Source organism: Lactuca serriola, chromosome 5, assembly GCF_051521515.1.
Source record: "Lactuca serriola cultivar US96UC23 chromosome 5, Lser_US96UC23_V15, whole genome shotgun sequence".
NCBI lineage: Eukaryota > Viridiplantae > Streptophyta > Magnoliopsida > Asterales > Asteraceae > Lactuca > Lactuca serriola.
The window spans coordinates 321,864,202-321,936,290 of NC_136412.1; the positions used below are offsets into that span (position 1 = coordinate 321,864,202).

The following is a 72,089-nucleotide window of genomic DNA, read 5'->3' on the forward strand; positions in this document are numbered from 1 at the left end:
AAAGTTGAATAGTGGCACTTCTCTTGATTATATAAGAGATGCTAATAACATTTTCTCGGATGTGGGGTATGAGGATTTCACACCTCCTTTTTTATAAACTATAAAAACACCACTTTTTCATGTTTCACTTGTAGAGGCTACGCGGGATTTAGAACTGCAAATGTTACATCACCTCTTATATAACAAACATATTTTCATTTTGTTTTGTATCTTTGCATTGCATCTATCTTAATTTATCTTGGAGTTGTTTTTTACTTTTTATAAGTATAAAGACCAAATATTTGAATGATATAAATTATTTCTAAAATTGGCAAAACAATATGTCAAAACCAAGTTGATCCAATATATATATATATATATATATATATATATATATATATATATATATATATATATATATATATATATATATATATATATATAATTGTGGAGAGCCTTATCTACAGTCATTTTTTTGTTTTTACTATTTTTGCTACCTTATTTTGTTTACATTTGCTTTCTTCACCTCTTCTTTAACCGGTTTAGACATTGGCCACAAGGTTTTGCAAATTTAGTCTGCATATATAATCAATGTCGCCCTTCTCTTCCAATAAGACTTGGTTCCGCCCTTTTCTTCTAATAAGAACCTCCACCGCCATGGACTGTGTCTGTTGATACATTCTTTATTATCCTCAGCTTTTTCTTTTATTCAGTTCCACCACCACCATCACTCTACTCGATTTCTTCTATACCTCAAACACACCCCCGTCTTCTGAATAAATCGAACCCCCATGGGTTCTTGATTTCTTTATGTTGCTGTGTGGTGGCACGAACAAAAAAAGGAATGCAACGCCTCTACCTTTCAATTTCATTTGTCGGCTGCTTCGAATTGACTCTTGCTTTCTCTCTCATAGGGGTTTCTTTGTGCCTTCCCTTCACCTCCGTTGACGTCATAATCAACATCATCGGTAAGTCGAAGTTATGAAGGAATATATGTCGGATACAAAAGGCATTCAAGAGAAAGGAAAGACGATGGAGGAGGCGGAAAAGAAGATGGAGACAGAAGGGGTTGGCCGCATCATTCTGATGAGCAGTTACAGGTTATTATCTAAACCGCTTTTTTTTTTAGGGTTTTTTTCTCTATTTATTTTGTAAATTCTGTTTACTTATTTTGTAAATGATGTTTCAGTCTCATCAAATTCCAATATGATTTTTATAGACTTTTATCGTCCTTTTAAGGAAGATGAGACATGACATATAACTATTGTGGATATCATGTATCCCATAGAAGTAGAACCAAATCTTGTAATTTGATTTTTCTTTTAGCATTAGGCCTATAGCCTTTTATGAGTTTCACAACCTTTACTAACTTGTTGAATGCATACATCATCTTAATATGATATATCATGATCCATTCATACATTATTGACTTGGGTTGTTGCTAATTTGCTTTATTTATTTAAATTTAACTTTTGTTGAAGTCAATTGATTTTGCTTTCGAAAAATACATCATTTACAATTATTCTAGGAGGCATTAGTTTTTGGGTGCTTTGTCCTACTCCTCATTAATTTTAATAATTTAAAATTTTTCTTATTTTTCTTATAAATTCGAACTTCTTAAATTGTTAAAATTTCATATTTTATCTTTTTTTTAAATAAACTCATGTAATACATGGGTTTCACACCTAATTGTATATGAAAAACTACTTAACCTATGAAATCTTTTGCCCCCATCCAATATATATAGTTAGAATAAATGAACGTACCTCTCTCTCTCTCTCTCTCTCTCTATATATATATATATATATATATATATATATATATATATATATATATATATATATATATATATGGAAAAGTTCAATAAAGAACCATTATTAATCAAAGAACCAAGGAACCAATCCAAAACGTCAGAATTTAAAGCGATCAACGGCAAAAGGAAGGGTTGTAAACTTTTATAATTGACGCACATGTACCGGATTATAACAAAACTCACTTCTTTTTTTTCATTTAAATTTTTTAGGCCAAGTTTTTTATCGAAAAAAAAACCGAATATAGCATTGTTCACGATTTTTCGTCCTCTTTCCATAGATATCCATGATGATATATAAAAAACGAACTTTTTTTTTTCTGGAAAAAACCCACTTAATTTTCTTAGTTTTTTCAATATTTAAGCTTATTTTTATAAAAAAAAAACTAATTATACCAAAAATATTAATTTTTTGTACTCTATTAATAAACATCAACACCGACTAAAAAAAAACTACAACAGTGTAGATTCACACTGTGAATCTAAACTGTAAATATTTTAATTTTTAACATTCACAATATGAAAATTTTCGAACAGTTCAGATTCACATTGTGAATCTGAATTACTATTATGTACACTCTGAATCTGAGAAAGTTCACAAAAAAAACCTCGATCAGTGTAGATTGACACTGTGAATCTAAACTGTAAATATTTCAAATTTTAACATTCACAATGTGAAAAAGCTCCGATCAGTTCAGATTCACATTGTGAATTTGACTTATTATTATGCACACTGTGAATCTTAGGAGGTTCACAATGTGAATTTGAACTGAAATATCGTTTTTTTAACATGAATATAAATCTATGTTTAAAAAGTACAAAAAAAATATGAATTTGATATATTTATTAATTTTTTTTCTATAAAAAAATAGACCTTAACATTTTTCATCAAAGAAAATGAAGTGAGTTTTTTTCGAAAAAAAAAATTGTTTTTTATATATCATCATGGATCTTTATGGAAAGAGGAAGAAAAATCGTGAACAACGGTATATTCGGTTTTTTTTCGATAAAAAACACGACCTAAAAAAATTTAAACGAAAAAAAGTGGTGAATTTATTTTGTAAATGGTGGATTTTTTGGTATAATCTGGTGTGTGTGCGTCCAATGTAAAAGTGTACATCTATTTCCTTAAGCCGTTGATCGTTATGATTTCCGACGCTCACGATTGGTTCCTTGGTTAATTATGGTTCTCTTTGAACCTCACCATATATATATATATATATATATATATATATATATATATATATATATATATATATATATATATATATATATATATATATATATATATATATATATATATATATATATATATATATATAGGCAACGGTTCACTTGAGAATAAGAGATCTTGAGATTAAACCTCAGCCACATATTTGCATTTGCCGCTCTAATGCTCCAGCGTACCAGCAGCAACGATGTATGCCTAATCATAAATGATTATATGGCAGAGAGGTATAATCATACATGATTATACATGTTTATACGTATATGCATAATCATAAATGATTATACATATATGTCTGTTCACAGATTGAGTAATCATAAATGATTATTACAGTTAGTCGCAGAAGAGGTGGTGGTGACAGAGGTGACAGTGATATAAGTAATGGAGGTGACAATGGTGGGGTCGACTGGTGTCAGAGGTGGTGGTAGTGGTGGTGGCGGTGGCGGTTACGGTGGTGGGGATGGTGCCAAAGGTGAAAGGAGCGGGTGACACTATGTAATAATTTATGATTACACCAGACCTGCCGTGCCGGTACGCCGAAGGGTTAGAGCGACATATGTGAAATACGTGGCTGGGGTTGAATCTCGAGATCTCTATTTAATTTTTAATCTCAACGTAACCTCTCTCTCTCTCTCTCTCTCTCTCTCTCTCTCTATATATATATATATATATATATATATATATATATATATATATATATATATATATATAATTCGGTAGCATTTAAAGTACTTAAAAAAAAAATGCTAGGCGTAGCCGCATAATATCTTTTTGACTTTGAAAAAGGTAATTGTTATAAAAGATATATGATGATTTTTGCCACGATTTGAGTTCGGCCCATCACTACGCGGTCCTGCTCCTGCCTCTTTTCTTCTTTTTCTTAATTTTTTTTTGTAGAATTTTCACGTTCATACACAATTTTATGAAAAATATATTTGAACAATTTTACGATTCTAAATTTTTGCGTATACTTTTAGTTTATTTATTTGTAATAATAATCTTTATAAACAATCGATATAAATGGTTTTTATTTTAAACTAAAAATTGATTCCTTCTTGTTTTACTAGAGACCTCCGCCGACAGTATATTTATGTCCATTTTTGCGGGTTGCATAATCTGTAATTATTCTATTGTAATTATTCTATTAGAGAATGACTATTTTTCTAATTTTTATAAAAATATGGACCAAAAAGTAAACAATTTAAACACATGTACTATTTATATAAAAAGAAATGCATATAAATTTATTCTGTAAATTATAGGGAAAACTTTTGTAATTTATTTTCTATACAGGGACGAAACCTGTCAAGATAAGAAAGTATTGCGACCAAAGTCTAGGATTCAAATTTAAAAGAATTGTAAATCAATTTTCTATAAATTACACGGATACCATTTGTAATTTATTTTCTACACAGACCAAAAATGCCAATATACAAACTATTATGTACAAAGTCTAAAATCTAAAGTATACTATTCATAAACAATTTGCTTTTTGTAATAATAATAATAATAATAATAATAATAATAATAATAATAATAATAATACCATAAGTTTATATTGTTAAATAATATTGGAGACATTTGATCAAAACATTTACATTGTTGATGTACTTCTATACATTTGAAAATCTATTAAATTTTTTTAGGTAAATTAAAAAAAAAAAAAACATATATTTTATTTTATTTTCTAAAAAATCATTATATTAAGTTATATGTTAAAATCCATATATTTTCTGAAATTGTCTAATTTAAGGTTTTACGACCGCTAAACCTAAAACAATAATAAATACTAGGTAACTGGGTCTTAAAAGTTTGTTGGTTACAATCTCATAGATTACTAAAAAACAATATAAGGTTTTCTAATAGTTTGATGAAAATATATTGGATTTTTCTGAGGTAAAAAAACCTTAAATTAGACATTAATAAAAATATAAAGATTTTAAGGTACAAAAGAAAACTAATATAGTTGTTTTTTTTATAGGATTATATAAAAATGAGTTTTTAAAGGTGATTAAACACATGTTAGGATGTATTTGGTATATCATGGTCTCTTTAAGATAAAAATCTTAAATGTTTTAATGATATGCCACTTCAAATATGAAGTTTATGGGATTTGAACTTGCAGATTATTTTATTTTGAAGTTTTTAATTCTCAAATAATCATTAAAACCCTACCTTGATGATGAATGACAATAATCTTAATTAATGATGTTTGATTGGAAAGTTAAAAGTGGATAATAAATTTGAGATGGAAGGAGTATATGTTAATCTCTCTGTGTGTGTGTGTATATATATATATATATATATATATATATATATATATATATATATATATATATATATATATATATATATATATATGTTTAGATTATAGTGTGGATGCTAACTATTGTGTGGTGGTAGGAGTGATTGTGGACTATTCATTCTTAATTAATTTAATGAATATGTAAATAAAGAAATGAGAAAAAGAAAATGAACTAAAATGAGGAAAATGGTTATCAACGGTTATATAAGGGCATTTGTGTACATTCCATCATCCATTTAATTAGGAAACAAGAACACTCCTTTTATAATTGATCCGATGATCCCATGAATCTCACATAAACTGTCTCACTACCATTTCTATCATAAGATAAAAATCAATAGAGGTATTGTCGAATCAAACTCAAAATCGGATGAAACTGTTGATCGACTATATATAATCATACATTATTATTAAAGTCATCATTGGGGAGTGTTTGTTCGTTGATTTCCGAGACCATCGACATCAGAGAAATGAGGAATAAAAGAGCAAGTTCTTTCAAGTCAAAATTTAAGAACGCTGCTTCAATAATGTTGAATCTTGATGAAGACGACGACGATTTTGCATCTCCACCACAAGGTGTGTTGTCGGAATGTTATTTTATTATTTTGTTATTTTTTTAGGTTTTGATTGCCGAATATGGTAACAAATTTCGATAGAATGTTTTGGGATAACAAAATTTTTGATTTTGATGTGAAATGTTTTGTTAAAAATGAATATGAATATGATTTTAGGTTACAATTTTAGGGTTTTTGTTAGGGTTTATGAAGATGAATGAAAAATTGATTCTCATGGAATGCATGTGTGATTTTTTCCGAGAACAACGCAATGAACCTCTTGGTTTTTTTAGGGTTTTTAATAGTGTTTTTGTATGATTTTTTCTGAGAACGAGATGAAACTGTTTTTTTCCAACAAACTGAGTTAGTCATATTCATAAAATGCTTTATTTATAAATATGTGATAACGGTTTGTTAGTAGAAGTATTTGTTCAGAACAATCATCAATTCTATCAGAAATTATAATCATCAATTCTGTTAGAATTATATTAAACTTTCATTCCATAAGCACTATGAATTATTCTTACATAATCATAATGTATTATTTAAGTTGCATATATGTATATGGATATGTTATGTTAGAATTAGGTCGTTATGGTGTAGAAACATACTAAATGATTGATAGTTGTATATATTGGTAAAGTGGGTTAAACACAATATTCTAACTGAATGAATTAGAACGAATCTTATGTGTATAAGTTAATTTGATTTGTTGTGTTAAATTTATGTTTAAAAATTATAAAGAATGTTAAAAAAGCATTAAAGTTGTTAACGAACTATTTTATTAGTTGTTGTACTAATCTGTTCTAAACCAAATATTCAATCAGAATGTGTGTTAATGAATGTACATACTAGATGTTTTGATTGACTATACCGGAAGAATGTTGTTAATTGACTATGTTATAATGTGGTTTGTGTTGCAAAAGCACCACCAAATGTTGTTTTAGCGGATGTAGAAGATGAAGTTCAACCGGATCCGATTAGTATTGCTAGCACAGGTGTTAAAAAGAAAAAAAAGGATGTCCTAAACGATCAACACATGAAAAGGATAAGAATGACTCTAAAAGAAGAAGAAGAAGAAAACGTCTGGTGTAAATAACGCTTAAGATGTTATATATAGATAATTATTATTAATAAATTCATAAATAATTATCTAAATTAAAGGGATTTGTTTTAGATAATAATCAAATTAAATAATAAAAAATATTAATTAATATGTAATTTTATTTATTATCCTTTTGAAATTATTGGTTCACAATCACGTAATAAATAGTCAGAACAAATGAACCTACCTTATATATATATATATATATATATATATATATATATATATATATATATAGGTTCAAATGAGAACAATAAATAAAGTAAGAATATAATTTTTATATTATTGTTGTGCTTTGAATTTAATATGTGTATATTGTAGTAATTATAATATGAATATTAACATATAAATAATTATATATATTCATTTTTATGTTATTATTCTATTATAAAAAATATATGTATAGTAATTTAATAAATTTTAATATGAATATTAATATGTGGTTCTTTGTATATTCTTCATGAATAATGGACATAAAGTTGTATTTATAAAATTCATAATTATAACATAGACATAATGTTTTTAAGTTTTCATTTTATTTATTGTTTTCATTTATAATTATATATAATATTGTTTCATTTAATTTTATAACATATATAACAAAAAGATGTTTGAACATTTATTACATATATAAATTATTATTTGTATGGAGTAAAGATAGAGTGGATGGCTTAAAAACAAAGAAAACGTATAAATTTAAAAAAAAAAAAGTAATGCGCAGATTATTAAAAAAAAACAGTATTCGTAAATGCACAATCTTGAATCTACCATGGCAACGATTTATATACTTGACACTTGTTTTTTTGTAACGTATTTCAGTTACCAAACTGTTTGAAAGAGAAAAATCAGGAAAAGGGGAAAATTAATAAAGAATACACACAGTAACACCTACATTGTACATACTCTCATTTGACTCGTGAGTGTCGTGACTGCTCACTTCTTCTCTGTCTGCGAAAAAACAAAGTGGCCTGTCATCTCTCTCCTTGAATATATATTTCTTTCTTTTTCTATCTGCAGAAGCTACTTACTATGTTCTTCTTCTAACTTCTGTTCCCAAATTTCCGGTTTTTTATTCTCTTCTTCACTCAAATTATGCCCATAATCTTGAAAAGTATTTAGTACGTTGGTGGTTGGTATATCTTTCTCCAAACAAAACCCCACTTGTATTTCTTTTCTTTTGATCCTTGATTTATATACATTTGGGGTTTTGGGTTTCGATCATAAACCCTTGATTAGTTCATACACTTCCCCCCTCAAATCAAGGGTTTTTTTTCTTGATTTTGAAGCATTATTTGTCGCAGAAGTTAAAAAATTCCTTTACTGGGTGCTGGATATTTAGTATCTTTTTCAGTATAATCTTTCCTCTCCACTCACAACGAAGCATATTCCATGGAAATTTGACCGAAAAAGTAGTGGGGTTTCATCATAATTCAAGAAAAGGGAGAAATTTTGGATTTTTCCCCTTTCTTTTTTCGTGGGAACCCAAAAAATGGCGAATTTGTGCTTGTTCTTGATGTTGATAATTGGGGTTCTTTCATGTTGCCAAAAGCCTGCAAGTTCTCAAGTCATCAATGGCGATGATGATCTTTTCACTTTGTTAGCCATTAACAAGGAGCTTAGATTGCTCGATTGGGACGAAAACGGGCTCAAGAACAGCTCAAATTACTGCATGTGGCCTCACATTACTTGTACCTCCGATCATTCATCTGTCGAAAAGCTTGTTCTTTCTCATCTAAGCCTACAAGGTAATCTCACTTTACTCTCTCAACTCAAGTCATTAAAATGGCTCGATTTGTCCTTTAACACCTTCCATGGATCGATCCCACAATCTTTGGGTAACCTTTCGGAACTCGAGTTTCTTGATTTATCTTACAACAAGTTCGATGGTTCAATCCCTGCTGAGTTGGGCAAACTCAAAAATCTCAAATCTTTAAACCTTTCAAACAATTTACTCATAGGACCAATACCCGATGAGCTTGAAGGGCTTGTAAAATTACAAGATTTCCAAATATACACCAATCATTTGAACGGAAGTATACCCATTTGGGTGGGAAATTTGACGAATCTTAAGGTGTTCACAGCTTACGAAAACGAGCTAAATGGCAAAATCCCCGAAACTTTAGGTTCTTTATCCGAACTTCAATTGTTAAACCTTCATTCCAACTATCTCGAAGGATCGATTCCCAAGAGTGTTTTCACTAACGGAAAATTAGAGTTTTTGGTTTTGACTCAGAATAAACTTAGTGGTACTTTGCCTGAAGCCATCGGAAACTGTAAACATCTTTCCAGTATCAGAATCGGTGACAATGATCTCATCGGGAACATCCCAAGAGAAATCGGGAATCTTAGCAGCCTCACTTATTTCGAAGCAGATAACAACAATCTTTCCGGTGAGATTGTGTCGGAGTTTGCTCAATGTACTAATCTCACCCTCTTAAATTTAGCTTCAAACGGGTTCACCGGAATCATACCTTCTGATCTCGGTGACATGATCAATCTCCAAGAACTGATTCTCTCCGGGAACAGTCTTTTTGGAGAGATTCCCGTTTCTGTTCTTTCCAACAAGAATCTTAATAAGATTGATTTAAGCAACAACAGATTCAACGGAAGCATACCTCAAAGTGTTTGTAACTCATCGAGATTACAATACTTGTTGTTGGGACAGAATTCATTGAGAGGGGAAATACCGAATGAAATCGGGAATTGTGTAAAGCTTCTAGAATTACAGCTGGGTGGTAATTATCTAACCGGAACAATCCCCCCTGAAATCGGTCGAATCAAGAATTTGCAGATCGCTTTAAATTTAAGCTTCAATCATCTTTCCGGATCTTTACCTCCCGATTTAGGAAAACTCGACAAATTGGTATCTTTAGATCTTTCAAACAATCAACTCACAGGCAACATCCCATTGGCGTTAAAAGGTATGTTAAGTTTAATCGATGTAAACTTTGCAAATAATCGCCTCTCGGGCCCCATACCAACTTTCACCCCGTTTCAAAAGAGCCCAAATTCAAGCTTTTGGAAGAACGAAGGTCTTTGTGGGTACCCATTGAATTCCTTTTGCGGGAATTCAAACGGGTCGGATCCATCGTTTCATCACAAGGTTTCTTACCGGATCGTGTTGGCGGTTATCGGGTCGGGTTTGCTGGTGTTTCTATCCGTTACTGTGGTTGTTCTTTTGTTCATGATGAGAGAGAAGCAAGAAAAGGCTGCGAAAACGGTTGGAAATGAAGATGAAGAAATCGATGATAATACAAACAAACCCTTGGTAATATGTGGAAATGTGTTTGTTGAGAATTTGAAACAAGCAATTGATTTTGATGCGGTTGTGAAAGCAACACTAAAAGATTCTAACAAGATTAGTAGCGGGACGTTTAGTACAATCTACAAAGCGGAAATGCCTTCGGGTTTGACTTTATCAGTCAAACGGCTTAAATCGGTCGACAAAACTATCATTCATCAACAAAACAAGATGATTCGTGAGCTCGAGAGGCTTAGTAATCTTTGCCATGAGAATTTGATTAGACCAATTGGGTTCGCGATATATGAAGATGTGGCTCTTTTGTTGCACGAGTTTTTAGCCAATGGGACATTGGTTCGGTTTTTACATGAGTCTAGTAAGGAACCCGGGTACAAGCCTGATTGGCCTATGAGGCTTTCGATTGCGGTTGGGGTTGCGGAAGGGTTAGCTTTTTTGCATCATCTTGCTATCATTCATCTTGATATTTCTTCGGGAAACATTTTTCTAGATTCCGATTTTAAGCCGTTGGTTGGTGAAGTTGAAATCTCGAAGCTTTTGGATCCGTCTCGTGGCACGGCTAGTATTAGCGCGGTTGCAGGCTCGTTTGGTTACATTCCTCCAGGTACAAATCACTAATTAGGTCCGCTTTGATACTTATACTGTGTTGACATGCATTAGACTGAGACTGATATCAAACGTACAAAATTTGCAATTTTTTGTCCCATCCAAAAAGGTTGAGCCAGGTCGGTGATCTCTCATATGTGCAAAAGACGTAAATGTCATACAAGCCTATTACGTCGTGTGTGTAGTTGATTATAAAGTGGTCCCTAAGTTTTTTTTTTTTTTTTTTTTTTTTTTTTTTTTTTTTTTTTTTTTCTTGAAACAGAATATGCATACACAATGCAAGTAACGGCTCCAGGAAACGTGTATAGTTTTGGGGTGGTTTTACTGGAGATACTGACAACGCGGGTCCCGGTGGACGAAGAGTTTGGGGAAGGTCTGGATCTGGTGAAGTGGGTTCAGGGTGCACCGGGGAGAGGTGAAACCCCGGAGCAGATACTGGACGCGAAGCTGAGCACGGTTTCATTTGGTTGGAGAAAAGAAATGCTTGCAGCATTGAAGGTGGCTCTACTTTGCACAGATACCACACCAGCGAAGAGACCGAAAATGAAGAAGGTGGTGGAAATGCTTCAAGAAATCACAGAAAATAAGTGAAAGAAAATGAGATCTATTAGGTGGTTTTTGTATGATAGAAGTGGGAGATTGGGTTATTGTGTATGTTTATGTTGTATGAACCTGAAGAATTGGACATATACGTAGCCTTAAAGTGTATTATGGTCATGGATGTAAGTTTTGGCTTCCCCACTTTTATGTATGAGGAGATTAATGTCGTTCCTTGTGTATTTTATTTTTGGTAATCAACTTTTAGAATGTGTTATTTGAAAGCACGAATAAAAAGATACACAAACTATGGACATGACAATTAAATTAATTAATATATATGAGAACTTGATGAGAAAAGAAAAACTAAATGCAAAATATGAATAAAATCGACTATGCATTTGTTTCTAGTTATGATCTATTTCATTCGATTCAATTGAATTTAGATATAGTCTGGTCCCTGGCCTAAGTGCTTAGCCTAAGTCAGGATACTGCAGGTGGGCCTATTGTAAGTGTGTACTGTGTAACGTCGTCTTTGAAGCATAACTGCACATAGTCTGGTCCCAAAACTCTAGATCCAGTGATACCGTGTCTTAACCAGCCTTGTTCCGGACCTGGGTCCGGGTCTAACTTGATTGGCCTTTTTAGACAATTTTTTAGAATAAAACTCTTAGGGCCCGTTTGGAATTAGGGTGAATTAGAATTCAATATCATCATTTTCATATATTTGTTTCAAGTTTTCAAAGATAAATGAAATTCTAAATGAGTTTAACTTTTCATCAAGGAAGGAGTAAATTCCATTAACAAGAGGTTGAAATTAAAATATGTAGCAAGCGGGATTGTTGAAGATTACCATAATGCCCTCTATTACCACTCACCACTACCATCACCACCATCTCCTTTTCTTCAACTCTCTCGTGAATGTAGTGAAAACGAGATTTGACGTGTTTGCTCTATCCATGAAAAACTGGATTTTTTTTACTAATGCGATTGCAAATGTATTATCAATTTTAAGTACCACTTCTTGTACACAAACTCCAGTTATTTCTTCAAGTAGATCACAAAGCTAGACTTCTTGATAACTTGTTGTACTTGCAACCATGTAGACTGCCTCGCAAGATGATAATGTAATTGTCTCTTGTTTTTTAGAGCACCATTGGTGATTGATTTAAGTGAAACACATGACTAGTTGTACTTCTTCCATCATCTTGATCTATATTGTCACTACTATCACTGTATCCAATTAAATTGACTGATCCACCTTTGATAGTATCGAATTCCAAAGCCTATGGTTCCTTTTAAATACCTTAGGATTTGTTTTATAACTGCCATATGTGATTTTTTTGGAGTTTGCATGTACCAACGTGTAATGCCGCCAACAGCATACAAAAAATTTGGTATAGTCCGGAGCAAATACCCCAGTCTTCCAACTAAGTTGCAATGATCAGTAACTTTGGTATCTTCCTCGCATTCTCCTTTCGAAAACTCCACATTTGAATCCATAGGAATTAACATGAGATTACAGTCAAACTTGTATGCATCCTTGAGTACCTTCTTCGCGTAACCTTCTTGTGTAATCAAAATTTTGTTCTCCTTTTGACACACCTCGATCTCTAGGTAATAAGTGAGCATGTCTAAATCAGTTATATCAAACTTTATAGCTATTTGCTTATTTGAATTTTGATATGATTTCTATGCTTGATCTGGTGATGACGAGATCGTTGACATATACTCAGTGGCGGACGCAGACTGTTTTAGTAGGGGTGTCCCTCGTACTTCAAGCGGGTGCACCTAATAGAAAAAAAAAATTACACTGCGTGCCGGAAATTGAGCAGTGGCCCGGGACCCCAAATGCCCTACATAGGTCCGCCACTGCATATACTCCAACGATGATCAAGTCATTACCAACACTTCTATGATCATCCTAAGACTTTTACGATACACGTATTGCTCTTCGATGCGTATTTGAAACTTAATATTTTTTTAGAATTCCATCAAACTTCATATTCTATGTATGAGGTGCCTCTATTAAGCCATATAAAGCTTTTACAAGCTTGTACACCAAATCAACACTCCTTCTTTCAAATCCTTTTGGTTGGTGGAGTACACTTCTTCGTGTAGCTCACCATGTAAGAATACGAATTTTACATCAAGGTGATGTAATTCTCATCATTTTGCATCTAGATGAGCTATGAGTATTCGAACCGTTTCGATACGTGCAACTAGTGTGAATAACTCTTCAAAGCCAATAACTGGTTGTTGGAGATAACCTTTTGCAACAATCCTTGCCTTGTACTTATTGAACCATTTGCATCTCTCTTGACTTTGAACACCCATTTTTATCCATTAGTGGTTGTATGAATCAGTTTTGGAACCAACTTCCACGTCCCATTTTTTTCAATCGAGTTGATTTCTTCTTCCATTGCTTTCATCCACATTGGATTATCTTTGGTTTCTTGGTAATTTGACGACTCATCTTCGTTAAGTGCTAGTAATAGTTCGAGATTTTCAGCATAAAAGTTCATCTCAACGTCATCATATCTTCGTGGTGTTTGAGCAACTCGATTTGATCTTTGTAGTGTTTGAGACTCGTGATGCTCAATAGCTTCGTTGGTTGTGGGATCTTGTTGAGTGGTTACCTCACTTCCATTGCTTCCACCATCGTTGTTGCCACCTGGTTCCATCTTGACGTCATCATGATCTGGTGCGTAAGTTACTAGTCCATCTCATGTGTTGACGAGACTAGACTAGTGAACCGAAAACATTATGGGCTTCATTGTAGATTCAATTTTTTCTTCCTAGTTCCAACTTGATTTTTCTTCAAAAATTACGTCTCGTGATACTATATTTTTTTATTCTCCGGATCATAGAGTCGATAAGATTTGGTTCCCGGTTCCGTCCCAAAGTGCATTAATTGTTTGAGTAGGCTACACAACCAAACACTTGAAGATATCTTATATTTGGTTTTCGATTGTAGTATGACTCGTATGGAGTTGTATCTTTTATTTCCCTTGTCGCAATTCGGTTTATTATGTCTGTTGTGTGATGCACGACCTCACCATAAAAATAATTAGGAACTTGCTTTGTGTTTAACATGCTTCAAGTCATTTCAAGAAGCATGCATTTTCGTCTTTCACAACAATATTTTGGTGTGACGTGTATGGTGCCATAAGGTGTCTCATCATTCCATGATATTAAAAAAGATTACGAAATTCATGAGAAGTAAATTCACCGCCTCTATCCGTTTGGGGTACCCGCATAGTATTTTTGGTTTCGTTCTATACCTTAATCTTGAATTTCTTGAAGTAGTTTATTGTGTTGCTCTTTTCCTTCATTTAATAGCACCACATAAGACATGAGTAGTCGTCAATTAACACAAAAACATACCTATTCCCAACAATTGTGGATGTCGAAATCGGTCCACTAGATCTTCATGGAGGAGTTCTAATGTCTTGTTGGCACGATATTTAGAACATTTGGGGAAATGTTTTCGGGTTTGCTTTCCAACTAGGCATGAACCGCATAGTTGATTGCAACCTGTGATATGTGGCAAACCCGTGACAAAATCCTTTTTTCCCATCGTACTGAATGTGTCGAAGTTGGTGTCACCTAATCTACCATGCCATAACCACCCTTCATTGTTAAACCGACTAAGTAGACATATCGGTTTCCAAATTGCAATTTTTATCTTGTAGAGCCTATTTGTAACGCTTATGCCCTGGTATGTACCTTATGACCCCTCTATTTTGAAATTATGCATTTTGGTCCCTGAAGTAGTATGCGGGGCGTACCACTTGGTACGCTTAGCGTACTGGTTGAAAAAGCTACTATGCGGGGCATACCACTTGGTACGCTTAGCGCACTCAGTTATTGGCAAGTCGGGACCCAGGTCATGTAAGTTGGGAGTACGTATACGTATGTTGGGTGTATGTGAACTTTAATGAAACCCTAATTGAGGGTCTTTCACCCTATATAAGCCACCTTATTCTCTAGGGTTGGCCTCATTTCCAACATCCAAAGCCTCCAAAACCCTAAATCGAGGTGTAGCCTCCATTGTTAAGCATTTGAGCCTTTGAAGAGTGTTTGGTGTTTATTTTGTGCATTGTGAAGGAGTTAGAAGATCTTGAATTGCTAAGCTTGGAGAGGAAGCCTTGGATACAGAACCACTACCCATTTTGCAAGGAGTTTGAGGTATCAAGTTCTTATCTTGATGACTAGTTTCTTAGATCTCTTTTTGGGTTAAATTGTTATGTTTTTAGCCATGGTTTGGGTGAATGATGGAATTAGGACGTCCCAAAGACTTATTCTTTTAGATCTAAGGCTATCATGGACTCCTTAGGCATAAAGGTGCCAACTTTATGGAGTTTAGGTCCTCATGCATTCCTTAAGTCTCTTACCGTGTCCTTGTTGAGCTTTAGAGCTTCATATAGCCATGCATGAACATAAAGTTGGCAACTTTACGTGATAACCCAACTCAAGGAGATCATATATGCATTTTGGGGTGAAGTCTTAATAGGTTGAAAGCTAAATCAAGAAGATGGATGATCTGTATGAGTACGCTGGGCGTACAAGCCTATACGTGCAGCTTACAAGCCTTCGAGATAGTACGCTTAGCGTACAAGCTGAGTACTCCATGCGTACTCAGTCAGGTGGAATTTCAAAGTTGGGCCTTAGGTTTAGGCCATGTTTTGGGCTTAGAAGGTTAGGGTTTACTTGGGCATCTGATTTTGGGAGTTTTGGGCCAGAAATAACATTGGGCCTTGGGTTAAGGCCTATAAGAAGGAATTGGGCTCAATTTAAATTGGGCCATAAGTGGGCCTTAAAGGATTATTCGATATTAGGACTTATAGATTTTGGATTTGGGCCTTAGTCTTGGAGCAAGCTAGGCCAGGGGTAAAATTTTCATTTCACCCCAAGTATGGATCAGTAGTTATAGTTTGGAACCTAAGTGTTAATTGGGTGTTATTTTGTACTGATATCCCGGAGAGTCTTCAGGATAGCTGCTAGGGATCTTCCATGAGATTCAGCGTTCGAGGTGAGTTTCCTAACAATGTATAGTGGGTCGAAGGTACCAATGCCGACCCACATTATGATTTGTTAGGATACTCATTGTCTATGTGACACTAGTATGTGTATGTGCTTGTATGTTTTATGGGCGGGGCCCGATGATTATCTTGTATGTTAGTAGTTGCTATATGAGTTGTATGTGGGCGGGGCCTGTTATACTCATTAGGTGTGGACCGTTATGCGAGTTAGGGCGGGGACCGTTATACTCATTGGGCGGGGCCCGTTATGCGAGTTAGGACGGGGCCCGTTACACTCATTGGGTGGGGCCCGTTATATGTTATGTATGTTGGTCTGTGGTACTTTGGGTAACTCACTAAGCTTTGTGCTTACGGTTTTTAGTTTATGTTTCAGTAACTTCCTGTTCCAAGGGGAAGAGCTCAAGTTGACTGCATCGCACACACCATATGGATTCTGTTTTTGGGACACACTCTGATTTTTATGATGTTTGATGTACTTATTTTATTTGGGTTGTATGAACAATGATTTGGAATACTATTTTTACTTGAATGAAAAATGATTTTTTTGGGTCATATTTTTGGGATGTTACAAGTTGGTATCAGATCCTTGGTTTGAGGGATTTGGACACACTCTCGGGTGTGTCTGAACTCAAACCAAGGATTTGGTAAATTTTTTTTTAAAAGAAACATATTTTAAGAAAAGATTTTCTAAAATAAGAGAGGGTGTGGTGCATGCAATCAGTCGAGCTCAAGTAAGTTTCCCAAATTACCCATACATGTTATATGATATGTTTTCATTTGTGAATTTGTGAATCGCATGTTAGTGAGAGCTAAGGATCTGCTTAGTTTTGCATGATAGAATGCTAGGAAAGATGCCTTTGTATGACTATTGTCTGAGCTTATAGAATTGCATGCTAGTGCTGATCAGTCAGTGATAGGATGACCTGATTAGGTGATGATTGGTGCTGATTACTTGATGCTCGAATGATGCTTGCTTTGTGCTTTTAGGAGTTCTAACTAGCTTCATCTAACTAGTAAATGAATATGCTAAGTTACATATTATGGGAACTAAATAATTTTAGAGGGCTAGGTTTTAACTCTATTACGCAACTCTTGTTTGAGTCCAACCGTTGTAGTGTGAGACCTTTCATTCGAAGAATTATCTAGTTTTTGTAATATGTAATTGTACTCATGGGTTAGTTAAAGGATGTTAGCGGGAGTTCCTTCTGTAGCTGATGACGGGGAGTGGTGTGGAGTTTGCCCTAGGAAAACCTAGGATGAGATCTAGTGTTAGGAGCCTTATCTATGAGGGGAATTTTTTGGGATATGAAGTAACTTGGTTAAGTTAAGGAACTTCTTGAGGAATGTACGGATAGATGTGGAAGGTAGTATGGGCCCGTACTACTGGAAGCAGAGGATCCATACTTGATTCAAGGAGGGCTACGATGAAGCCAAGGATCTTTTAGAGTTGTGATTCCCCAATGTTTATAATTCGATGTGGATTCTGATGGTTTGTTTTGATCTATTTTCAGTATGGTGGTATTGCGAGTGTTGGCCTTATTATGTTGCGTCTTAGGACTTTTTGTATATATCCAGATTGGGCTTGTCCATCCGTGATTATCTCTTAGGGTTAGACTATATATATATGCATGCATGTATGCATTATGTTTTACACGTCTTATTATTTTACGCTTGAGTTTTGTAACCCTAAACACCTCTACAGTCGAAGTTCTTAATCGAGCTCTTATGAGGTGTTGAAGCATACAACGTATTCAATCCATATTCTTGTTCACTTTACGTTCTTTCTTGTTTGCGTACTTAGAATTAATCGATCCTGATAGAACTTTGTTCTAACAATTGATATTAGAGCAGGAGTCTATGTGATCAATACACATTCCTTCTGTATTCTGAATTCCTTAGGGTTTCCGCTTTTATGGAATATATAACATGTAACACCATAAAAATTTGAACAATTTTTCACTTTTGAAAACCATGAAATATAATTGCATTCATAAATAAAAACATTGTATCAGTACAAAACCCCAAGATCAAAATGTTTAAACTCCAATGTGCGTGTGTACGAATCATGCCGGCGCCTTCCCGTGATCATCACTGGTACCTGAAACACATAACACATAACACTGTAAGCATAAATGCTTAGTGAGTTCCCCAAAATACCACATACTGCACATACACCTTTCCAGGCCATAGGATCTTCCGATCCAAGTGTCTCAGGGGATTTCCATCCCAAACTCTGTTGACCTTCCGGTCCATATCATCTTGACCTTCCGGCCCACATCATACTCATATCACATAACATATCACATATACATCATGCACATGAGACCCTTCGGTCGCACATAATTACCCCATCGGGTAAGGCATAGTGAGAAGACTCACCTCAGGCGTCTCGGTAAATCTCTGACTCGGTAGAAATATTGCCTAGCCTCCGCCTATTCACATAAAGTAAATACTCTCAAAAATATAACTCTCGAGACTAGACTCAACCCTCTATTGGCACTCTCAGAAGTGTAAAAGACTATTTTACCCTCCCTCTTGACACAAGGACTCCATTGTTGACCAAACCCTAAAAGTCAACAAAAGTCAACAGTCAAACTTTGACCTAACTCGCCGAGTTCATTCCGGTGACTCGGCGAGTACACACACGACCACTAACTCTTTGTCCCGCTTGGTACGTCGAGTCCCTACCTATGCTCGACGAGTCACACCAGGCATGAATCGTGGGGCCACCCCGACTCAACTCGCCGAGTCTCAAGAACAACTCGGCGAGTACCGCCTTCAACTCCAGTCCTCTAATCCCCTTCTGACTCACTGAGTTATCCCCCAACTCGACAATTCTACTCACTGAGTGATTTACGTGAAACCCTAACTCTACTCGCCAAGTCTCAAGAACAACTCAGCGAGTTCATACCATGCACAAACTCTATTGACCTCCTGAGGTCGGATCTGTGCCCCTAAGCCATAGATCTGGCCTTCCCAAGCATGAATGTCACGTAAAGTCCGAATCTTGATGCTTATATATCAACAACAAGGCATCAAATGGTGATTTAGTCCCAAAAATGGCAACCTAAGTCCAATAACCCCAAACTAATTCATAAAGCTCCAAGGGTTAAGGTCTCTGGACCTCTTTGAGTCCAGATCCAAGGCAAAAACTCGAGGAGGGACCAATTGCTCCACATAACCACCCTCAAAAGGGGTTAGAAAACCCTATCTCTAAGGATCAACACCAAAACTGGAGAAGGTTCGAATTATTACCTCAAAATGAAGTCTCTGAACTCTAGAACTGCTAGAATCGCACCTCCTCTTGCTCTTGGTCACCTTCTTCTTGCTAAACCAAAGGTACAAGGATCAAATGTGACTTCTCCTTCCTCACAAACGATTTGGCTCACTTAGGGTTCTCTCAAGGGACTGTTAGCCACAATGGGAGGCTATAAGTGCCCTTAAATAGGCCCCAAACCCGGGGGATTAGGGTTTCATTAAACAGCGTGGACTCGCCGAGTCCGGACGTGAACCCGAATGAACATCCGCGACCATACTCGGTGAGTCTTGGCACCAACTCATCGAGTTCCTCCACAAACTCCAAAAATAATTAAATTAGATAATATACCTGGGAATCCGGATGTTACAATTCTCCCCCACTAGAATCAGACTTCGCCCTCGAAGTCTCACTCTGAAAACAACTTCGGATGCTGCTCATGCATCTCACGCTCCGGCTCCCAAGTAAGCTCTGACCCTTTCCAATGCTACCACTGGACCTGCACCAGAGGCACTTCCTTGTTCCTCAAAACCTTGATCTTTCGATCCCGAATCGCCACCGGTCTCTCAACGTAGTTCAGGCCCACATGCACCTGAATATCCTCTAATGGCACCACCGCCGACTCGTCGGCTATACACTTTCTTAGCTGCAACACGTGGAAGGTGTCGTGAATCTGACCTAGCTCTATAGGTAACTCCAAACAATAGGCTACTGAAGTTCCTAAGATCAAACAACTTATCAAACAATGACTGAAAATAAGAACAATAAGGATTCACGAAGAAAACTTTCACTAAGAATGATAATCTCACAAAGAGATTATCGAATGCACAAAGCGGCTATTAGGGTTTGTAAAAGGCGTGCCTATCACAAACCGGTACAAAAGAATATATACAACTATTCTAGGCAATCCCTACAAATCAGGGATATGCCAACTAACTAATAGATGATAACTATGGAAATTAGATAAGTACTAAATCAGTTACAAAATGCTGAACATTAAGCTATACACTGAACAACTGGTACGCTGACGCTGAGTCATGAGCTGACGCTGAGTGACTAGTTTCAAACATCATCATATTACAAGGTTTGACCTTAAAATCTCCCTCAATATGATGATGTTCAAAACCAACTAGACTAGAACACCTCTGGACAAAATTTCTTCATACTCAGCTTCAGCTTCTACTTTTACTGGCTAGTAAGGACTATCCAGCAGCTCCTGTCTTCTATTCAGTAATTCCATAGCAATTAGTATATGAAATTCTCCAGAAAGATCTTGATGACTCATGCACATTTGTCTTAAGCCAACAAGATGAGTTGTTGGAGCCCTTGGAATCTCTGCAGTTCGCTGAAAACACATTTTTCTATTCTTGTCAAGATAAAATATTCCATGTTCAGGAACAGAAATGAACTGATGTTGAACCGGCTCAACACCAATGGGAAGAGAGTTGTTTAATTCTTCAGCACCAAAATTCAGAACCAACACATCTTCACCATCAACCTGAAACCTGGTTCTTCTGTTTCTTGGAATTGAGGAACTTGAGCCTTGCTGCTGAGGACGCTCTTTAGGAACGAGATCTAAACGCTGAACTTTCTGAATCAGTAAATGAAGAGCACAAGTCAATTATGAAGAAAGAGCTGAAGTTTTCTTGGATGCCAACTCGAGCAATTCCATCCATTCAGAGAGTCCATATTTGATCAACTCGTCTCTCTTGACAACTTCAGTGTACGGATGTTGAGGACCTTGACAAGTGATCAGCAAAGTAAGAATTTTCTCGTTACGAGGTTTTGAGGCTTTAACTTTGATGATCTTATCATTGCTCACTCTTCGTTTATGAACATCTTGAAACCTCTTGCGATCAATTCTATCGAGAACACTATCAGTCCTTGACTTACTGCTACTGGGAGGAGGCTGTGAAGATTTAGATTTGGACTGATATTCTAAAAATATTTGCATCTGAGCTTCAAAGGATCATTTGGCCTGAAGTTTGTGCTGAATGAGGGATTCATCAGCTTGAGCAATATTCTTTAGAAGCTGAGCTTTATTGGCTTCATCAAGGATTTGCTTAACTTGATCAGGAGACATGTTCCATTCAGCTACCAAATTGGATATGATGACAATAGACTTAGATTTCTTGCTGGGAAGAGAAGTGTCAGCATGTGAATCAGATAATTCAGTATCTGCTGCCTTACGCTTTCGAGATAAAGGATGGAGATCCTCACTAACTACATCTGAGTCTTCACCTTGAACTGGTACAGTGGGATCAATGAAGTTCATGTCTAGCATCTGACACTCATCATCATGTTCTTCTTCATCATTATGCTCACTATCTTCAGTAGTCTTTTCAGTTTCTGTTAGTTTCTCAGACTCGTGCACAGGCTGTGGTGGCTCGGTCTGTTTTATAATGTTCCCCTCAGAACCATGCTCAATAGAATCAGTTTCTCCCCCTTTTTGAGCATCATCATCATTTGGGCCAGGGGAATGAGTTGACAGAAGAACTCCCTTCAGTTGGTTGACATCAGCCTCAATACGTAGAAGACGCTGACTCATGTCTCGAGTCAGTGTAAGAAGCTCATTAAACGCTGAGGCCGGGATTTGAATGAGCTGAGTACCTGGAATTTCTTGTGTTCGATGTTGCTCCCCCTGAGAAGGGTGCTCCCCCTGAGATGGTTGTTTCCCTTGAGATGGTTGCTCCCCCTGAGCAGATGGCTCCCCATAAGCCGAATGAATCTTTTCAATGACAGAAATGGTATGGTGAGAAAGTTGAGGAGAGATACGACCACCTTCTGGACTAGGATCAGCTTGTATGTCAACATTAGTGTCGTTGATATCAGCAGCTCCGTCGTCAGTGTCAGCATCTAATGAAGGAACAGTATATGGATTCACGATCCATTCTTGCATCCGATCAGAGATGCCGATGTCATTGGCCAGTGGATCATCCTGATACATTCGAACTGACATGCGAGGGCATTGGATGGGGTTTCCAGAGTGAGTAGTAGGATTCAACGAAAAATTTATCCAGAACAAGAGCAATCCAGCGTGGAAATGGAACATGATCAGCTCTTACATTGGCACAAAGAAGTTGGACAAGCTGATCAAAGAAGAAGGCTCCATAATCAAGATATTTGTTGAGAAGTAGAGAACATACAACTTGTTGCTCAAAGGCACTCAATTGATCACCACTACGAGATTTGTGGCCCACACACACTTGCAAAGTGCTCCGGTGAAGAACTTCCATCCTGGAGTCATACATTGACGTAGAATGAGATTTGATCGAGCACCAGCCTTGGAGTGATCATAGCCTAGTTGATCAAAAAGGCGTCGACAACGTTCAATAGTTGGAAGCTCAGAGAATGGTTCAAAAATTGGTAACCTGAGTGCAGCACTGAGAAGATCAGCGGAGATGAAGACTGAGCGACGGCCACGCCCAATAGTGTCGGAGATGACGTTGTTGTTATTGACTGTTGCGGTGTAGTAGAACTCACATACTTGTTCTGGAAAGAACTTTGATGGAATCTCACTGATAGCGTATCGAAGTCTGCAAGATACTAGAAAATTAACAAAATCATCAAGTCCAAGACCGCGATGAACATCTGGTATATCTGGGTTGAAAACGACATTAGTGGCTTTGATGTATATTGGAAGAGGAGGAGAGTTTGGAGCTGGGATGACTCTTCGTGAAGTGGAGGAGAAGGTAAATAGTGATGCCGCCATTGAAGAAGGTTTGAATTCTAGGGTTTGGAAGAGAAAAGAAGGAAATTTGAATTATGAGAGGAAGGTTTGGGAGAGAGGTGGGAAAGAAGTTTAAATATGGGATGAAACGGTTTTAAGAAGGTAATGATTATCTTTTTCGAAAATAACTGCGTATCTTAACAAACTGTCAAATCAGAAAAATAGTCGTTGGGTAAAAAGAGCCGTTGTACTGAAGACGAAACGACAATCAGTGTCTGCGAAAGCGCTGAGATCAGTGTCACTAAAAGTTACATGCTGAAAGATAGTCTGTCGTCAATTCAAGGTACAACTTGCTTGTTTAAGGTTAGCAAGGTGGTTGGTGCGTGTGATAGATACTGGTTTAATTATCTAACCATCGGCACAGAGTGTTGAGTCTTTATCAGTGAGTGGTGCTTCTTACTGAATCATTAGACATTGAGTGAGAAGAAGGTGAAGAGTGGATTGTTGCGTATGATAGACCTTGGTGCTTTGGTCTAACCATCGGCAAAGACTGTTAGACTCTCATCAGCATGTGTTTTGTCACACTGAATCATAGAATCAGTGTAAGATTGGTAAGAAGGGATAGTTGCGTGTGATAGACCTTGGTGCTTTGGTCTAACCATTGGCAAAGAGTTTCAAGTTGTTATCAGTGTATGGTTTAATACAGTGAATCATTCAACTTTAGTTTAGAAGATTTGTAGAAAAGATAGAGATAAGAGATCATACAAAGTACTCAGCATGGTAAACATTATCAGCACATCATCATCAACAAAAAAATACATCAGTTTATAAGACAATAGCAAACATTAATAAAACATTTAAAAAAAAAATCCAAAGTGATCATTCCAAGTTCTCTAATAATGTGAGCAGTTGTTTGAGTATCCAGGGCCTTGGTGAAGATATCAGCTAGTTGATCTGAAGTCTTGACATGTTCAAGAACAACCTTGCCCTTCTCAACATTGTCTCTGATGAAGTGATGTATGATCTCGATATGCTTTGTCTTTGAGTGCTGAACAGGATTCTGTGTGATCTGAATGGCATTGGTGTTATCACAGTATATAGGATTCTTTGTGAATTTAAGCCCATAGTCTAGAAGCTGATTCTGAATCCATAAGAGTTGAGCACAACATCTTCCAGCTGCAACATACTCAGCTTCTGCAGTCGAGATAGCTACTGATGTTTGCTTCTTGCTAGACCAGCTGATAAGTCGATTTCCAAGGAAATGACATCCACCTGACGTGCTCTTCTTGTCTAAGTTGCATCCTGCATAGTCGGAATCAATGTATCCAAAAAGTTCAAATGCTGAGTCACGAGGATACCACAGTGCCAAGTCCTGAGTGCCCTTTAAGTATCGAAAAATGCGTTTGACTGCAATGAGATGAGACTCCTTGGGATTAGCTTGGAATCTAGCACAGAGAATGGTTCCAAACATGATATCAGGGCGACTTGCAGTGAGATAGAGAAGAGATCCAATCATTCCTCGATAAAGAGAGTGATTGACATCAGTGCCAGTGGGATCAGCGTGTAGCTTATCAGTCTTGGACACCGGAGTAGAGGCCGGTTTGCAGTCACTGAGAGAGTACTTAACAAGCACGTCAGTAATATATTTACTTTGACAAATTGAAATACCTGATTTTTTTTGCTGAACCTCAAGACCTAAGAAAAAGGTCATCTTCCCCATCATGCTCATCTCGAACCTTTGAGACATAATCTCAACGAATTTCTTGCTCAGCTTCTCACTTGGAGAGCCAAATATGATATCATCGACATAGATTTGAACAAGAATCATGTCTGAGCCTTGGTTTTTGATGAATATAGTGTTATCGATTGCTCCTTGTTTGTATCCATTTTCAAGAAGATACGCTGTCAGCGTCTCATACCAAGCCCTGGGAGCTTGCTTCAGTCTATATACAGCTTTGTTTAGTCGATACACATAGTCGGGGTGCTCTTTGTCTTCAAAGCCTGGGGGCTGATTGAGAAATACTTCTTCTTCTAACACACCATGAAGAAATGTTGTTTTGACATCCATCTGATAGACAATGAAATTCATGTATGAGGCATATGCAAAAAAGAGTCTGATTGCTTCAATGCGGGCAACTGGAGCAAAAGTCTCCCCATAGTCAATAGATTCAATTTGAGTGAACCCCTGAGCAACAAGTCTTGCTTTGTTGCGAGTAATAATACCATCTTTATCAACCTTGTTGCGGTAGACCCAGCGTGTTCCGGTGATGGTCTTTCCTGATGGTCTGGGAACAAGAGTCCAAACCTTGTGTCTTTCAAACTCATTCAGCTCGTCTTGCATGGCTTTAATCCAGTCAGCGTCTTGAAGAGCTGAGTGTATCTTGTCAGGTAAGATCATTGAAACGAAGTTAACATACATGCAAAAATTATTGGATACACGAGATCTGGTTCGGACACCATCATGAAGATTCCCAATAATTTGATCAACAGGGTGATCTCGATGTTCAGGAGCTGATTCCAATGGATTTGACACTGAAGCGTTATTACTGAAAGGAACATTAGTTGCAGGAGAACCTTCAGCTTCAAGGGTTTCATCAGCATCGGACAAATGAGTTGTCGAGCTGACCGTAGTACCTTGATTTACAGAACTTGGGTATGAAATGATAGGATCAGGAATAATAGCTTCTTCTTCAGTGTGAGAAACTTCATCATATGGGCAAGAGAGAAGCTCTTGAAAGATAGAAGAGGAATGAGCTACTTTTTCATCAGTGTACGATTCTTCATCAAACTTTACATGAATGGATTCCTCAATGCACTGCCTGTTCACATGAAAAACATGAAAAGCCTTTGAAATAGATGAATATCCAACGAAAATACCTTTGTCAGCCTTAGGCTCAAATTTTGATCTGGGATCGTGCTGATTGAGAATATAGCAAATACATCCAAACATGTGAAAGAAGGATATGTTTGGCTTTCGACCTTTCAGCATCTCATATGGTGTCTTCTTGTGAACCTTGTGAATTAGAGAGCGATTCTGAGTATAACATGTTGTATTAACAGTTTCAGCCCAAAACGACATAGGAAGACCAGCATGTATCATTAAGGTTCTTCCTGCCTCAATCAGTGTTTGATTTCTTCGTTCAACAACTCCGTTTTGTTGAGGTGTGTGAGGAGCTGAAAAGTTCTGCCCAATGCCTTTAAAATCACAAAAGTCTTCAAGAGTTGAATTCCGGAACTCAGTGCCATGATCACTCCTTAGCTGCTTAACTTTGAGACCAGTCAGTGTCTCGTTTTGACGAATCAGGGAGATAACTTCCTATGCAGCATGACCTTTCTTCTTCAAGAAAATTACCCATGTAAATCGAGTAAACTCATCCACAACCACCAGTGTATACTTGTTTCCTCCTAGGGAACGAACATGAATGGGTCCAAACAAGTCCATGTGAAGTAAATGAAGAGGAACGGATATGCTAGAACATGAATTGGGTTTGAATGATGACTTGGTTTGCTTTCCTTGTTCACACGCTGAGCACACCTTATCTTTGAAAAAACTGAATTTTGGGAGACCTCTAACTAGATCTTGATTGGATATTTTAGACAGATTCTTAAAGTTCAAATGTGAGAACCTTTTGTGCCAAATCCAGCTGAGATTGGTTTGAGATTTGGTAAAGAAACAATGCATCAGTGCTTTGTCACTTGAGAACATGTCGAGAACATATATATCATCTTTTCTGCTTGCTGATAGTGCAATGTTCTTGTCAGTGTTGATGACTCTTCCCTCCTTCTTTGTAAAATGAACTTCATAATCATCATCACACAATTGGCTGATTGAGATAAGGTTGTGTTTGAGCCCCTTTACATATGAAACATTCTGAAACACCACATTGTTGCACTTGATGTTCGCATATCCTTTAGTAAATCCCTTTCCATTGTCTACGTATGTAACTGCAGGACCACTTTTCTTAACATAGTCTTCCAGGAGAGACTTGGATCTTGTCATATGTCTTGAGCAAGCACTGTCTAAGTACCAAAGATGCTCTTAACCCTGCAGTGCTGAGAAACTAGTTAGAACACACTGACCCGTTGTAAAATGGGTCATTCACAAAGTTATTCGACAATAAATTATAACACTCTTTAGGAAGGCAGTTTAAGGAATTTGATTTAAGAGTCCATTTTTCATTTCTAACTTTGATGTTGTCAGCTCTTAAAGATGTTTTATCAAATGTGCATTCACTGATCTTGTGAGAGGTATCACCACATCTGTAACAAACTCTAGTACCAAAGTTTTTCTTGGTGAGCAGATTTCTAGATTTAACACATTTGGATTTGTAAGATCCACCAAGTGAACTTTGAGTCCTTTTGTTTGATATTGAATCGCAACTAAATTCAGTGTCAGATGGATTATGATCAGTGATGGATGAGGAGTTGACATCAATATCAGATTTGGACTTATTCACTGAAGCACTACAATCAGGGTAATGCTTAAGTTGTTCATGAACAACATGAAACACTCCATTTGAGATAGGAAATGCAATAATATTTTCAGTGAGAGGAGTTGGTCTCACAAGATGTGCAGGGTAAGAGGTAGGATCAATTCCGGTAATTTCAATATCACATTCAGTAACACCATTAGAATTAGTAACACAGTATTCATCGATGAGACTCTGATTAATAAAAGTGTTACTGATAAACTTGTTTTTGAAACTATCTTTCAACTCGTTCATGGAATAAAATTCAGATTCTTTTTCTTGAGATTTAAAAATCTTTTCAGCTTTAGCAAAATTTCCTCCAAGAATTTTCTCACATGAATGAGGTATTTAAGCAGAAATAACATAATTAGCATTTTTGTGAGATTTAGCCCAAATTTGTAGTACAGTTTGTTCTTTGTTCAAGAGATCTTTAACATTATCAATTTCAATAGACAGAGAGGAGTTTGATAAACTAGTGACTCTTAGATTTTCCTGAGTAGTATCAATAATGTTATTTTTCAGGGATAGTTCGGTTTTAAGAAGATCAATTTGATTCTGCATATCCCTTATGATTTGATTCTTCTTAGAATTAAGAACACCCAAATACTCAAACATTTTGATTTTTTCATTCATTGAATAGGAAACAAAATTTTGAACCTGATACATTGAAGGAGAATCAGTGTTGTGCTTCCTGGAATTTTCAACTGCATCAGATATATCAGCATCAAACGAACTTTTGCTGACTTCACATTCATCAACATCTTCTATCTTAGCCATCAGACATTTAACTTCATCATCTGATGATTCCTCATCAGTCTTCCATTTTTCTTCTTCAGCTACAAGAACTTTATGTTCCAAGTTCTCTGCTTTCAGCTTTTCAACCAACTTGTTGTACTTTTGCTTCCAGTATTCGTCTGAGCTTTGGGTTCTTTGCTTGCATTCTTTTGCAAAATGATCAGTGCTACCACAGTTAAAGCACTGAGCTTTCCCTTTCTTTTCAGTAGCATGTTTCTTGTCAGCATCTGATTTTTTAGAAGATTTCCCCCATCTTCTTCTGAAACTTTGAAAAATTACGGCCTGATTTCTCAAAAGTTTTCACAATGAAAGCCGCACTAGCAACAACCTTTTCCAGATCATCAGTATCACTTTTAGAAGAATCAATGTCTGAATGGTATTCAGTGTCTGACTCGGTCTCTTGCCTTTTGTTTGAAAATAGTGCCACTGATGACTGACGCTGAGCATCCTTCATCAGCTCCTTTCTCTGGAGCTTTGATTCCTCATAGTATCGAAGGTTTCCATAAAGACTTTGTAAATCCATTGTGATGATCTTCTCACTATTTTTTAGCACATCAACATGATTTTCCCAACCTACACCCAAAGAATCCAAAAACTTCTGCACTAGAACAGTTCGATGCTTTAACTGATCTAGTCTCCGCAGATCATTAACAAGAGAATTAAACCAGTTAAAGGTTTGAGTCAGGGTTTCACCTTTCTTTGCAAAGAAATGTTCATACATTATGTTTAGATCATTTATCTGGGTAGCCTTGACTTCCTCAGTACCTTCAAAAGACACAGTCAGTGTGTCCATCATTTCTTTTGCTGAGATGCAGTTCTGAACCAGCCCAAAGATATTATATGGTAAAGCATAGCTGATTGCTGCCCGAGCATGAACATCTAAACCATTCTTTCTTTTGTCATCTATTGCCCAGTTCTCTTTAGGTGTTTTCTTCATGACACCATCAGGAACATTGTTTTTCAAGGGCTGATACATCGGAACATATGGACCATTATTGACGACGTCCAACATGTCTTCATCTACAGATTCCAAAGCATACAAAGCTTTGGAATCTGATGAGTTTAAAGAGGAAGATGATGAAGCCATTTGTTTGATAAGAGAACACTGCTCTGATACCAATTGAAGTTCCTATGATCAAACAACTTATCAAACAATGACTGAAAATAAGAACAATAAGGATTCACGAAGAAAACTTTCACTAAGAATGATAATCTCACAAAGAGATTATCGAATGCACAAAGCGGCTGTTAGGGTTTGTAAAAGGCGTGCCTATCACAAACCGGTACAAATGAATATATACAACTATTCTAGGCAATCCCTACAAATCAGGGATATGCCAACTAACTAATAGACGATAACTATTGAAATTAGATAAGTACTAAATCAGTTACAAAATGCTAAACATTAAGCTATGCACTGAACAACTGGTACGCTGACGCTGAGTCATGCGCTGACGCTGAGTGACCAGTTTCAAACATCATCATATTACAAGGTTTGACCTTACAGCTACCCTACCTACCCTCGCGATCACCCTGAAAGGACCAATATATCGGGGCCCCAACTTGCCCCTCTTCCTGAATTGGATCACTCCTTTCCAAGGAGAGACCTTCAGGAGTACGAAGTTTCCAACCTGGAACTCGAGCTCGGACCGGCGCCTATCCACATAACTCTTCTGACGACTCTGAGTGGTCAACAACCTCTGCCTGACCTACTGTATCTGCTCAGTCTTCTGAAGTACGATCTCTGTACTACCCATCACACGCTGCCCTACTTCTCCCCAGCAAATGGGGGTCTGACACCTCCTCCCATACAACAGCTCAAAGGGTGGCATACCAATGCTCGAATGATGGCCGTTGTTGTAGGAAAACTCCACCAAGGGAAAATACGTATCCTAAATCCCGCCGAAATCCAACACACATGCCCGGAGCATATCCTCGAGCGTCTGAATCGTCCGCTCACTCTGTCCGTCAGTCTGTGGGTGGTATGCGGTACTAAAATGCAGCCTAGTACCCAATTCCTCATGAAATTTCTTCCAGAATCTGGAAGTGAAACGCACATCTCGCTCTGAGACAATCGAGATCGGCACTCCATGCCGTGATACCACTTCCCTCACGTACATCTCTGCCAACTTCTCTACGGAAGAGCTCTCACTGATAGCGAGGAAATGAGCGCTCTTCGTCAACCGGTCTACAATCACCCAAATTGCGTCGACGCCCCTCGTAGTCCTCGACAATTTGGTGATAAAGTCCATAGCAATCTGTTCCTACTTCCACTCGGGAATCTCTTACGGCTGCAACTTGCCGTGCGGTCTCTGGTGCTCGGCCTTAACCCTACGACAGGTTAGGCACCTCTCCAGAAACCATGCAACGTCCCTCTTCATACAGGGCCACCAATACTCCCTTTTCAGGTCCAAATACATCTTAATGGCCCCAAGATGGATCGAGAACTTCGATCGATGTGCCTCCTCCATCAAAATGGTATGCGTTCCGCCCACAAGCGGCACCCAAATCCGACGCTGAAATGTCATGAGCCCACGGCTATCGGTAACGAACTCCGATACTTGCCCGATAAATTGCTCTCTCTTCTGGTTTTCTGGTCTCACGGCCTCGGCCTGGGCTCCTCGAATGGTGTCCAACACCGGAGTCATCACTGTTAATCTCATAAAAACGTCACGCATTGGAACACTCTCCGCCCTACGACTCAGGGCATCGGCTACCACGTTGGCCTTCCCCGGGTGATACAGGATCTCACAATCTTAATCATTTACCACATCCAGCCATCTCCTCTGTCGCATATTCAGGTTGGGCTGATCCATCAAGTACTTCAGGCTCTTGTGATCCGTGTATATGGTACACCGGACCCCATACAGATAGTGACGCCAGATCTTGAGGGCGAACACTACTGCCCCCAACTCTAAATCATGGGTAGGATACCTCGCCTCATGAGGCTTCAGCCGCCTCAATGCATATGCTGTCACATGCCCTCTTTGCATAAGCACTGCTCCCAACCCTGATATCGACGCGTCATAATATACCACAAAATCATCCATTCCCTCCGTAAGGGCTAACACCGGGGCTTCGCATAGTCTCTGGCGAAGTGTCTCGAAGGAGGCCTGCTGCTCTGGACCCCAAGCAAAAGCTACACCCTTCCGGGTCAACTTAGTGAGTGGCACGGCGATCTTGGAGAAATCCCTGATGAACCTCCGATAATAGTCTGCCAGTCCTAGGAAACTCCTGATCTCCGTTGGTGACCTCGGCACCTCCCAACTCATCACCGCCTCAATCTTGGCGGGGTTGACCAATATCCCTTTCTGGTTAACGAGATGTCCCAGGAACTGGACTTCTCGCAACCAGAAATCGCACATGGAGAATTTGGCATAAAGCCTCTCTGATCTTAAAACCCCGATGATCTCCCTCAAATGCTCCTCATACTGCTCCCTAGATCTCGAATGCACCAAAATGTCGTCGATGAATACGATCACCGAGTGATCCAACATCGGTCTACACACCCTGTTCATGAGATCCATGAACACCGCTGGTGCGTTGGTGAGCCCGAAAGGCATCACCACGAACTCGTAATGCCCGTACCTATTCCTGAACGCTGTCTTCTGGATATCCTCATCTCGCACCCTCACCTGATGATATCCAGACCTCAAATCGATCTTGGAGAACCAAGATGCTCCCTGCAACTGATCGAACAAATCGTCAATCCTCGGCAACGGGTAACGGTTCTTGACCATCAATTTGTTCAATTCTCGGTAATCAATGCACATCCAGTTTCTTGACAAAAAGGATAGGTGCTCCCCACGGCGAACTGATCGGCCGTATAAATCCCTTCCCCAGCAGCTCCTGAAGCTGCAAGTACAACTCCTGCATCTCTGGAGGTACGCCCGACAACTCCTCCGGGAATACATGAAAGAATACATACCGGCCACGACATCGGGTGCTGCGTGGACCTCCTCCGCAATCAACTGGAAGGGTCTCCCTCGTGCCTTCGGCGCCTCGGCTTTCACCGAACGACTCTCACTAGCTCTCGCAGCAGCAGGGGCAGATCCCTGAGGTGCTCCCTGTGTCGTCCCTCGCAACTATGGACACTCCGCCTTCCGGTGCCCGGTCTGGTTGCAATAAAAGCAGACCATGAATCCCTTGGGGCAATCCTTGGCGATATGCCCCTCCTTGCCACACTTGTAGCAAGCACCAAACCTACAAACTCCATCATGACCCTTGCCGCGCTTTCTGCAAGTGCGACCCTTCTGACCCCCAAACCTTGAATCGGCGGGCTTGGCCCGCTTGGCTGCCGGTTGAGACTGTGCTGGCTGCCGATCCATCCTCTGAGACTCGGCCTCCTCCTTAGCCTGCATCTCCAACTCAATTTCCCTCTTCCGGGAATTTCCCTGAAGCTCAGCAAATGTCCGGTATGATGAGTTTGCTACAAACTCACGAATGTCTCTCCTCAGAATGCTCAGATATCGGCTCATACGTGCCTGCTCAGTCGATACGTGCTCAGGGCAGAACATCACCCTCTCGTGAAACATCCGAGTAATCACAGTAACTGACTCAGTACCATGCTTGAGGGTCAAGAACTCCTGAGCCAAACACTCCCTTTCCACCGGGGGAACGTACTCATCACGAAACATAGCGGTGAACCTCTCCCAGGTCACCGCAGCAAGCTCTGCTGAGGAATAGTGTGCTGTCACGAACTTCCACCAGTCCTTCGCCCCCAAGCAAAGCTGGTTCAGTGCGAACCGAACTCTTAAATGCTCAGGGGATGAGCAAGTAAAGAAACACCCCTCAATGTCTGATATCCACCTCATCGCTGCAATCGGGTCCTGGGTCCCATCGAACTCTGGTGGTTTCGTGTTGCTGAATTCCCGGAACAGCAACGCATCACCACCCTGCGGCCTCGTCGCAGCTATAGCTGCAGTGGCTGCAACAACAGCAGCCTCAGAAAGAGCAGCGTATCTCTTGTCAAATGTCTCAATCAAAGTGGTCTTGATAGACCCTAAGATCTCTGGTATCTCTGCCCTGATGGCCGCAGCCACCTCCTCCTGAATGATCCTACGGATCTCAGCCTCGCTCATGCTACTGCCCTCTGGTGTGTGGCGTGTCCCAACCATGGTCTCCCTCTGAAATACAACATAAGAATATTAGGGACCCCCTCGAGTATAATCACAATCGATAACTCCACCCTACTTGTTCCTTGGTACCCTAAGGATTCTTACTTGGATTGCGCACCAACCCGGTATCTTCAGTAGTACGGGCCCAATACTACGGTCCATACCGCATCAGCATTCATCCTAATTCCTCCTCCTTGAGCCCCAAATCCCAAGTACTCTACTCTCTCTATCCTGTGCTACTCGCTAGCAAATCTCTCATAAGCACCTCGCTGCTATCTAAACACTCTTAAGCATTTCTAGCAGCAAAACCCCTAGACTAAGGCATCATATATCAGGCCACTCTAGTCCTAATAAGAATACCTAGTCTACTCTATCATGCATATCGTAATTCATCATATAGCGTAACATAGCATATCTGATAACACTTATTATGAGGGTATTTTGGGAAATCACCGTTCTGGCGCTGGCTGATCGTACACACGGCTCTGCTCTGTTTGTCTCAAAACTCTTTTTACTCTTTTTCAAAAAATTTTACTTTATTATTAAAATTTTCCTCAATTCCCCAGTTTGAGTTCAGATACGCTCGAAGATGTATCCGAATCCCTCAAACCAAGGCTCTGATACCAACTTGTAACACCGTAAAAATTTGAACAATTTTTCACTTTTGAAAACCATGAAATATAATTTGCATTCATAAATAAAAACATTGTATCAACATTGTATCAGTACAAAACCCCAAGATCAAAATGTTTAAACTCCAATGTGCGTGTGTACGAATCATGCCGGCGCCTTCCCGCGATCATCACTGGTACCTGAAACACATAACACATAACACTGTAAGCATAAATGCTTAGTGAGTTCCCTAAAATACCACATACTGCACATACACCTTTCCAGGCCATAGGATCTTCCGATCCAAGTGTCTCAGGGGATTTCCATCCCAAACTCTGTTGACCTTCCGGTCCATATCATCTTGACCTTCCGGCCCACATCATACTCATATCACATAACATATCACATATAACTTATATCACATATACATCATGCACATGAGACCCTTCAGTCGCACATAATTACCCCATCGAGTAAGGCATAGTGAGAAGACTCTCCTCAGGCGTCTCGGTAAATCTCTGACTTGGTAGAAATATTGCCTAGCCTCCGCCTATTCACATAAAGTAAATACTCTCATAAATATAACTCTCGAGAATAGACTCAATCCTCTATTGGCACTCTCAGAAGGGTAAAAGACTATTTTACCCCCCTCTTGACTCAAGGACTCCATTGTTGACCAAACCCTAAAAGTCAACAAAAGTCAACGGTCAAACTTTGACCCAACTCGCCGAGTGCACTCCGGTGACTCGGCGAGTACATACATGACCACTAACTCTTTGTCCCGCTTGGTACATCGAGTCCCTCCCTATGCTCGATGAGTCACACCAGGCATGAATCGCGGGGCCACCCCGACTCAACTCGCTGAGTCTCAAGAACAACTTGGAGAGTACCGCCTTCAACTCCAGTCCTCTAATCCCCTTCTGACTCACTGAGTTATCCCGCAACTCGGAAAGTCTACTCACTGAGTGATTTACGTGAAACCCTAACTCTACTCGCTGAGTCTCAAGAACAACTCGGCGAGTTCATGCCATGCACAAACTCTATTGACTTCCTGAGGTCGGATCTGTGCCCCTAAGCCATAGATCTGGCTTTCCCAAGCATGAATGTCACGTAAAGTCCGAATCTTGATGCTTATATATCAACAACAAGGCATCAAATGGTGATTTAATCCCAAAAATGGCAACCTAAGTCCAATAACCCCAACTGATTCATAAAGCTCCAAGGGTTAAGGTCTCTGGACCTCTTTGAGTCCAGATCCAAGGCACAAACTCGAGGAGGGACCAATTGCTCCACATAACCACCCTCAAAAGGGGTTAGAAAACCCTATATCTAAGGATCAACACCAAAACTGGAGAAGGTTCGAACTATTACCTCAAAATGAAGTCTCTGAACTCTGGAACTGCTAGAATCGCACCTCCTCTTGCTCTTGGTCACATTCTTCTTGCTAAACCAAAGGTACAAGGATCAAATGTGACTTCTCCTTCCTCACAAACGATTTGGCTCACTTAGGGTTCTCTCAAGGGACTGGTAGCCACAATGGGAGGCTATAAGTGCCCTTAAATAGGCCCCAAACCCGGGGGATTAGGGTTACATTAAACAGCGTGGACTTGCTGAGTCCGGACGTGAACTCGGATGAACATCCGCGACCATACTCGCCGAGTCTTGGCATCAACTCGCCGAGTTCCTCCACAAACTCCAAAAATAATTAAATAAGATAATATACCAGGGAATCCGGATGTTACATAACAAGTCGTGTTCTTCGTTTCGTAGGCAACTTTGTTTTAGATAAAACCCTAATCTCAAGTTTAAAAGTCTGATTCTAAAAACTCAACATGTCTCACGATGATTCGCAAACAAATCCCAATAACATCTCAAACAACATCGGATCTACAACTAGGGTACCTATACTCTATACTCAAGATTATGAAGTATGGGCGCTTCACTTTGAAGACTACGTGATCGGCTCTTAAGATCATGGCTATCTCATCTGGGAAGCCATCACTCTTGGACCGTTTGTTCATTCGGGAACGAACACTACTGTCAAGACTCAACAGGAGTACAACAAGCTGGTGGCAGATGAACAGAAGATGCGACATGATGATAAGGACAAGTTGCTATGTAATGTGAAAGCCATGCGAATGATAAGATTCGCCTTGCAATCTGACACCTTTCGGTTAGTTGGTTCATGCACGACCGCTAAACAAATCTGGGACAGATTGAAAGAACTCTATTCAACAGATGAAGATCTGGAACACTCTACTCAAACCTTGTTACTGTCAGAATTTGGAGCTTTCAAACAGAAACCAGAGGAGAAACTCGTACAGACGTTCGATCGGTTCAATCATCTTCTCAGCAGAATGGTCAAGCATGGAATAGAAAGAAAGTTAATTGAGCAAAAGGTGACTTTCATGAACGGACTAAGAACTGAATGGATGGCTGTGGTCTCTACTGTAAAAGTGCATGAGCAGTTCAAATCTTACTCGCTTGCAAAACTTGTGGGAATCCTTAAGTCCCATGAAAGTGAAGTAACCAAAGAAGTGAAAGTGGTCTTTGTTATGGGATCGCTAGCTCTTATATCAAAAGGAAAGGGTGTTGCAGAAGAAGAAGAAGAGTCGGATATGTCTGAATATGACCTTACAAGCGAAGAATATGCTATGATGGTCACTAATCCAAAGATGTTTGCTAGAAGAAAATTTCCTGTCAACAAGAACCGAAACTGGCAAGGAAGTTATAGTTCCGAGAAGGCGAAGGATGAAGCGAAGAGCGCCTCTCAAAAGGCTGAAGACAAGAGTGAGAGCAAACTTGCTGGAGACTCGGGATACAACTGCAACTACTGCCATGGGAAGAACCACTTTGCCAAGGATTGTATGTTAAGGAAATTGGCTGAGAAGAGAGACGGGGAAGATGATGAGGCATATTACATGCGAAAGCTAGAAGAGATCAAGAACAAGAAGACAACTAACGGCGCAAAAGGTACGATGAATGCTTTAATTGTGCAGGAAAAGGCAGATAAAGATGAGTTCGGTGGTGTGGAAGTGTGGTCAACCGACTCTGAGGATGAAGAAGTAAGAAAGTCCACTCATGGAAGGGCTTATATGGCAAAGGAAGCAGGTTCGGCCGGGAAGTGCTTGATGGTCACCGCTGGATCATCAACCGAAAGTGAAAATAAAGAACCGAACCTGAATGAAGACAAATGCTTCGCGGAAAAGCCTATCAGTGAGCAGATCAACGACTGCGATCGGTTGATCATAAAGGTACAAACCATCCTCGAATCACTTAAAATTCCGTTAACAAATTATGAAGAAGAATTAAACGAATTAAAATTTAAATTCTCTAACTTAAGTGGTAGTCTCATGCAAACTCGCTTAGCGAATTCTAACCTAATTGACCAACTCAGCAAGGTATCTTCAAAGAGTGAAGAGAGAAGGATGTGGATCGAGTTGAAGGAGGCGGAATTAGCTAAAGCTAGGGACGAAAATTTTTATTTACAAAAAGACAATTTGAAAATTTTGAAACAGATAAATGTTTTTTGTTTAATTGCTAAGCGTTTATACACTAATATAGCTCAATTGTATTTAAGCTGTGAGATAGGTAAGAAAATTCATAAGATGATTTTGCTATTTCTTGAATTTAAGGAAGATGAGGTAATAGCAGAATGCGAATCAGTAGTGTCATCAGAAGAGACATCCATGTCATACAAAATTGGTCTGGACAAAATAGAAACCTTCATAGATTCAAAAGAACACAAATGTATGTTAAAAGACATTTTAGATGAAAATGATAAATTGAAAATCAAATCGGACACTATTCATTCATTTGATCAATCCAATGCCAAACTAATATCTGAAAATAAAATATACTTAGACAACGCATCTAAATTTGATGAGATGAGTGAGATATCTGTAGAAGATGTAGTTGATTGCTCTGAGTTTAAGAAGAGCGAAACTGAGAATGATAAACCATTAATCTTAGAAGATTCGGTAGAATTTGCTCGTCTAGCAAAGGATAAGGAAAGGAAGCTAAAAGAAAAAGTTGTGGTTTATCAAAAGGTTTAAACCGTGCCAAATCAAGTGTGTGCAACTGAAGGAGTTACTCATAGACAAACAGAAGAATTAAGAGTCTTGGTAGAAAAAGATAATGCAGAAGGATGCGAAGAGGTCTTCTGGTCGGCTCCCATAGATAATGCAGACGAAACTGTAGGCTTATCTGAGCAGACCTCCTGGAAAGTTAAAGGAAGATACGTTGCTGAACCCTTAAATAAACCCTCGAGTTCTGACAAACCAAGCATGAGTGTAACCAAGGACATTCCTATAGAACAGAGAGAAGAACCGAAAGCTCCAGTCAAAACAACCGAAACCCAAAGAGAGAAGCAAAAGGCAAGCTTGAATATGCACAAATCGCAGAAGGAACTGGCTGAGCAAAAACGCTTACGAAATCAAAGATATGCTAAGAATTTGAATGAGCGAAAGAGTTACTGGAATTCACAAAATTCCAACTATGTTCCTCCAAAGAAGATCTCAGAGGGCAAAGGAAAAGAAAAAGTAACAAACAAATTCAGCCAAAGTTCTTACAATTCCAAGTCTGAGAACCGAAAATCCACTTTCGGTCCTCAATCTAGTTTCGGTCCTAAGTCGAGTTTCGGTCCCCCTAACAGTTTTAAACCCAGTTTTGGTCCTTAATCTAGTTTCGGCTACAACAAACCTCAAAGCAAAGCAACTTTCAAAGGAAAAGAAAAGCTAACTGCTGATACTAGGAGCAACAATAAGCAATCATCAACCAATCCTAGGAGTCAAATGCCTTCAAACAAACTAACCAACGAATTCAAATTTAAACAAGATAAAACAAAAATTAAGGTATATACAATTAAAAGAAAAGATCAAACCACATTAGTAAAAAGAACATACTTGGTTGATATTTATACTGCAAGTCCTTTCTCTGTGAAAAACTCACAAGAACCCAAGCAACTTTGGGTTCCTAAATTTGCTTAAATTTGCAGGTAATGAGTGACGAGCAGTTCGATGAAGAATGGTACATAGACAGTGGCTGCTCGTGTCACATGACAGGGAGGAAGGAAGAACTTAGAGAATTTCGTTCACTGAAAAATGGTGGCTGTGTGAAATATGGGAATAACTCTTTTGGAATAATCAAGGGTTATGGCGTGATAACAAATGGTGACTCCACGATTCGAAAAGTGGCTTACATAGAAGGATTACAACACAACCTCCTTAGTGTGTCACAATTAGTTGTGGGCACAGGCTTAAAAGTATCATTCGATGATGAGGGATCAGAGATAATTGAGAAACAATCCAAAAAGGTTCTGCTGAAATCTGAACGTAAGGGATAGATGTACCCATTAAATCTCAATCCCATACGAGGAAAACCGGCTATATGCTTGCTAACAAAGGCAAATACGGATGATAGCTAGTTGTGGCATAGACGACTATCGCACCTGAACTTTAAAGAAATTAATAAGTTGGTGCTTGGTGATCATGTTCGTGGACTCCCTCTTCTCAAATTTGACAAGGACCATCTGTGTGCAGCATGTGAAACGGGGAAACAAAGCAGAAAGAGCCACCCTACACGGATTAACACAAAGATAGTTGAAGCTCTTGAACTCTTGCACATCGAATTATGTGGACCTTTGACTATTGAAAGCTTTGGTGGAAGTAAGTATATTCTTGTAATTGTAGATGACTTTTCACGCTTCACCTGGGTTTTCTTTCTTAAACAGAAATCAGATGCAACTCCCAAGCTGAAAACATTCATTAAGCAAATAGAAGTGCAGCTGAGGAAAACAGTAAGGAATATCAAAAGCGACAATGGTCTGGAATTCAAGAATAATGATTTTGATGGTTTTCTGGCTGATAAGGGAATAACTCATAACTTTTTGGCACCTTATACACCACAACAAAATGGCATTGTTGAAAGACGAAACCGTTGTTTGTGTGTGTTAGGGTCAATATAGTGTTGCGTCTATTGGGCTCGTTAGCTAGTCCATGTTTATCTCCGGTATGGGCCTGTCCATCCGTGAGTTTTGTAGGGTTTAATATAAATAGATGCTTGCATGCATTCTAGAACAAGCGGATGATTAGAATTGATTAGAAAAGTATTGTTCAGCAATATCATCGTTCTTATTTTGTAACCCTAGAATCCTCTATAGTGGAAGTTCTTAGTCGAGCTTTGCTGAGGATCGAGTAATCTAATCATTCGACACATTTTGATTCATACTTGTGTTTTGTTTACTGTTTTACGTTCATCACTTACCTGTTACAAAGATCTAATCGATCAAAGAGTTGATTCATAACTCATCAATTGGTATCAGAGCGGGAGGCTGTGTAATTCATACACATCTTTTCTGTGAAAGAGTTTACGATTAGGGTTATTCCGCATTAACTAATATTTATTGAGCCGTCATTCCATTATTGACGTAACTCAACATTTATTTGTTTAGCCCTAATATTAAATATTACAAGTTTGATCTTTCAAACAAGTTAAAAACGATCAAGCATGGACGAGTCACAATCTAATCCCATCAACATCTCTTACAACATTGGATCGACGACGAAGATTCCTATTCTTTACACCCAGGATTACGAAGTCTGGGCACATCACTTTGAAGATTATGTCATCGGATCGGAAGACAATGGATACCTTATTTGGGAAGCAATCGTTTCTGGACCATTTGCTTATTCAGAAACATCAAAAATCATTAAAACTCAGAAAGAGTATAATGATCTGTTAAAGGACGTAAAGGATGTTGCTCAAGACGAAAAGGAAAAGTTTCAATGCAACATTAAAGCATTGAGACTGATTTGATTCGCTCTGCAATCAGATACATTCAGGCTAGTGAGTTCATGCAGCACCGCTAAAGAAATTTGGGATAGGCTGCGAGAGCTATATTCCACAGATGAAGATTTGGAGCATTCTATTCAGACCTTGCTTTGGTCTGAATTTGGTGAATTTAAACAAAATTCTGATGAAACTGTTACTCAGACGTTTGATCACTTCAATCATCCTCTTAGCAAGATGATCAAACACGACATAGAAAGGAAGCTGATTGAACAAAAAGTAACCTTTTTGAATGGCCTTAGATCCGAGTGGAGAGCTGTTGTGTCCACTGTTAAAGCTCATGAGCAATTGAAATCTTATTCGTTGGCAAAGCTGGTGGGGATTTTGAAATCCCAAGAAAAGATTGTTTTGGAAGAGAAAAATGTGGTCTCTAGTTTAGGGTCCTTGGCCCTCCTGTCCAAAAGCAAAAGTGTGGTAGAAGATGAAGATCTCAACTTAGAAGACTATGATCTTACTTCTGAAGACTATGCAATGATGGTGTCGAATCCAAAGAGGTTCATTAAGAAAAGGTTCCCTACCAATAAGAACCGAAATTGGCAGGGAAGCTATAGTTCTGAAAAGATTAGGGAGGAACCGAAGACAGAGGAACCAAAGAAAGAGGCGAAAGTTGAAGGTGATTCTGGTGTGAACTGCTACTACTGTGGAGGAAAGAACCACTATGCCAAAGACTGTGTCCTAAAGAAAATGGCAGAGAAGTATGAGGAAAAGGATGAAGAGACTGTGTTGATGAAAAAGATGGAAGAGATCAAGAGAAAGAAAGCTGCTACTAACCCTTCGATGAATGCTTTAATTGTGCAGGGTTCGGCAGCGGATGATGAGTTCGGTGGCGTGCAGGTCTGGTCAACCGACTTAGAGGATGATGAGGTCAGGAAGCCATCTCATGGAAAGGCATACGTTGCAAGAGGTGATGAAAGCAGTGGGAAGTGTTTGATGGTGACAGATGTATCTCAAATGAGGGGATACAATACAGACGGTGGGAAAGAGGACACCAAGGAACGAGAGGACTTATGCTTCACAGCAAAACCTCTTAGTGTGCAGTTCAATGAGCTTGATGAATTGATCAAGAAGGTACAATCCGTTTTTGTTTCATTCAAAGTCCCACAAAATTCATATGAAAAAGAATTAAAAAGCTTAAATTCAAGAATCTCAAATCTAGATAGTAGTTTAACTCAAACACGGGTCACCAATTCTAACCTAACTGACCAAATAAGCAGGGTGTCCTCCAAGAGTGAGGAACGGAGGATGTGGATAGAGCTGAAGGAGTCGGAGCTGATTAAATCTAAGGACGAAAACATTTATTTACAAAGAGACAATTTAAACTTCTGAAACAGAGAAATGCTTTTTGTTTAATTGCTAAACGTCTTTATGCTAACATCACTCAACTTCATCTGAACTGTGAAATAGGGCAGAAAATTCATCGCATGATTTTGCCCTTCCTTGAGTTTAAGGAGGATGAAATCGATGCTGAAGCATATAATTGTGAAAGTGTAGTTTTGTCTGATGATGTGAATCCGACTTATATGTATGGTTTGGACAAAATTGAATCGTTTATAAAGTCCAAGGACCATAAGGACATGCTGAAAAACCTTTTGGATGAAAACGATAAACTGAAACTAAGGACCAAAACCATACAAAAATTTGACTCATTGAATGCCAACTTGAGCTCAGAAAATAAAATTGATGTTGAATACGCGTCTGAGCTTAATGAGGATGATGATATGAGCGTAATTTCTGTAGAGGATGAAGTTGACTGTTCTGAATTTGTCAAGAGCGAACCCGAAAACCACAAAAATCTTATTTCTGAAAATTCAGTGGAGTTTGCTCGATTGTCCCAAAATAAGTCCCCGATTCTTGAAGAAAAGGCTGTAGTATACCAAAAGGTGAGAACAACACCAAATCAGGTGTATAAGGTCACAGGAGTAACCGAACATCAGACAACCGAACTCACCGCCATAGTAAACGAAGATAATGCAGATGGCTGTGATGAATTTTTCTGGTCTGCTCCTATAGATAATGCTGACGAAACCGTTGGTCTGTCAGAGCGGACGTCATGGAAAACCAAAGGCAGATATGTGCCAGAGCCTCTAAACAAGCCTGACAACTTCGATGTGCCAAGTACTAGTGGTGCAAAAGAAGTTCATGTAGAAGAAGTTACTCCTACAATCGAAACATCATCTGTTAAAAGTGAACCGGCTGACAGGAAGCAAAAGCAAAAAGCCAACATTCACCGACAGCCGAAGCAAGTGAAAGATCAGAAGCAGCAAAGGAATCTGAGATACAAGAAGAATCTCTCAGAGCGAAAACAGTTTTGGCGATCTCAAAACGCCCATTTCTCTTATCATGACAAAAATTCAAAGTCAGAGAAAAGTGTTGTAAGACCGCAAGAAAACAACCGAAGGGAAAGGTTCGATTCAGAGAACATTAGCTACCGAAAGCATAGGTTCGGTTCCGAGAGCAAAAGCTACCAAGGTTCTAGGTTCGGTCCCACTAATGACCAAAAACAAAAGAGTCACTTAGAACCTCAAGTCAAGAAAACTTCTCAGTCTAAATTCTCTCATTTTAATTCTTCTCAACCCCATTCTAAATCCAATTCTGTTCAAACTCAAAATCCAAAATCTTCAACAGATTTGAAAGGAAAATCGAAGGTTTCCTCAGTCAAGAATGATCATAGTGTTAAACTATTAAACGAGTAATGGATATTGTATGTGCGTACGACTTAATGAATGATATTAATTTTGTAAAAATACATATAATCATGTATAGTAGAGATGTGAAAAAAATGAAGAAAAAAAACAACGTTTGGTGCCCGAAAAATCGAAAATAAGAAAAATCCGTAGCTAATTAGATACGGATTAGCTACGGATTTTTCTTATTTTTGATTTTTCCGGCACCAAACGTTGTTTTTTTCGCTCCGTTTTTTTTCACACCTCTATTATACATGATTATCTATATTTTCACAAATTTATAGCTATTAATATCATTTATAAAGCCGTGTACACATACGGGATCATTGCTTGTTTAATGGTTTAACATTATAATGCTTATGAATATGTACACATACATCTCACAAACACTTATACATACACACATACACGTACACATATACCACAACTCATTATATATATATATATATATATATATATATATATATATATATATATATATATATATATATATATATACACAAACATAATCCATCACAAGTTGGTGAAAAGTATATGCATTACAATGTTAAACTGTGAAACGAGTACTTGATCCCGAAGAGGCACATGATTTTATGAATGATATTAATAGCTACAAGTTGGTGAAAAAAAAAAGATAATCATGTATAGTAGAGGTGTGAAAAAAACGAAGTGAAGAAAACGACGTTTGGTACCCGAAAAATTGAAAATAAGAAAAATCCGTAGCTACTTAGCTACGGATTAGCTACAGAATTCTAACAAAAAGCATACTCCGTAGCTAATCCGTAGGTAATTAGTATCCGTTGGTATTCCGTGGCCATTCCGTAGGTAAATAGCTACGGATTTGCATCGGTAGCTATTCCGTAGCTAATTAGCTACGAAATAACTATGGGCCCACATCCATAGCTATTTCGTAGTTATTCCGTAGGAAAAGACAATGTTTTCTAATTGTGAGATACTTATTCCTTATTTTTTGAGTTATACGTTATAATTTTTTATGTTTGCATATATACAACTCTGTAGATTAACATATTTTTTTGGGATTTTTTATAGCAGTTAAATGGTACTATTGTGTATTATTATTGTTCTTATATTCCGTCTATCGAAATTAATGTTTCATGGTACATTATAATATTTTCCTCATTTATAATGAATAAAATGACATTTCTTATATTTTGGAACCATTTACAATATTAATTACAAAAAAGTATTTGAAAATTTATGATTAAAGACTATATTTTTTTGGTATATTTAAGTTTTTAACCTATTTTATAATAAAAGCATTAAAAGTGTTGGCTAGGTTTTGAAAAAAAACATATATAGCCAAATATTTCCTCACTTCATTAAAATTACCAAAAGAATAATATTGGATTGATAAAATGTAACTCCACGGGGATTAAATATTTATAAAACTTTAATTTTCTACTTATATATTATGTTCCCCTAAATACTGTTTTCTTTTAACTTATTATAAATGCTTCACTTATCTCTCCCACATATGCAGGTAGTCTCTCTCTCTCTCTCTCTCTCTCTCTCTCTCTCTCTCTCTCTCTCTCTCTCTCTCTCTCTCTCTCTCTCTCTCTCTCTCTCTCTCTCTCTCTCTCTCTCTCTCTCTCTCTCTCTCTCTCTCATGGTGATCAATGGTAGGCGACGGTGGTCCTACCACACCACCCACACGAAGAACATCTCTTTCTACGAACATGACATCTACACCACCGTGACCAAAGATCCTAACTCTGTCACCTCCTGGATCTCTGCAACCACCGAGAATAACAACGGTCACCACCATCCTCTAGTAATCGGCCTGGATGTCGAGTGGCACCCTTCCTACCGGCGTGGAGTTGAAAACTGTGTTGCCATCTTACAGTTATGTGTCGATCACCGTTGTCTCGTCTTTCAAATCATCCACTCACCATACATCCCTGAGTCGCTTATCGACTTTCTCAATAACCCTAGCTACACCTTCACTGGTGTTCGCATCCATGATAGTATCGAAAAAATGGTGCGACAGTATGCCCTGGGACGGGCGGAGGATGGACTAAGATTGGCTGCGAATGTGGTGGACTTGGGGTGGCTGGCAGCGCAGGTTTATGGTAAAAACATGCATGTATTAGGGTTGAAGTCGTTGGCGAAGGTGGTGCTGCAAAAGGAACCGGAGATGCCGGCGTTTGTGACGGTGAGCAGGTGGGACGACCAGTGGCTGTTCCCAGAACAGATGGAGTATGCGAGTGTTGATGGCTTTTTGTCTTTTGAGATTGGGAGGGTTTTGATTTCCATGGGAGCGAGTTTATATTAACTTATTAGATGATTTTTAAATAACGGTTTTTGTTGGGTTTATAGCATATGTACGATACTGATCATTTAAACAAGATTTCTATAACTACCATGCAATATCTATTATGATCAGTTAATTTGTGAGTGATAAAGGTAATGACTAATGATCTAAATAAATCTGAAGTATATGACCTCTAGTTTTAGATATAAACCATAGCTTAGAAGAATGGCTGGTACCATTAAACATATTTATACTAATATATGATATATTTTTCATTATTAAAAATCTTGCAGTAAACAAAAACTAGACTTTTATTATTTATAGAGTACGTCTATTTTCTAAGGTAATATGTAGTAAAAACATCGATTTTCTTTGGAAAAATGAAATATTATTTCCAAGACTAAACAGAATAACAAGAAGAGTTACATTAACTTCATTAAAATATTTATTACCGGACAAATTAAAACGAAAATAAAGATCTCTATCTCCAATGATGTTTGTAAGAATTAAGAAAAAAAAACATGTCAAATTTGCATCGAACCAGGTATATATTACCAAACAAACAAGATTTAGAAAATAAAATCAAAACTATAGGACATATAACAGCATGATCAATGGCAAAGCTTTCTCATTCAGTAGATTGCTAGACAAAATCGAGTTTTTTTTTTTTTTTTTTTTTTCGTGTATTTCAGTATAATTGAGATAAATTCAGTAAATACGTAATTGAATGATTTCGAATTGAAGACTTGAGCTTCATGATGCCTTGTTGTCTATAAATTAACCAATTAATCGGTTAAAGTTTTTCTGTAAGTCAAAGATGCCACGTGGCTTCCATAGTGATGCCGTCCATGATCGATGCTTTGTTTCCCAGCGGTAGCAAAGTAGAAAATGATCCACTTTTGCGCGTGTGTCGACGTCCCTCATAATCATCGACATGCTGAAAACTAATATTTTGGGACCCCCAACAAATTTGTGCACATCAATTTTTCAAGTACTATAATTTGTTATATTTCAGATTTATTGCAAATAAATTATTATCTTGACAATGATATGGCAACAGTTATAGCATTCTGTACTCGAAATAGTTTTCACAAATTAGAAAATACAACCAAGTGCTAGAAAATCAATTGTGCAGACTAAGTATTTACTGAATGGTGGATCATCACTCCACAAATTAAAAAAATGCCATGTTTATACATTCACCTTCAAGTGTACCAAATCACAATTGACCAATTCTAATTGAAAGAAACTCTCAAAATGCTCAAACAATCATGCTACTTTTTGGCCATATCTCTCTCTCTCTCTCTCTCTCTCTCTCTCTCTCTCTCTCTCTCACACACACACACACACACACACACACACATATATATATATATATATATATATATATATATATATATATATATATATATAGAGAGAGAGAGAGAGAGAGAGAGAGAGAATGATTCAATTGAGAAAAAAAAAGGTTGACAACGAGGGAATGAATATGGACAATTCATTTCGAATCTGTCGTTTAAGCGCTCCAACATACCGGACTGACAAAACAGATCATATTCATATATGAATATATATTAATAAATGTATTTATCAAGGCCGGTCCTGAAAAATTAAATATTTTTAAAGGCTCAGGATGAACTAGAAAAAAATGGTCCTTATCATTATTATAAGTTGTTATTTTTAAATAAAAATATATAATAAAAAAATTAGGCCCTATGCAGCTTCCCACTTTGTACACCCTCAACGCCCCCTATGGTATTTATATATGAATACGCATATTCATATATGAATAAGTACAAATTTGATTCAACAACAAAGAATGTTAACTCTATAGTGATATTTCCTAATATCACTATAGAGTTAACATTATTTGTTGTTGAATCGAATTTATAGCCATTTCCCCATGAATTCAATAGGTTCATAATTTGAAGAGCAAATTAGATACGGGCGTAAAGTTTCATCGGTAGTTTATTAATTAAATGCTTCATTGCCAACAAAATTTAAGGTCTCTAACAAAGAAAGTGCAAATTTGCTTGAACTATATTAATTGGTGCAAAAGGAATTTGACAGTTATTAACTTTTATGGAATTCATAAAGAAAACGGCATAAAAGTTTAAAGTGATGAAACGCTTAAACCTTAAGCATAATATAAGTGTAGAGAAAGATAAACGACACAATGGAAAATTAAACAGGAAAAAGTCATAACCTCACAATACTTTTACAAGTATATGCAATAATATGAGTATGAATTTAGAACTTTTGCGACATGTTTCATGGATTCAGCAATCTCGGGACCAATACCGTCGCCAGGGAAGAGAGTAGTGTGGATCAGATTGGAGCTGGAAGAATAGTTACAATCTAGATGAATCGATACCTAAATGAATTTCCATGGTTATATGCTTGACTTTCCAATACCATGCAATGATCAATGATGACAAATCGATGCTTACATACACTTGATAAATCTCGATGAATCGATGATGATGAATCGGGCGATTTAGGGATTCGACTATCGCAATCGAAGATTAACACGATTGATGTTGATCTATTGGTTTGTAAATTCTTCGTCAGTGATCTGGATATTAAGGATGGTTGATTGGTAGCCAGCGTTGATCATTGATGGAAGTAGAGGTGGTCGATTAAGTGAGGACAAATATGATCGATGGAAGGGAAGAGATACAGTGGATACATGGGAGAGAGAAGAGAGAGAGAGAGAGAGAGAGAGAGAGATTGTAACATCCCGTTTGAAATTAAGTAAATAAATAACGAACCCTGAACCCCAAAAGGTAAATTTATATTTTATATTATTTTATTGTAGCAAAAATAAATAATAATTTAGCAAGGTGTTAGCTTCGAGGAGTTAAATGTCATAATTTTGGAGTTTGGGGGTTAAAAGTGAAATTTCTGGAGTTGCTTTGTAAAAATTTCAGATGGCAGGGGCTGTTTGGTAAGTTTGAGAGTTGATATGAAAAAGATTTTATGGGGAGGGACCGAAATTGGTAAAATAGGTAAAAGTTTGAAATGAAAACGGGACTTGAACCCGGTGGCATCTTCCTTCCCGTTTAAAGCTCATCACTTCCAAAGCCCTAACCATACTTGTCTCTCCAGTAGCCACCCTCACCTCTACCATCTTCGGCGCCGCCAAATCCACCATTGCTGCCATCGCTGAGCGTCGGAGCTGCCCCACCAGCGAAAGTGAGTCGACGACGTGATAGCTGGGGGTGTCCGCTGCCACTACACTTCCACTATTCTTCTTCTTTTCTTTTCTGTCACCAACCTCAGCCGTGCATGACAGTTCTCGTTGCTGTCCGGCCACCCCTTTGCTTCTGACCTCGTCTCGCAACAGCTAGTCGTCTCCGCCGCTCGTGAGATTCTGGTCCCGCTGCTCCGGTCAATACTCACCGCTCCAAGGGAGGTTGTTGTGTACATCTCGGCATATGAGTCGCATGTATGTGTGTTCTACTGCGTTACCGAGAACAACCACCATGGCAACTAACCATGGTGGCTGCCACCTTGTACCACCGTTCTGCCACCACCATCCATCGTGTGGTGGTGGTGGTGTGTGTGATATGGTGTTTGTGTATATGTGTGTTTTAATGGTAAGGGGCTGTAGGAGCGTTTCTTGGCTGGAGATCTGAAGAAAAACCCCACCACCACCACCATGAGGTGGTGGCTGCCACCTCACGCCGCCATTCTGCCGCCACCTTAGTTGGCTGTGTGCGCTTAGGTGTGAATTGGACTGTTATTTGGGATATTTTGATATGTTTTGGCATAATATCATAACCACCACCACCGTAAGGTGGTAGCTGCCGTCGCAAGCCGCCGTCGACCACCACCGCCCGAGGTGGCAGTGGGTGGTGCCCGACTTAATTAACATTAATTAACCTAAAAACTTAACCAATTGACTATTTGGCATGCAATTGGGTTGGAAACCCTAATTAGGGTTTAGAAAACCCTAGTTTTGCAAATGTGAGTTTGGATTTGTTGGGACCCGCGTTTTGGACCGTTGGATTGATGTTATGACTTATGCCCAAGTACATTGTATGTTTTGGCCTAATCGGGTGATGGACTTAATGGATTAAGTTCTTAATGGGTTAAGTAAGAACACATAACCTTAATCGTCATTTTATGTGAAAAACCCTAATTAGGTTTGGGTTCTTGTTGGGCCATTTCTTGGACTAAGTTGTTGTGGGCCTTCGTGGGCCACTTGGGAACAAGTTTATGGACTAAGGAAATTATTTGGCTTTAGGATAAGGCCCATTGGAAATGATGGGGCTAAATTTGGAAATTTGGGCCATAAATGAGCCATAATTGGGCCTTAATGATTATGAGATACTGGACCATCAGAATGCTAAGTGTATGGACTAGGATTTTGAATGGGCTTTAGGGTAAGGCCCATGTAAGGGGTTGGGCCCAATTTATAAAATTGGGCCATAAATGGGCCTTGGTTAATTGTTTGGCTTTTGGGCCTTTAGGCTTTAGAGTGTGAGTTTGGGCATTGGTCTTGGACCAAGCTAGGTTGGGGGTGGAATGGTCTTTTGAACCCAAGTATGGACTTATGGTTATGCATTGAAACCCGAATGTTAATTGGGTTTTGTTTTGATGTTGACAGTTCAGGGATCTGTCAACCAATAGCCATAGATTTATTCTCGGGACTTCAACAGTGCAAGGTGAGTCTCCTCATTGTTTGTATGGGTTGAAGGCACCAATGCTGGCCCATTTGGTTTATGTATTGTAGGAAGACCCAAGGGTTAGCCCTAGGCATTATGTATGAAAGACCAGGAGGTGACTCCTGACATTATGTATGAAAGACCAGGAGGTGGTTCCTGGCACACTGTATGCTAATTAACTAAGTAGAATAGTATGTATGCTAGTTGTCTTTGTGATGCTTGCATGGAAGACCCGGAGGTGGCTCTTGGCACTTGTCTGTAAGACCCAGGGGTGGCCCCCGACTTGGCAAGAAAGACCATGTGGTGGTCCGTGACATAATAACAAGACTATGTATCAGCCAGTGTTGTAAAACTCGCCAAGTTGGCTAATTACTCCTCCGAGTACTCGCTACTCGACCCCTTACCGAGGCGAGTTACAGAATCCCGAGTATTCCCTGATCGGCCCCTAACTGAACTTAGCAGTGTTGTAAAATCCGATTAACTCGGTGATTAATATGTGTAATATACTTAACAATTTATTATTTAACACATACATATGTGATTATTACTAAATATATATCTTAAGTTTTCAGTAATTATTCAAGAAGCGAGACCATTATGTGTTTTTCAGTTTTTGTGTATTCACATGTATCTTATGTTGTTATATATTTCAATCAACTTAAGATTTTAACTTATGATTTTGACATATATAAGTTTCCGAAAAATATTTCTATATGAATTATTGAGTCCGAGTACTCCCCGAGTACTCCTGAGTACTCGTTACTCGGTAGTCGGCCGAACAGGTACCGAGTAACGAGTTCTACAACCTTGGTATCAACACATACCATCTTTATTGATTATGATATATGAATGATATATATGGATCATGGTTATGTATGACATTATGTGATTTATGTGCTTATATATGCTAGACAATTTCCGATTGAAAGATGCCGAATGGGTAGGCCAGGACCCATATATGCTAGGCAGTAAGTTGAGATATATATGGTATGTGGTATTTAGCGAATTCACTAAGCTTCGTGCTTACGGTTTTTAGTTTTGGTTTCAGCTACCTCAAGTTTTCAAATAAAGGAGCTTGGGACGATAGCAACACATACACCTATGTTTTTCGTAATATATAATTTCTGGGAATGAACTCTGATAAATGTATTATTTGAACTCCATTTCAATGTGTGAACCAAGTTACAAATGTGTTTTAGTTATATTAAAAATGATATTTTTGGTCATGAATTTTGGGATGTTACAGAGATCTGATGAGGAACGGTGATCAGGAGACATGTATGTATGGAGTCAATTTCCATTAAAAATTCCTTTAATGTCATTTAATTTTGATGCCCTCATCCCCTTATGGAGTCAATTTCCATTAAAAATTCCATTAAAAATTCCCTTAATGTCAAATAAAGGAGCTTGGGACGATCACAACACATACACCTATGTTTTTCGTAATATATGATTTCTGGGAATGAACTCTGATAAATGTATTATTTGAACTACATTTCAATGTGTGAACCAAGTTACAAATGTGTTTTAGTTATATTAAAAATGAAATTTTTGGTCATGAATTTTGGGATGTTACAGAGATCTGATGAGGAACGGTGATCAGGAGACATGTAAATTTCCATTAAAAATTCGCTTAATGTCATTTAATTTTGATGCCCTCATCCCCTTATTTTTCCACTTATTTAAAAAAACGCCACAATGCATCTTGGCCATCCTTTTTTTATCCAATGCTCCATTTTTTGTTTTCGGGTTCTCGGGAAAATATGAGTTCTCAAATGATCGTTCATATATATATATATATATATATATATATATATATATATATATATATATATATATATATATATATATATATATATATATATGGTATTCAGGTTTTATATTTTATTTTCCGTTATTATTTTTTATTTTTTTTTATGTTTTTCTATATTTTTAATTTTAAAAAAAATGATTTTTTTTATTTTTATGTTTTTCTTTTTAATGTCATTACTACATATTTGAAGTTACTAATGTTTTTTTTATGATTTTTTATGTTTTTGAGCTAAATATCGGTTCAAGTTTTTAATATTTAACAATCATAAAAGTTTTAAATAATAAAAATATTAGAATCCTAATATTTTCTGTTCATACTATTTTTTAATCATACAACATTCGTCCCAAAATTATAGTCTATTTTTCCTTTTTGGTTTATCCCAAAATAATAACCCACTTCTAAAAATAAATAACATTTTTACCAAAATACTCCCTTATTATTACTTAACAAACTAAGCATTTAATGGAACATTAAATGCAAAGTAATGACAAAACTGTCATTTTATTATATAAAGTTACTGGTAAATAATGCTTCCTTATTATGTGTGTTTTTTTGTCTGTGGACAACAACTTTGGGACGGAGGGAGTATTAATTTTGTATCACAAAAATTCGAATCAAATTATTTTCAATCATAATATTTTGGATCATATCATTTTTGAATCATGTAATTTTGGATCAATAATATATTAATCAAATAAATTTTTTGTTTATTATAAATTTTGGATCATTGTATATTTTTAATTATTTAATTTTGACTCATAAAAATTATAATTAAGGATCATAAAATATTTAAATCAAAAATATTTTTAGATCATAAACATGTTGAATTATAATTTTTTTTAATCATAAATATTTTGAATCATTTCAGTTTGATTCGTATTATATTCAATATTTAAAAAAAAGCATGTAATCTTTTCAAAATAAAATTTTATATCTAAACAACCTTGTTTATAAAACTTCTTTTCAAAAAGTTCATAATATTTTATATATGATAAACCTTTAAAAAGATTTTTAATTTGAAGGTCTAAATTTTTCACATCTTATTTTTTATAAAATGTTAGAATCATTTAAACAAAATGTTTATATCATTAACAATAATGTTTTTTGAAAGTTTTCTTTTATGAACTCATTAAAATAGTATTATGAAGAATTCTATCATTTGCTTGTTTGAATTTTAGAGAAAAAAATGTTTTTTTGAAATTAAAATATAAACACTTAAAAAGCTATATTTGATAAAAATATTAGCATCCTACAATTTTCCGTTCATACTATTTTTAAATCATAAAAGTTTTAAATAATAAAAATATTAGCATCCTAACTTTTTCTGTTCATACTATTTTTGAATCATACTCCATCTGTCCCAAAATTATAGTCCAATTTTTCTTTTTGGTTTGTCCCAAAATAATAGTCAACTTCTAAAAATAAATAATAGTTTTACCAAAATACCCTATCATTATTACTTAACCAACTAAGCATGCAAAGTAAGGACAAAACTGTCATTTTATTGTATAAAGTTACTGGTAATTAATGCTTCCTTAATTCGTGTTTTTTTTTGTCTGTGGACAACAACTTTGGAACGGAGGGAGTTTTAGTATCGAATCACAAAAATTTGAATCAAATTATTTTCAATCATGGTATTTTGGATCATATCATTTTTTAATCACGTAATATTTGATCAATAATATATTCAATCAAATAAATTTTTTGTTTATTATAAATTTTGGATCATTGTATATTTTGAATTATTTAATTTTGACTTAAAAAAATTATAATTAAGGATCATAAAATATTTAAATCATAAATATTTTTAGATCATAAACATGTTGAATCAAAATTTTTTTTAATCATAAATATTTTGAATCATTTCATTTTGATTCATATTATATTCAATATTTAAAAAAAACACTTATAATCTTTTCAAAATAAAATTTTATATGGTAACAACCTTGTTATAAAATTTCTTTTCAAAAAGGTCATATATGATAAACCTTTAAAAAGATTTTTAATTTGAAGGTCTAAAATTTTCACATCTTATTTTTTATAAAATGTTAGAATCATTTAAACAAAACGTTTGTATCATTAGCAATAATGTTTTTTGAAAGTTTTCTTTTCCAAACTAATTAAAATAGTATTATGAAGAATTCTATCATTTGCTATTTTGACTTTTTTAGAAAAAAAATATATTTTTTAAAATTAAAATATAAACACTTAAAAAGCTATATTTGATTAAGGACTATAAGTATCTTTTAAATATTATTATTATTGGAGAGATTTTATTTTTATTTTTTAGTTTTTTAAAAAAATAAAAAATAAACTTTATTTCTTTAAATTTTCATCATTGTATTTTTTATAGATAATTAAATTCTATGAACTTTGATTTAAAAAAAAATTCAAAAAAGAATTATAAATCTATATCTATATCATCATATCATACTATACTATAAAGAAAATATTTTCCCTTTCACCACATCGATTTAAAACTTTCAACTCTTTATATTTCCATATAATTTACTTCATTTATTAACTTAAATATATTGCTAATTATAAACATTATCATAAATGAAATACTTCTTGAATTGTCAATATGACTTGAATATAGTATTAAATAAATAACCTAAATTAATATACTAAATAAATATAAAAATATAGTGTAAAAATTAAAACCTAAAATAAAATATCAAATAAAGTTTTAAAAATTCAATTTATATTTTTTTAAATAGTTAAAAGGAAAATATTAAATACCATACATATAAAAATCTTAAATCTAAAAGTCGAATTAACTAAAAGAAGTCAAAAAACTATTTTTATAATAACTAGAACTCAGGTAAGTTTTTTTTAAATTAATTTATAATAATAACTAAAAATAACATAAAGATATAAATTAAATTATGTTACATTAAAAATAGTGGTTGATAATTTAAATAATCCAGGAAGCATTTGTTCTTGTACCACATCATTTTGAAACTCCTAACTCTTCGTATTTCCTCATAATATATTTAATTTATTAACTTAAACATGTTGTCAATTATAAACATTATCATAAATTGAAGACTTCTTGAATTATCAATATGGTATACTAAATTTGTTGACTTCGATATAGTGTTAAATGTATAACCTAAATTAATATATCAAACAAATTTAAAAATATAGTGTAAAATTTAAAAACTGAAGTAATAAAAATCCAACATATGTTTTTTTAAACTTGTTGAAAGGAAATTACTAAATACTATAAAGACAAAATTGCAAAAATAGTCTCTGTGGTTTGCCGATTTTTGTGGGTAAGGTCCAAAAAAAAGTTTGCTAGCAAAAAACGTCATTATTTGAAATTTGAGCTGTGGATTTGGTCCCTGACTCTAACTGCTGTTAGAGGCATTCTGTTTTCTTCCCCGCGTGCCATGCACACGAGGTTATTTTTGTCTTTTTATTTATGGGACCAAAATTGCAATCTAATTTCTCTATTTAACCTCGACTTAAACCTATCTTCCCCAACGACTCTCTCTATGAAAATGGTAATGATCATATGCTTCTGTGGCAACAATTCTCTGTTACGCACGTCGTGGACTCCACTCAATCCAGCTCGACGCTTATATGCATGCCCTTTACCGTTAAAGCAGCGTTCTAATTTTTGTAATCAAACACCTTATTGGTGCCCTAATTTTGTGTGCTTCATCTTTGAAAGGACTCAAAATGTCGATTCCTTGGATGGTTTGATCCACCAATGTGTGATCGTGATAAGGCAAACATTCCTGGTCTACTGAAGAGCATGAACAATTTGAAGCTTTCAGTGAAAGAGTTAGAAGATGAAAATTAGAATTTGAGGTTTTACCTGAAGATGACAATGAATACTTTAGAAGATGAAGTTTGTAAATTGAAGTTCTACTTGTGGTGCAGTTGCATTTTTTTTCTTGTTTTTTGGATGTGGAATTAGGGATTAGAGTTAAGTTCTGCCTATGGTGCTAGGGGTTTTTTTTTGGGATCTTGTTGTTTTGATGAATAGGTCTTTGTATACTATAATGGCCATTTCATGAACCTTGTACCTCGAATTATAATGTATGGAATATTATCTTATTTAATTGTTGTTATTGTGGAGACTATAATGGTAATACAATACAAGAAATGGTAATAAGAAAAGTACAATACCATTTAGGAACTTACTAAGTGTTATTCAATCATAACATATAATCCAAATAAGTCAATGCAAATTACAATATCATAGCACATAACCAAAAGCAATTGTCATTAAAATATCCAAGTGTAACAAAAAAGAAGCAACCACATGAGTTTTAGAATTGAAAAATAACTTAACATACTAACCACTATTAAAACAACCAACATACAAATTAGACCAAAAGATGATTTAAGAACTTAACATTACACTTGACCATACGAACTACTATTGACCATGACCCTCATTAGCCCCTCCACGCTCCTGTTGACCTGTACCTTGACCTTTACATGTCCTTTTGTTGTGTCCTTTTTGTTTGCATTTTCCACAAGTAACACTCCCAAATTTCCTACTAAGCTTCTCCACTTCTTTGGATCCTTGAGTTTGACTTTGACTTGCTATCACACTTTCAATTTGACTAGAATTTTCCTTTTGGCTCGTTCTCTCCTCCATGGACTATCTTCTTTTCTTCTTTGGCCTGCCAGTCATTTTATGGTATGGCGGTGGGATAATTCTAGTGGGACAATCACTTTTAGGCCACATTGATCTGCCTTTTATGGGTTCAACTTTAAAGTCATATACAACCTTCTAAGTATCTAGTAAATAAAGTTCGTGTACCCAAGTGTACAACTCCCCTACCCTTTCCCAATTGTCTGTCATCTCACTCCAAGTGGCTATGGCATGCCTGCAAGGGATTCCTGTCAACTCTCACTTCCTACATGTGCATGTCATGTGGTTAATGTCCACAACATGTTGATCATTCCACAGTCCAGCTACCTGATACTTTCCACCACCATTCCACCTTGCAATATACTCAATTATTTGTTGGTCATTCTTCTTTAACAATTTGGTTGCAGTAGGTGTGAGAGGACCTTGGCATTTCCTTTGCTCTTTAACCACATCGCAGATCCTCTTCATTAGATATTCCCTTATAAATTACAAGCATGTAATGATTGGTTTGTCCCTTCCTTTCTCCAACTTACCATTCAAAACTTCACACATGTTATTTAGAAGCACATCTAAGATGTCCCTACTTGCATAATTCAGAATTAAAATCATTGGCCAATCAAATACAGTTACATATCAAGTAATAAGATCAATTTTATTTACCTGTAAAATGGCTTCTTGCCCAATGCATTGGTGGTATTTAATTCAACCAATCATGTGCAACCTTGTCGCACTCAGCTAACTCCCTCATTATAGATTGAAACTCTTGAACTATGGTAGCTGTTGCACACCTCTAAATAAACTCCTTGTACTCCCTATCTCTCTACTATTTCCTCATGTTTTCATGTATGTGTCTTAAACAATACCTATGCTCTGCATTTGGATATAATTGTGTTATAGCAGGTATCACACCCTAAAATTAAATATAAGATTGAATCAATACATGTTAATTATAATATTGTAAAGAATTATGCATAAATAAAGAATTACCTTTTGCCTATCACTGGTAAATGTGAAGTTAGAATTAGACCCGATCTCCAAATCATCCCCTAGACATTCCAAGAACCATTTCCAACTTGCAGTATTTTCATATTCTACTATGGCATATGCAAGTGGATAGATACCATTGTTGGAGTCTAAGCTTACAGCTGTCAATATTTGCCCATAACAATGGTCTTTCATAAAGGATCCATCTAGACCAAGAAGGTCCCTCATACCAGCTTTAAACCCCAACTTTAGTGGGCCTAAACATGTGTAAATTCTCTTAAGCTGCCTAGTGGCCAAGTTCGGGTTAGGCTCACTTATAACATCTATCTTCACTATGGTGTTTGGATTAGTGGATTGTAATTCAAGTACATAATCTCTAAGCAAGTCATTCTGCTTTGAGTAGTCCCCAACAACATTCTTTGTAGCCCTTGCCTTAGCCCTTAACATCTTATGCTTTGAATCCCCACTGAGTATGTCTGCTGAAAGTCTTCTTGTAAGGCTCGAATTAGAACTGTGGGGTTTGATTGAACTTGTCTAATAATATGTTTTGTGAGAAAAGTGGTTGTGCAAGCTCGTATTTTCCTTGATTGAAGGAAAGTGTGCTTCAGACTATACGTTTTCATATACCAATTCCAATATTTCGAAGACCTGGTTGCATATAAATGCCAGGAACAAGTAGGCTCTTTTGAATTTACTGCTTTTCCCTTGCCTTTAATTACTTTATCTGCCCCACCTAACACATGGGACCCATTTGCACCACTTGTCCCACCATCCACATGTGGCGCACTAACATTGGTACCAGACACAACTCCTTTGCAATATGCCCTTAGTCTTGTTGCATCATTCTTTTTAAAAGCAAGATTCCTCCTTGTTTCAAGTGCATGCTCGTCCACTTTATTCTTAAGATCTTTCTTTGACTTCCACATCTGTCCCACATAAAGACTAGATTTATGCACCTCGCCATGTGAACATACTTTCTCCTTACCCAACCGTTTTAATAGAACCCTCCTATCTTTTCAGCATCAGATTCTTCTCCTAATGACTCCCATTTATCACAATCAATTACTTCAAGGTCTTCTTCTTCATCTGTTTCTTGTTCGTCTTCTACCTCATTATTAAACCCAAACCCTGAATACTCCACACCTTCATCAATGTTCATTCTAAAGTCACTCATGTCATCATCAATGTCATCAACTTCATTGTCTATGTCTACTATAATATCACCATCAGAATCACTATCATCATCACTATAATCATCTTCACCCTCTTCTGAATTTAACTCGTTTGATTGAACATCAAATAAACCCCTATTGTCTTAATCAAAGTCTTGATATTCACTACCAATGTGGATTGTTGTAGGGTCTGTATTGTTGTTGTTTTCACTATCATGCAGCCCTTCAAATGGATCAAAGTCTACATTTAATATTTCAGATACATCCATTGGTACATACACAGTTGCTGCATCAAGCTCATGTTCTTCTTGTACTTCCTTGTCTTGATTGTGTCTTCTCTCGCTTGATGGTGCTTCCTTGTCTTGATTATCCATAATTTCACTTGATGGTGCTTCCTTATCTTGATTATCCCCTGTTTCAATTTCCATGTATAACATCTTAGAACATGACCTAGTACCCTCGCTTGGCTTCCAATTTTTTGTTCTCCTCATATCTGGCGAAAGTGATTTTGATTCACCTCCATAAACCACAAGTGGTAATGATGAACTACAAGTTTCATGTTGGGATCATGAACTATTTTTTGTTTTCTTTGTTTTGGTTCAATTGCCACTTCATCTTCTTCATTTAGTTGTTCAATGACAAAACCATTACTCTTATTTGGTGACACGAAGTATGTAACCAAGTTGGTTGTGCCATGCTCAGTATACACCTAGATCACCTTGTTAACTCCAGTATATTTAGCTAGGTTACACACATCTTGATCATTACCTAGAGCTCTAATTCCAAAAATCAAGTCTTCATTGGGAATCCTGAAGTGATAATATATTACCGGGGGAACCACGTATCCTAGTTCTAGCATCATAGCGTCGAATTCATGCATTGAAAACTCATCTATATCAAGTAAATCAATATACGTAAGTTTCCCCTTAACATATTTTACATTTGGAAAAGGTGTGAACTTCCCACCATGGAGAAGTTCAATCATGAACAAATGGGGATGATCGACTATCCTAAACAACAAAAAATACAAAATCTAGTTAGCATATTGTGTGAAATTTCAAATAATTTAAGTTTACAAAGCTATAATAACACTCACTATACAAATCCAATCCATCAAACCCCATCGTCGTAGGACGTATAGTCCATAGTGAATACACCATTTTTTTCCTTCTACCTACTGGACTACAGTTCAGCTAAAGAAACAATTCGGGGTGGAAATCATTGACTTAGGGTTCAAACGTCAATGGAAATTGAACGTAGAAGAAGCTGGAGTGTCTGATGTTTTTGGGCATCGTTAAATGCGCGGTAACAGATGAGCATTTCTCACATAAATAAAAAGACAAAAAATACCCTAGTGTGCATGACACGTGGGGAAGAAAACATAATGCCTCTAAGGACAGTTAGAGGCAGGGATCAAATCCACAACTCAAACTTCAAATAAGGACGTTTTTTGCTAGCACACTTTTTTTGGACCTTACCCACAGAAATTGGCAAACCACAGGGACCGTTTTTGCAATTTTGTCTACGATAAATATAATAACTTAAATTCAGTTAAGTTGTTTTTAAATTAATTTATAATAATAATAATAATAATAATATTTAAAAATAACATGAAATTATAAAATAAAGTATGTTACATTACAAACAATGGTTGATAATTTAAATAATATTCATGATGAAATTAATGCATCATCAAAAAAAATTTAAATTTAATAAATTGTAACAATAGTTAACTAAAATAGCGACTACTATAACTTTTTTTTTGGAAAGAGAACTTTCTTAATGAGGGTTCCATGCCCAAATAATCCCTCGATGCAAATATAAGGCTATGCATCATGCCCTGGACTAGTGCGATAATTTAAATATGGGTCAATAATTTATTCATCATATCTTCCACATATCTTACTAAGTCACCACAACTAATTTTATATACACGTAAAGTGTGGCCAGAGACCATTAGATGATTTGATTTTAATAAGTGTTATATTATTTATTTTTCAAATTAATTATAATTTTGCATCAACTAAAAATAATAATTATTATTTTATATTTAATAAAAATGACATAAATATTTTCAACAACATATTGTATTCCGTGCAACACGTTGTTTATAGTCTAATATACTTATAAAGAAAATATTTTTCTTTTCACCACATTCATTTGAAACTCTATGCATTTTTCCTTTCACTACATTCATTTGAAACTCTCATTACTTTTCAATTTCTTTATAATAATAATTATAAGTTGGTTAATAAAGTTAAATAAATATCAAACCTAAAGTGTAATCATATATAAATTAAATTTCAATATTAAAATAAAATCTTTACTTCTACTTATAAGTTATGTTTTTTAACTTTTTAACATATTATACTTAATTTATTAGTTTTAATATATTGTTGGATGTAAACCATTATCATTTTAAAGATACAATTTTAGAGCAATTTGTATAAAATAATTAAATTATTAATTTAAATATAATATTACATGGTCGACTTTAATATAAATTTTAGTTAAACTTAAACAACCCACAAAATATTTTATAAATAGTTAAAAGTGATAAATTGTAGTGTTTTTCTAATAATAATTATAAGTTGGTTAATAAAGTTAAATAAATATCAAACCTAAAGTGTAATCATAAATAAACTAAATTTCAATTTTAACATAATATTTTTACTTAAAGTTATGTCTTTAACTTTTAACATATTATATTTAATTTATTAGATTTAAAATTTTGTTTTATGTAAATCATTATCAGTTTAAAGCTACAACTTTTGAACAGTTTGGACATAATACTTAAATTATTAATTTAAATATAACATTATAGTGTCAACTTAAATATAAATTTCAGTTCCACTTACAAAACCAAATAATATTTTGTAATAAATTTCAGTTCCAGAAGCTCCTCAATGTGAACTAGGTGCAAATTCTTGAAGCCCAATATCACTCCAAGCTTGCTTGACAACTTCTCCTTCTTGAATGGACACTAAAATGGCCACAAATGCACTCTCTAAGCTCAAAAATGATCTCAAAAACTCTCTCTGGAGTAGAAGGACGAATCAAGGCTATGGAGGATGTCTAGAGTTAGGTACAAGAGGCTTAAGGCCGTTTAAATAGGCCTTAAGTCCGGAAATTAGGGTTTTGGACATGCGTCACGAATGCCCAGCGTACTCCGGTACACCTAGCGTACGTGCTTCCCCTTCGCGATCCTCCTTACATAGTACGCTAAGCGTACCTATAAGTACGTCCAATGTACTTAAGTGACTTATTAAGCTATATTTAAAATTCTTCAAGGGCTTCAAGGTAATACCTCATTTGGAGTGTTACAATTCTCCTTCACTTGAACTAGACTTCGTCCTCGAAGTCCGTAGTGGTGAATAGATCGGGATAATGCTCCCGCATCTCCTTCAGGGGATCCCATGTCCATTCGGAGCCCCTTCGGTGCTGCCATTGCACCTTTACAAGCTTCACTTCCTTATTCTGAATACTGTTTGTATTCTTGTCTAAGATGGCAACCAGCCTCTCAGTGTAGTTCAGGCTTCCATCTACCTGAATATCATCCAGTGAAATGACTGCAGACTCGTCAGTGACACACTTCCGAAGCTGAGACACATAGAAGGTGTTGTGAATCTGGCTAAGCTCCTCCAGCAGATCCAAGTGATATGCCACCTTGCCCACCTAAGTTGTAATCCAGAACGGACCTATGCATCGAGGCCCTAGCTTGCCTCTCTTCCAAAAACTGATGATCCCCTTCCAGGGCGACACTTTCAGTAACACAAAGTCCCCCACCTGGAACTCAAGATTTGATTGCCGCCGGTCAGCATAACTTTTCTGACGGATCTGCGCAACCCGCAGTCGGTCGCGCACCTGCTGAATCAGCCCAGTAGTCTTGCGCACTACCTCAGTGCTCGCTATGACCCGGTGCCCAACCTTGTCCCAACAAACCGGAGTCCTGCACCTCCGACCATATAACATCTCGAATGGAGCTCGGTCGATACTGGCATGATAACTTTTATTGTACGAAAACTCTGCCAATGGAAGGTATGTGTCCCAACTCCCTCCAAAATCCAACACGCATGCTCGAAGCATGTCCTCCAGTGTTTGGATTGTCCTCTCGCTTTGGCCATCAGTCTAGGGGTGGTACGTCGTGCTAAAATGTAGTTGAGTGCCCTGTTCCTCGTGGAACTTCTTCCATAACCTGGATGTAAACCGAACATCCCTGTCAGAGACTACCGACACTGGCACCCCGTGTCTAGCCACCACCTCTCGTACATAAATATCTGCCAACTTCTCCGCGGATATACTCTCAGAAATCGGAATGAAGTGGGCACTCTTCGTCAGTCTGTCCACGATCACCCATATGCCATCCACGCCCCTCGCCATCCTCGGTAACTTCATGATGAAGTCCATAGTGATCTCTTCCCATTTCCACATGGGAATGGGTAGCGGTTGTACCTTGCCATGAGGCCGTTGATGTTCGGCATTGACCTTCCTGCAGGTCAAGCACCACTCCACAAACTAGGTGATTTCCCGCTTCATGCAGGGCCACCAATAACTCAGTCTCAAGCCTCTATACATTTTCGTAGCCACTGGATGTATAGACAACTTAGACTTGTGTGCCTCCTCTAATATCCTCTGTCTTAATCCCCCAGTCACCTGTACCCATACCCGACCACACTGTATCAAAAGACTGTGGCTATCCTTAACAAACAAAGGATATTGTCCCCGAATCCGCTCTATCTTCCAATTCTCCTTCTTCACTCCATCAAACTGGGCCTCCTTGATCATATCCAACAATGGAGAGATCACTGTCATCCTCATACATATGTTCCCAATCAAAGAACCTTCCATCTTGCGGCTTAAAGCATTGGCCACCACGTTGGCCTTCACTGGATGGTATAGGATTTCACAATCATAATCCTTCAGCACATCCAACCACCTCCTCTATCGCATGTTGAGGTTCTGCTGATCCATTAAATACTTCAAACTCTTGTGATCAGTATAGATGGTGCATCGCACTCCATGCAAGTAGTGCCTCCAAATCTTGAGGGAAAACACCACTGCCCCCAGGTCCAGGTTTTGAGTGGGGTAGTTTGAGTCATGAGGCTTCAACTGCCTCGAGGCGTAAGCTATCACTTACCCCCTCTGCATTAGTACTGCACCTAACCCGGAAATCGATGCGGCAAAGTACACCACCAAATCATCTAACCCCTCGGGTAGTACTAGGATTAGAGCCTCGCATAATCTCCGTCTAAAGGTCTCAAAGGCCAACTGTTAATTTGTGCCCCACTGAAATGTCACATTCTTCTTGGTGAAGCGGGTCAATGGCACAACAATCTTGGAGAAGTCCTGGATAAATCTCTGATAATAGCCCGCTAAACCCAAGAAGCTACGGATCCCACCGCATCATTGCCTCAACCTTGGCTGGATCAACCGAAATGCCCTCTTGGTTGATGATGTGCCCCAAAAACTTTACCTCTTGCAGCCAAAAATCACACTTGGAGAACTTGGCATATAGCCTCTCTGCCCTCAGGGTCTCTAATACCTCCCTCAGATGCTGCTCATGATGCTCCCTAGTCTTAGAATAGACCAGGATATCATCAATAAAAACGATCACCGACCGATCCAACATCGGTCTACATACCCTGTTCATGGGATCCATGAACGTTGCTGGGGCATTGGTGAGCCCAAACGGCATCACCAAAAACTCATAATGCCCGTACCGAGTCCTGAAAGCTGTCTTTGGTATATCCTCATCTGATGGTACCCCGACCGAAGATCAATCTTGGAAAACCAAGACACACCCTGCAGTTGATCGAACAAATAATTGATCCTCAGCAATGGATAACGGTTCTTCACCGTCATTTTGTTCAGCTCTCGGTAATCGATGCACATCCTGTGTGATCCATCCTTCTTTTTCACGAACAGGATTGGTGCTCCCCACGGGGAACTGCTCAGACGGATGAACCCTCGGTCTAGCAGCCCCTGAAGCTGTGTAAATAACTCCTGCATCTCGGGTGGTGCTAACCGGTATGGAGCCTTCGCTATCGGCACACTGCCCACATCCGTCATGGTCTCAACCCTCGTATCTGAGATATAATCCATAAATCCCATATATCCATGTTGCAGAAATCTTCTAGCCCTCACAGCCGAACAAAGAGTTGGCCCCTGTGAGGCCCTCTCACCAGGTATAACCAGCTCTCCTCCACTTGGGGTTCGAACCCTCACCAACTGGCGCTCGCAATCAATCATTACCCCGTTGGGCCCCAACCAGTCCATCCCGACAATCACCTTCAACCCTCACAACGGTATCAGGACTAGGTCAACACGAAACCTCTCGCCAAGCACATTCAGGACACAGTCCTGATACACTGTCGCAACACTAACAGTGCAGTCAGCTACAATCTCTACCTCGAGCGGGGAATCCAAAGTTCCCGACGCGTCCCTGAACTTCTTGCTAAGCGCAAGTGACACGAATGATCGAGTAGCTCCCGAATCGAACAAAACATGAGCAGACGTACCATTGACCAAAAAGATCCCTATACATAAGCACAATATATACATAAGCAATACAGATAAGCATAGAGCAGAGAAGAATAAATACGTACCAACCACAACGTCCGACTCTGCCCGAGCCTCCTCGGTAGTCAACTGGAATGCACGGATCTTCACCGCTAGAGTCTCCGCATTAACAAGGCAGCCATCAGTGATCCTCAAGGTGGCAGGCACATGCGCCACCACTGCTCCTCCTCCCTGCAACCTCAGACAATCAGCATTTTATGGCCAGCCTGGTTGCAGTGAAAACATATCAAGCCCTTCTTGGGGCAATCCCTACTCGTGTGGCCCGGCTGTCCAAAAGTATAGCATATCGGGCCCGACCCCCGACAGCTCCTACTGTGTGGTTTCCCGCACTTGGCACACCGGCCACGGCCTTGTAGGCCCCTACCCGAAGAATCAGAGGTCTTAGGCTTTTTACCATGACCCCCAGCTGTCTGAACCTGCTCCGGCTTTCGTTTTGTGCGGAAGTCCAACTCCATCTCCCATTCACGCGCCTTCTCCACCATCTCGTTCTGGGTTTTGCACCCTATGAATCTCATAAACTCCCATATATCATCCCTCAGCATGGAATGATACCTTGTCCTCCTCATGTCCTCGTCGGTAGCATATTGTGGGATCAACAGTGCTTGTTCCCGAAACTTAGCGGTGATCTCCACCATAGTCTCGGTGGCCTACTGTAGGTCATGAAACTACCTCACTAGTCATTTCATCTCGATAGGTGGTGCAAAATCCAAATCAAATCGCCGAACAAACTCGGCTCATGTCATCTCAGCCACACCGACTGCTCTTACCTGACTGATCACCTCGCCCCACCAATCTCGGGCACTGTCTCTCAGCATACAAGTAGCAAATCTCACCTTTGCCTCATCCAGTCAAGAGCTCGTGCGTTGGGCGTTCTCGATATCCCCACCCACAGTCGGCTAACAATGGGGTCCCTGACCCCGAAAAACTCCGGCGCTCCGCACGCCTTGAACTCCTGGAATGAGGGAGTTCGGGCCCCAACCTGGCTTGTAGCAATCTCAGCTCTGAATTCCTTGAGCCTCTCCTCCATAATCTCCATCATACCCTCCTTGATCATCCCAAATATAAATGGGGTAGCGTCAAGGATGCCCCTCGTAACCTCGGCTGCAATAAGCTCACGCAGCCTCTCGTCAATGACATCAGTAGTGTCGCCTGATCCAGCCCCGGATCAAGATCCCGATACTGATCCCCCAGTCCCATATCGTGTCACCACCATACTGTACTGCAATACCATAAAACATAATGATCAGGATATCCATAACAGGGATCTTCCCACACTGGTCCTCCTTAGAGCTCCCAGGTCTAACATTGGTTTAGGTACAGGTCCTGTGTTTTTAGTAGTACAGGCCCAAAACTACCTTCCACACCTATATGTACCTGTCCCCAAAGCACTACCTGATAACTCTAATTCGTCCCGAAATAAACCATATCCCACAGACTACCGCATATCTCAAATCCTAGGATGTCCTAAGATTTGCTCTACTCACATCAATCAGACCAATCATAACAGGTTGCTTTTATGCATGCAAATTATACATAGAAAATGATCAAATAGACTTTCGAATAAAAGATTCTACCCTAGGACCACAACCAAATGTGGAACATGAAATAAGGCCAAATCAATCATTCTAAGGCTATAAGCTCCTAACCCTATACAATTTTAAAGGCATACACATAGCAAGCTCCATACGATTATTAAAGCTCAAATATCAGTATAACATGGCTAACACATCGGGGAACTACTTACTGGGCTCCATACAAGTTGGTATCAGTATAACATGGCTAACAAATCAGGGAACTACTTTCATCTTTTCCTTTCATTAAAAGCTTTTATTTTATTTTTGAAAACAATTTTTACCATTTCCTTAGTTTAAGTCCTGACACACCCGAGGGTGTGCCCGAATCCCTCAAACCAAGGCTCTGATACCAACTTGTAACGACCCAATTTTTCAAAAGAAAATTTTCATTTTTGATTAACCAAACGCACCATAAATTACAAAATCCAACATATAATTGTTTTCAAAACTCATATCAATTACAACTTTTATTCTAAAACATCAGTGTATCATAAAACGCCTAAAAGAGTGCATGCTGCACCAGCAAGCCTTGCTCTTGCCCTTGGGCTCGGATGTACCTGAAACAAATCCACAAACTGTAAGCTAATGCTTAGTGAGTCCCCCAGAGCATACCCTACACACAATCCACATATCATATTAGCTATAAAGGCTACATATATCACATAAGCCATGCATATAGACTTATAGGGATGTCGTGGAAACCTTCCAAGGTCTTACACCAAACGCCAGGGGGAACCCCCACATGGTCTTGACTAGCCGCCACTGGAAGCCCCATGTGTTCTTGGCTAATTGCTGCAGGAACCCCCACGTGGTCTACATAAGTCATGAAAATATCATACGAGCTAAACAAATAAACATACTATGAATCCATGTAAACCCTCCGAGGACTGATACTAGATGCCATGGGAACCTCCTCATGGTCTTAATATACTGCTATAGGAACCTCTCGGGGTCTTTCATACAAATATCCTAGCAACATATCAAATAACCAACTATCAATCTATATAACATTAAATGGGCCGGCCTTGGTGCCTTAGACCTGTTGGTATGGTGAGTAGACTCACCTCTGTCCAAAGAATCCAAAAGCTGCTCTCTTAACTGTCTGTAACCTCCCGTGCTGAACCATATAAAATTACCCAAGGTTAGGGCTAAACTACAAGATTGACTAGCAATGTTTCTAAAGTTGATTTTTAAGCTCTTGGAAACTAATATGTAGATAATAGGAAAACAAAAATAATAATAGAATCATCAAATAACTCTACAGATAAACATATACAAGATTGAACTCTTTAAAACCCTAAATCGAACCCAGGTAACAAACCTCTATAGGCGGCACCCATCCTGATCAGTCGCTTTTCAATTTAATTTCCGATGACGAACGACTTTCGATAGGCGGCACCCATCCTGATCAAGATTCCGATAACATACATACCTTTGATGTGTTCTGATGTACAGAATGAAACTAATTCTAAAATCAATTAATACTTCTGATTTTCATTGCAGTTTCGTTCCGATTGTGATTTATCTGCAATTCAGAATTCGGTTATTAAAGACTTTCGATTACAAAATTAACAAGAAATGACTCATCTGAAGAAGAGAATTCTGAATCGATTTCTGAAGTAGCGATTAAGAATTCCGATCACACCAAAAATAGTTAGTTCTGATTGATATCCCATAAGCGCCGATTCCGAACTCCATGAATGATGGTGAACGATTAAGTCCAAACAAACAATGAACCTCCGATGTCGGCATCTAGAAATTCCAACTGAGTCAAATTTTGAATGGCTGTTCCGATGAACAGTATATTCCGATAAACAGAACAAATTTCGAATCTGATTGATTTCGATTCTCAGAAGATGAACAGTAGAACAGTAGATTCTGATTGCTGATTTTGATGTTTAATTCCGATCCTTGTGAGAAGCTATTTTTGTTGCCCACCAAGTTTTTGATAAAATGCCCAAACCATTTTTTCTCTTGTTGCAACTTTATTGTTCAAGATAATGTAGTTTTCTTAGCTTGGATGCTCCTTGTGCATGCCAACAGTGTGTTGGTGTGCCATTTCCTTCACATCCTTGTTAAATATTGCTTTATAGCTTAAGCTTCATCTTGTGGCTTGTTCTCTTGTATGTCTTCTTCTTCTACAAGTTCTAGTGATATTTGTCTATGCCCGTTCAGATCTTCCATTGTTGCCCAAATCGTAAAGTGGGAAGTAAGGGGATTGGCTGTATGATTTCACACATCAAAAGGCATCATCTACCTACTGAAGATCGTAAATGTGTTTTACGTGAAGCTCTTTCTAGTGATGTTGGTTTATTTATGGAAGTTGAAGAAACTTTGAAGGCCTTTGGTCAATTGATGTGTGGGAAGTGTATGGCTTTGCATGCTCTTAGCCGTTATTGTCATCACCCGGATGGTCGTGCGAGGTTTGTTACAGGGGCTGACGGCTTGAGTCGATGCATTGTCGGTATTTTAAAGTCGTCTACTATAAAGTTGGTGACAAATGCTCTTGGAGGTTTGGTTTTTGATGTTGGGCTCCTTGTTCGTGTTTTTAAAGCACCTGTCACTACTATCAAGAGTATCCCCCATAGTTGTCGCCTTGCTTTCTCTCAGGCTTTGAAAACTGCTCTTTACAAGGTAATTTCCCAACCTGGCTCGGTTGATGCATGGATTTGTTTGTTACTTCTTCCTCGCTGCACACTGCAGGTGTTTAGGCCCAAAAATAGACAAGAATGTAGGCCTGGGAATAGAAAATTCTTACAGCAAAGCTTCATCCTGAGGTCCTTAGATACATGGGGGAAAGAGGATTGTATCAAGAAGTTGGTTCAAAATATGTTAGACAATCCCGAGGTTAGGGCCATGGGACAGGGTGGAGGCATCCTTCGGAAGGAGTCTACATCAAGTAACACCAACATCAGGCAGTGTCTCCGTAAGGTTGTAGATGGGCATTTACCGCAGTTGTGAAAGTGTTATGCTCGTCGGGTGTTGCGCCATATAATTGTGATACTATTAAAGCTTTGGAGGACAAACACCCTTTCATGGTCACCCCCATCCATGTTGAGCCCCATAATTTTTGAACCTCCCCTTGTAGCAGATTTTGACTGTGTATTTGGTTGCATCAAATCTTTCCCTAAAGGAACTTCTTGCGAGAGAGATGACTTGAGGGCTCAACACATACTGGATGCCCTTTGTGGAGAAGGTTTTGCTATAGCCACATATCTCATACGTGCTATCACTTCAATGGTTAATTTATGGTTAACAGGAAGATGTCCGACCATTTTGGTAGAGTTTGTGTCGTTGTCTACTGCCGAAACTGAATACATAGCCGCTGCTTCCTGCACCTCCCAAGTGATTTGGATCCAGAGTCAACTTCGAGACTATGGACTAAATATGAAGAAGATCCCACTATATTGTGACTCTGAAAGTGCAATTAGGATCTGTCATAACCCAGTGCAATACTCTAAAACCAAACACATAGCACTGAGGTATCACTTCTTCAAAGATCATGTGGAAGATGGAAACGTTGAAGTACACTTTGTTCGAACCACTGATCAACTGGCTGGTGTCTTTACCAAAGCTCTTCCTGAAGCATCATTCAACAGAATTTTACAAGGGCTAGGTATGATGGAATCAGAGTCAGTACCTCAAACTACCTCTCAACCTCAAACGTAAGAAGCGAAATTGACCGAACATTCAGGCTCGGTTAAATCATCTGACTCGCTCATCACTACAAAGGTAGATTTCTTGGTTGTAAATTTCTTGTACAAAGTTGTTTATCTTATTGTCAAAAGTATTTTCTGATTGCATGCCTCAATTCCTTGGTTTTTCAAAATTTTCCAAAACCGAAACCTACCGAAGGTTCGGGTTCGGTTTCTCAAAATTTTCCAAAACCGAAACCTACCGAAGGTTCGGGTTCGATTTCTCAAAATTTTCCAAAACCGAAACCTACCGAAGGTTCGGGTTCGGTTTTTCAAAATTTTCTTTAACCGAAACCAACCGAACGCTCGGGTTCGGTTTTCCAAAATTTTCTTAAACCGAAACCAACCGAACGATCGGGTTCGGTTTTTCAAATTTTTCTCAACCGAAACCAACCGAACGTTCGGGTTCGGTTTTCCAAATTTTTTCAAAGTTTTTTTTTTCTCTTTCTAAGTTTTTTTTTCCTTGCTTAATTTTTTTTTATTATTTTTTCTTTTTAATTTTTTTTATATATCAAAAATTCCAAAAATATTTTCTTATTTTTTTGTGTTCGTTCGTTTATGGGGATATAATTGTTGGATTACTTAAGTGTCCGTAGAAGCATGCTGCTGTATGTGTCTCAAGCCTCATAAGATTCTGAATAATCGCCTTAATGACTTGGTATAAACAAACCTTGTCTTCCCAATTAGGCTATCCCATTTATTCTAATCATGAGCTACCTCACTCTCTTCTCACATGAGATAAGAGTTTTCTGCTTGGTCCTTATTTTCGCAGCAGAGGTACTTTAATTTCTTACACCATCTCCATTACATTTCTCCATTACATTCGTTTCATCAACGT

General features: G+C 37.7%; 3 protein-coding genes across 3 annotated transcripts; 2 read left to right on the plus strand and 1 right to left on the minus strand.

The window, feature by feature from the left end:
* The first annotated feature begins 7,891 nt into the window (after positions 1-7,891).
* LOC145055085 (Leucine-rich repeat protein kinase family protein) lies at positions 7,892-11,613 on the plus strand. The gene is made up of 2 exons (XM_079003374.1): positions 7,892-10,844; positions 11,109-11,613. The coding sequence occupies exons 1-2, from the start codon at positions 8,471-8,473 to the stop codon at positions 11,435-11,437; spliced, it is 2,703 nt and encodes a 900-aa protein (XP_078859500.1). The 5' UTR covers positions 7,892-8,470; the 3' UTR covers positions 11,438-11,613.
* Positions 11,614-26,670: 15,057 nt separating this feature from the next.
* LOC145050900 (uncharacterized) lies at positions 26,671-29,705 on the minus strand. The gene is made up of 4 exons (XM_078999088.1): positions 28,898-29,705; positions 28,706-28,845; positions 27,634-28,018; positions 26,671-27,299 (listed from the first exon to the last, which is right to left on the minus strand). The coding sequence occupies exons 1-4, from the start codon at positions 29,703-29,705 to the stop codon at positions 26,671-26,673; spliced, it is 1,962 nt and encodes a 653-aa protein (XP_078855214.1).
* Positions 29,706-45,507: 15,802 nt separating this feature from the next.
* Positions 45,508-46,173, plus strand: LOC145050901 (3'-5' exonuclease-like). Its single transcript, XM_078999089.1, has one exon. It carries the CDS (start codon positions 45,508-45,510, stop codon positions 46,171-46,173), a length of 666 nt encoding a protein of 221 aa, XP_078855215.1.
* The last annotated feature ends 25,916 nt before the right edge of the window (positions 46,174-72,089 follow it).

What these genes read in the sequence shown, in the direction of transcription:
- LOC145050901 (XM_078999089.1), top strand. Translation starts at nt 45,508, where the DNA reads ATGGTGATCAATGGTAGGCGACGGTGGTCCTACCACACCACCCACACG.
- LOC145055085 (XM_079003374.1), top strand. Translation starts at nt 8,471, where the DNA reads ATGGCGAATTTGTGCTTGTTCTTGATGTTGATAATTGGGGTTCTTTCA. An exon ending in GTTTGGTTACATTCCTCCAG is followed by an intron (nt 10,845 to 11,108) that starts GTACAAATCACT and finishes TTCTTGAAACAG; the next exon opens with AATATGCATACACAATGCAA.
- LOC145050900 (XM_078999088.1), bottom strand. Translation starts at nt 29,705, where the DNA reads ATGGCTTCATCATCTTCCTCTTTAAACTCATCAGATTCCAAAGCTTTG. An exon ending in AACTTTTGAGAAATCAGGCC is followed by an intron (nt 28,846 to 28,897) that starts GTAATTTTTCAA and finishes CTAAAAAATCAG; the next exon opens with ATGCTGACAAGAAACATGCT. An exon ending in AGCAAAAGTACAACAAGTTG is followed by an intron (nt 28,019 to 28,705) that starts GTTGAAAAGCTG and finishes TTTATTAATCAG; the next exon opens with AGTCTCATCGATGAATACTG.